The sequence below is a fragment of the Zea mays genome, chromosome 3, assembly GCF_902167145.1.
Source record: "Zea mays cultivar B73 chromosome 3, Zm-B73-REFERENCE-NAM-5.0, whole genome shotgun sequence".
Taxonomy (NCBI): Eukaryota; Viridiplantae; Streptophyta; class Magnoliopsida; order Poales; family Poaceae; genus Zea; species Zea mays.
The window spans coordinates 3477267-3546680 of record NC_050098.1 but is presented as its reverse complement, the minus strand read 5'-3'; the positions used below and the strand labels follow the sequence as shown (position 1 = coordinate 3546680).

General features: G+C 47.0%; 5 protein-coding genes, 1 long non-coding RNA gene and 1 pseudogene across 24 annotated transcripts in view; 2 read left to right on the top strand and 5 right to left on the bottom strand.

Annotated features, from left to right (window-relative positions):
* Nucleotides 1-13793: 13793 nt before the first annotated feature.
* Nucleotides 13794-16564, bottom strand: LOC100281134 (transcription factor pseudogene; annotated as a pseudogene). The gene is made up of 3 exons (NR_158754.1): nt 16396-16564; nt 14462-16273; nt 13794-14359 (listed from the first exon to the last, which is right to left on the bottom strand). The product of NR_158754.1 is annotated as a transcription factor pseudogene (transcript).
* Nucleotides 16565-30247: 13683 nt separating this feature from the next.
* Nucleotides 30248-34053, bottom strand: LOC100286087 (uncharacterized). Its single transcript, NM_001158975.2, has 5 exons — nt 33595-34053; nt 33248-33478; nt 33104-33171; nt 31531-31698; nt 30248-30669 (listed from the first exon to the last, which is right to left on the bottom strand). Exons 1-5 carry the CDS (start codon nt 33691-33693, stop codon nt 30507-30509), a joined length of 729 nt encoding a protein of 242 aa, NP_001152447.1. The 5' UTR covers nt 33694-34053; the 3' UTR covers nt 30248-30506.
* Nucleotides 32020-33081, bottom strand: LOC109945369 (uncharacterized). The gene is made up of 2 exons (XR_002268519.2): nt 32859-33081; nt 32020-32760 (listed from the first exon to the last, which is right to left on the bottom strand). It is a non-coding gene; the product is annotated as an uncharacterized lncRNA (long non-coding RNA).
* Nucleotides 34054-35820: 1767 nt separating the features above from the next.
* Nucleotides 35821-45030, top strand: LOC103649581 (uncharacterized). 14 transcript variants are annotated; one of them, XM_035966041.1, is made up of 13 exons: nt 35821-37417; nt 37507-37558; nt 37731-37853; nt 37981-38056; nt 39042-39153; nt 40520-41877; nt 41990-42231; nt 42419-42515; nt 42704-42887; nt 42968-43049; nt 43132-43177; nt 43249-43339; nt 44225-44912. In XM_035966041.1, exons 1-4 carry the CDS (start codon nt 36182-36184, stop codon nt 38040-38042), a joined length of 1473 nt encoding a protein of 490 aa, XP_035821934.1. In that variant the 5' UTR covers nt 35821-36181; the 3' UTR covers nt 38043-38056; nt 39042-39153; nt 40520-41877; nt 41990-42231; nt 42419-42515; nt 42704-42887; nt 42968-43049; nt 43132-43177; nt 43249-43339; nt 44225-44912. The 14 variants fall into 14 exon arrangements, with proteins under 14 accessions (XP_035821934.1, XP_035821933.1, XP_035821929.1 ...); XM_035966040.1 differs by lacking the exon at nt 39042-39153 and having other exon boundaries at nt 35825-37417; nt 44474-44546; nt 44646-44914; XM_035966036.1 differs by lacking the exon at nt 39042-39153 and having other exon boundaries at nt 35825-37417; nt 44225-44546; nt 44646-44912.
* Nucleotides 45031-57662: 12632 nt separating this feature from the next.
* LOC109939250 (GDSL esterase/lipase At5g45910) lies at nt 57663-62250 on the top strand. Of its 4 annotated transcripts, none has more exons than XM_020551235.2 (6): nt 57663-59190; nt 60139-60657; nt 60769-60981; nt 61111-61259; nt 61391-61670; nt 61771-62250. In XM_020551235.2, exons 2-6 carry the CDS (start codon nt 60216-60218, stop codon nt 62058-62060), a joined length of 1374 nt encoding a protein of 457 aa, XP_020406824.1. In that variant the 5' UTR covers nt 57663-59190; nt 60139-60215; the 3' UTR covers nt 62061-62250. The 4 variants fall into 4 exon arrangements, with proteins under 4 accessions (XP_020406824.1, XP_020406822.1, XP_020406825.1 ...); XM_020551233.2 differs by having other exon boundaries at nt 57663-59881; XM_020551236.2 differs by having other exon boundaries at nt 57663-60657; nt 61778-62250.
* Nucleotides 62251-63363: 1113 nt separating this feature from the next.
* On the bottom strand, nt 63364-64721 carry LOC103649579 (inactive protein FON2 SPARE1). The gene has a single exon (XM_008675311.4). It carries the CDS (start codon nt 64557-64559, stop codon nt 63930-63932), a length of 630 nt encoding a protein of 209 aa, XP_008673533.1. The 5' UTR covers nt 64560-64721; the 3' UTR covers nt 63364-63929.
* A 3384-nt stretch (nt 64722-68105) lies between these two features.
* Nucleotides 68106-69414, bottom strand: part of LOC100278562 (uncharacterized) — a 4074-nt gene continuing 2765 nt past the window's right edge. The window contains exons 4-5 of one of the 2 annotated variants that reach the window (XM_008674439.3): nt 69143-69301; nt 68106-68753 (exon numbers count right to left, since the gene is read on the bottom strand). In XM_008674439.3, coding sequence (XP_008672661.1) covers nt 68441-68753; nt 69143-69301 — 472 coding nt within the window. In that variant the 3' untranslated portion in view covers nt 68106-68440. The remainder of the gene's footprint in view (nt 68754-69142; nt 69302-69414) is intronic. The other variant, NM_001399025.1, reaches the window with a different exon arrangement.

The following is a 69414-nucleotide window of genomic DNA, read 5'->3' as shown; positions in this document are numbered from 1 at the left end:
GTGAATTATAGCGGAGCGGCTGTCGTGAAAACCCGAGGATGACGAGTTCCGGAGGCCGCGGTTCGTTGGCGCACCGGACATGTTCGGTGCACACCGGACAGTCCGGTGAATTATAGCGCGCCGGCCTCCGCGAATTCCCGAGGGCGAAGGGTGAAGTCGAAGTCCTCTGGCGAAGGGTAGAAGACGAAGTCTACGGGCGCACCGGACAGTCCGGTGCACACCGGACAGTCCGGTGCACACCGGACAGTCCGGTGCCTCCAGCCAGAGGTGCCCTCGGTTGCCTTATTGCTCCTTTGTTGAATCCAACACTTGGTCTTTTTATTGGCTAGATGTGAACCTTTTGCACCTGTATAACTTATACACTAGAGCAAACTAGTCAGTCCAATATTTGTGTTGGGCAATTCAACCACCAAAATTATTTAGGAACTAGGTGTAAGCCTAATTCCCTTTCAATCTCCCCCTTTTTGGTGATTGATGCCAACACAAACCAAAGCAAATATAGAAGTGCATAATTGAACTAGTTTACATAATGTAAGTGCAAAGGTTACTTGGAATTGAGCCAATATAACTACTTACAAGATATGCATGGAATGTTTCTTTCTTATATAACATTTTGGACCACGTTTGCACCACTTGTTTTGTTTTTGCAAAACCTTTTGTAAATCCATTTCAAAGATCTTTTGCAAATGGTCAAAGGTAAAAAAATAAGAGTTTGCAAAAGCATTTTCAAGATTTGAAATTTCCTCCCCCTGTTTCAAATGCTTTTCCTTTGACTAAACAAAACTCCCCCTAAAAGAGATCCACCTCTTAGTGTTCAAGAGGGTTTTGATATATCATTTTTGAAATACTACTTTCTCCCCCTTTTGAACACAATAGGATACCAAATGATAAAGACTTTTGGAAAGCACTAAGTTTTTGAATTTGGTGGTGGTGGTGCGGTCCTTTTGCTTTGGGCTCATTTCTCCCCCTTTTTGGCATGAATCGCCAAAAACGGAATCATTAGAGCCCTCGGAGTAAGTTCCTCCCCTTTGGTCATAAGTAAATGAGTTGAGATTATACCAAAGACGAGATCCGGTCCTTTTGCTTTTGAGCTTTTACTCTCTCCTCCAAGGATGAAGTCCTTTTCTTTGATGCTCATTTCTCCCCAAGGAATAGAGAGTTGCTCGGAGTGATGGCGAAGCGTGAGTTACGGAGTGGAAGCCTTTGTCTTCGCCGAAGACTCCAATTCCCTTTCAATATACCTATGACTTGGTTTGAAATAGACTTGAAAACACATTAGTCATAGCATATAAAGGAGATATGATCAAAGGTATTCAAATGAGCTATGTGTGCAATCTTAGCAAAAGAAATTTCTAGAATCAAGAATATTGAGCTCATGCCTAAGTCTGGTAAAAGATTGTTCATCAAGTGGCTTGGTAAAGATATCGGCTAATTGATCTTTGGTATTAATGTAAGAAATCTCGATATCCCCCTTTTGTTGGTGATCCCTAAGAAAATGATACCGAATGGCTATGTGCTTAGTGCGGCTATGCTCGACGGGATTGTCGGCCATTTTGATTGCACTCTCATTATCACATAGCAAAGGGACTTTGGTTAATTTGTAACCGTAGTCCCGCAGGGTTTGCCTCATCCAAAGCAATTGCGCGCAACAATGTCCTGCGGCAATGTACTCGGCTTCGGCGGTGGAAAGAGCGACCGAATTTTGCTTCTTTGAAGCCCAAGACACCAAGGATCTTCCCAAGAACTGGCAAGTCCCCGATGTGCTCTTCCTATTGATTTTGCACCCCGCCCAATCGGCATCCGAATAACCAAGTAAATCAAATGTGGATCCCCGAGGGTACCAAAGCCCAAACTTAGGTGTGTAAGCCAAATATCTCAAGATTCGTTTTACGGCCGTAAGGTGGGATTCCTTAGGGTCGGATTGGAATCTTGCACACATGCATACGGAAAGCATAATGTCCGGTCGAGATGCACATAAATAAAGCAATGAACCAATCATCGACCGGTATACCTTTTGATCCACGGACTTACCTCCCGTGTCGAGGTCGAGATGCCCATTAGTTCCCATGGGTGTCTTGATGGGTTTGGCATCCTTCATCCCAAACTTAGCAAGAATGTCTTGAGTATACTTCGTTTGGCTGATGAAGGTGCCCTCTTGGAGTTGCTTGACTTGAAATCCTAGGAAATATTTCAACTCCCCCATCATCGACATCTCGAATTTTTGTGTCATGATCCTACTAAATTCTTCACATGTAGATTTGTTAGTAGACCCAAATATGATATCGTCAACATAAATTTGGCATACAAACAAATCATTGTCAAGAGTCTTAGTGAATAAAGTAGGATCGGCCTTGCCGACTTTGAAGCCATTTGCAATAAGGAAATCTCTAAGGCATTCATACCATGCTCTTGGGGCTTGCTTGAGCCCATAAAGCGCCTTAGAGAGCCTATAAACATGGTTAGGATACTCACTGTCTTCAAAGCCGGGAGGTTGCTCAACATAGACCTCTTCCTTGATTGGTCCGTTGAGGAAGGCACTTTTCACGTCCATTTGATAGAGCTTAAAGCCATGGTAAGTAGCATAGGCCAATAATATGCGAATTGACTCAAGCCTAGCTACGGGTGCATAGGTTTCACCAAAATCCAAACCTTCGACTTGTGAATACCCTTTGGCCACGAGTCGAGCTTTGTTCCTTGTCACCACACCATGCTCATCTTGCTTGTTGCGGAAGACCCATTTGGTTCCTACAACATTTTGGTTAGGACGTGGAACTAAATGCCAGACCTCATTCCTCGTGAAATTGTTGAGCTCCTCTTGCATCGCCACTACCCAATCCGAATCTTGGAGAGCTTCCTCTACCCTGTGTGGCTCAATAGAGGAAACAAAAGAGTAATGTTCACAAAAATGAGCAACCCGAGATCGAGTAGTTACCCCCTTATGAATGTCGCCGAGGATGGTGTCGACGGGGTGATCTCGTTGGATTGCTTGGTGGACTCTTGGGTGTGGCGGTCTTGGTTGATCATCCTCCTTTTCTTCATCATTTGCATCTCCCCCTCGATCGTTGCCGTCATTTTGAGGTGGCTCATCTTCTTGATCTTCTTGTTCAACATCTTGAGCCTCATCCTCACCTTGAGTTGGTGGAGATGCTTGCATTGAGGAGGATGGTTGATCTTGTGTACTTGGAGGCTCTTCGGATTCCTTAGGACACACATCCCCGATAGACATGTTCCTTAGCGCGATGCATGGAGCCTGTTCTTCACCTATCTCATCAAGATCAACTTGCTCTACTTGAGAGCCGTTAGTTTCATCAAACACAACGTCACAAGAGACTTCAACTAGTCCAGTGGACTTGTTAAAGACCCTATATGCCCTTGTGTTTGAGTCATAACCAAGTAAAAAGCCTTCTACAGTTTTAGGAGCAAATTTAGATTTTCTACCTCTTTTAATAAGAATGAAGCATTTGCTACCAAAAACTCTAAAATATGAAATGTTGGGCTTTTTACCGGTTAGGAGTTCATATGATGTCTTCTTGAGGATTCGGTGAAGATATAACCGGTTGATGGCGTAGCAGGCGGTGTTGACCGCTTCGGCCCAAAACCGGTCCGGTGTCTTGTACTCATCAAGCATGGTTCTTGCCATGTCTAATAGAGTTCGATTCTTCCTCTCCACTACACCATTTTGTTGTGGAGTGTAGGGAGAAGAGAACTCATGCTTGATGCCCTCCTCCTCAAGGAAGCCCTCAATTTGAGAGTTCTTGAACTCCGTCCCGTTGTCGCTTCTAATTTTCTTGATCCTCAAGCCGAACTCATTTTGAGCCCGTCTCAAGAATCCCTTTAAGGTCTCTTGGGTTTGAGATTTTTCCTGCAAAAAGAATACCCAAGTGAAGCGAGAATAATCATCCACAATAACAAGACAATACTTACTCCCGCCGATGCTTATGTAAGCAATCGGGCCGAATAGATCCATGTGGAGTAGCTCAAGCGGCCTGTCGGTCGTCATGATGTTCTTGTGTGGGTGATGGACTCCAACTTGCTTCCCCGCCTGACATGCACTACAAATCCTGTCTTTCTCAAAATGAACATTTGTTAATCCTAAAATGTGTTCTCCCTTTAGAAGCATATGAAGATTCTTCATCCCAACATGGGCTAGTCGGCGGTGCCAGAGCCAACCCATGTTAGTCTTAGCAATTAAGCAAGTGTCGAGTTCAGCTTTATCAAAATCTACCAGGTATAGCTGACCCTCCAACACTCCCTTAAATGCTATTGAATCATCACTTCTTCTAAAGACAGTGACACCTATATCAGTAAAAAGACAGTTGTAGCCCATTTGACATAATTGGGAAACTGAGAGCAAGTTGTAGTCTAAGGAATCAACAAGAAAAACATTGGAAATAGAATGGTCAGGAGATATAGCAATTTTACCAAGTCCTTTGACCAAACCTTGATTTCCATCCCCGAATGTGATAGCTCGTTGGGGATCTTTGTTTTTCTCATATGAGGAGAACATCCTTTTCTCCCCGGTCATGTGGTTTGTGCACCCGCTGTCGAGTATCCAACTTGAGCCCCCGGATGCATAAACCTACAAAACTAATTTAGTTCTTGACTTTAGGTACCCAAACTGTTTTGGGTCCTTTGGCATTAGATACAAGAACTTTGGGTACCCAAACACAAGCCTTGGAGCCCTTGTGTTTGCCCCCAACAAACTTGGCAACGACCTTGCCGGATTTGTTAGTCAAAACATATGATGCATCAAAAGTCTTAAATGAAATGCTATGTTCATTTGATGCATTAGGAATTTTCTTCTTAGGCAACTTGGCACGGGTTGGTTGCCTAGAACTAGATGTCTCACCCTTATACATAAAAGCATGATTAGGGCCAGAGTGAGACTTCCTAGAATGAATCTTCCTAATTTTGCTCTCAGGATAGCCGGCAGGGTATAAAATGTAACCCTCGTTATCCTGAGGCATGGGAGCTTTGCCCTTAACAAAGTTAGACAAGTTCTTAGGAGGGGCATTAAGTTTGACATTGTCGCCCCTTTGGAAGCCAATGCCATCCTTGATGCCATCCTTGATGCCAGGGCGTCTCCCATTATAAAGCATGCTACGAGCAAATTTAAATTTCTCATTTTCTAAGTTGTGCTCGGCAATTTTAGCATCTAGTTTAGCTATATGATCATTTTGTTGCTTAATTAAAATCATGTGATCATGAATAGCATCAATATCAACATTTCTACATCTAGTACAAATAGATACATGCTCAACAATAGATGTAGAGGGTTTGCAAGATTCTAATTCTACAACCTTAGCATGCAGCATATCATTTTTAGTTCTAAGGTCAGAAATTGTAACATTGCAAACATCTAGTTCTTTAGCCTTAGTAATCAACTTTTCATTTTCTACTCTAAGGCTAGCAAGAGAAATGTTCAATTCTTCAATCCTAGCAAGCAAATCATCATTATTATCTCTAGGAGTGGAAATTGAAACATCACAAACATGAGAATCAACCTTAGCATTTAAAATAGCATTTTCATTTCTAAGGTTGTCAATTATCTCACGGCAAGTGCTTAGCTCACTAGATAATTTTTCACATTTTTCTACCTCTAGAGCATAAGCCTTTTTAACCTTAACATGTTTCTTGTTTTCTTTAATTAGACAATCCTCTTGGGAGTCCAAAAGGTCATCCTTTTCATGAATAGCACTAACTAATTCATTTAATTTTTCTTTTTGAGCTATGTTGAGGTTGGCAAAAAGGGAACGCAAATTATCCTCCTCATCACTAGCATTATCATCACTAGAAGATTCATATTTAGTGGAGGAGTTGGATTTAACCTTCTTCTTTTTGCCGTCCTTTGCCATGAGGCACTTGTGGCCGACGTTGGGGAAGAGGAGTCCCTTGGTGACGGCGATGTTGGCGGCGTCCTCGTCGTCGGAGGAGTCGCTTGAGCTTTCGTCGGAATCCCATTCCCGACAAATATGGGCATCGCCGCCCTTCTTCTTGTAGTACCTTTTCTTCTCCTTTCTTCTCCCCTTCTTGTCGTCGCCTCGGTCACTGTCACTAGATATAGGACATTTAGCAATAAAATGACCGGGCTTACCACACTTGTAGCAAACCTTCTTGGAGCGGGACTTGTAGTCCTTCCCCCTCCTTTGCTTGAGGATTTGGCGGAAGCTCTTGATGACGAGCGCCATTTCCTCATTGTCGAGCTTGGAGGCGTCTATTGGTTGTCTACTTGGTGTAGACTCCTCCTTCTTCTCCTCCGTTGCCTTGAATGCAACGGGTTGGGCTTCGGATGGGTCGCCAAGCTCGTTGATTTTCCTCGAGCCTTCTATCATGCACTCAAAACTTACAAAATGCCCGATGACTTCCTCGGGGGTCATTTTAGTATATCTAGGATTACCACGAATCAATTGAACTTGAGTGGGATTAAGAAAAATGAGAGATCTTAAAATAACATTTACCACTTCGTGGTCATCCCACTTCTTGCTCCCGAGGTTGCGCACTTGGTTCACCAAAGTCTTGAGCCGGTTGTACATGTGTTGTGGCTCCTCCCCTTTTTGAAGCCGGAACCGACCGAGCTCCCCCTCGATCGTTTCCCGCTTGGTGATCTTGGTGAGCTCATCTCCCTCGTGCGCAGTTTTGAGCACATCCCAAATCTCCTTTGCATTTTTCAATCCTTGCACTTTGTTGTATTCTTCCTTGCTTAGAGAGGCAAGGAGTATGGTTGTGGCTTGAGAGTTGAAGTGCTCGATTTGGGCCACCTCATCCTCATCATAGTTTTCATCCCCTACGGATGGTACCTGCGCACCAAACTCAACAACATCCCATATGCTTTTGTGGAGCGAGATTAGATGAAATCGCATTAAATCGCTCCACCTAGCGTAATCTTCACCATCAAAAGTTGGTGGTTTGCCTAGTGGGACGGAAAGTAAAGGTGTATGTTTGGAAATGCGAGGGTAGCGTAGAGGGATCTTACTATACTTCTTGCGCTCTTGGCGCTTAGAAGTGACGGAGGGCGCATCGGAGTCGGAGGTCGATGTTGATGAAGTGTCGGTCTCGTAGTAGACCACCTTCCTCATCCTTTTGTGCTTGTCGCCTTTCCGATGCGGCTTGTGGGAAGAAGATTTTTCCTTCTTCTCTTTGTGGTGAGAAGAAGATTTCTTCTCCTTCCCTTTGTTGGAGGAGCTCTTCTTCTTCTCCCTCCTTTTGGTGCGGGACTCTTCCGATGAAGTGCTCCCGTAGCTTGTAGTGGGCTTTTCGCCGGTCTCCATCTCCTTCTTGGCGTGATCTCCCGACATCACTTCGAGCGGTTAGGCTCTAATGAAGCACCGGGCTTTGATACCAATTGATAGTCGCCTAGAGGGGGGGTGAATAGGGCGAAACTGAAATTTACAAATATAAACACAACTACAAGCCGGGTTAGCGTTAGAAATATAAACGAGTCCGCGAGAGAGGGCGCAAAACAAATCCCAAGCGAATAAGCAAGTGAGACACGGAGATTTGTTTTACCGAGGTTCGGTTCTTGCAAACCTACTCCCCGTTGAGGAGGCCACAAAGGCCGGGTCTCTTTCAACCCTTCCCTCTCTCAAACGGTCCCTCGGACCGAGTGAGCTTCTCTTCTCAAATCAAAGCCGGGAACAAAACTTCCCCGCAAGGGCCACCACACAATTGGTGCCTCTTGCCTTGATTACAATGGAGTTGTGATCTCAAGAACAAGTGAGAAAGAAAAGAAGCAATCCAAGCGCAAGAGCTCAAATGAACACGGCAAATCACTCTCTCTAGTCACTAGGGTTTTGTGTGGAATTGGAGAGGATTTGATCTCTTTGAATGTGTCTAGAATTGAATGCCTAGAGCTCTTGTAGTAGTTGAGAAGTGGAAAACTTGGATGGCAATGAATGTGGGGTGGTTGGGGTATTTATAGCCCCAACCACCAAATGTGGCCGTTGCTGGGAGCTCTCTGTTCGATGGCGCACCGGACAGTCCGGTGCACACCGGACAGTCCGCTGCCCCCCTGCCACGTCATCGTTGCCGTTGGATTCTGACCGTTGGAGCTCTGACATGTGGACCCGCCTGGATGTCCGGTGTACACCGGACATGAACTGTTCATTGTCCGGTGCAACGGTATGGGCGCGCCTGCCGACTGCGCGCGCAGAGCGCGCATTAAATGCGCTTGCAGGTGACCGTTGGCGCGGAAGTAGCCGTTGCTCCGTGGTTCACCGGACAGTCCGGTGCACACCGGACAGTCCGGTGAATTATAGCGGAGCGGCTGTCGTGAAAACCCGAGGATGACGAGTTCCGGAGGCCGCGGTTCGTTGGCGCACCGGACATGTCCGGTGCACACCGGACAGTCCGGTGAATTATAGCGCGCCGGCCTCCGCGAATTCCCGAGGGCGAAGGGTGAAGTCGAAGTCCTCTGGCGAAGGGTAGAAGACGAAGTCTACGGGCGCACCGGACAGTCCGGTGCACACCGGACAGTCCGGTGCCTCCAGCCAGAGGTGCCCTCGGTTGCCTTATTGCTCCTTTGTTGAATCCAACACTTGGTCTTTTTATTGGCTAGATGTGAACCTTTTGCACCTGTATAACTTATACACTAGAGCAAACTAGTCAGTCCAATATTTGTGTTGGGCAATTCAACCACCAAAATTATTTAGGAACTAGGTGTAAGCCTAATTCCCTTTCAAGATCTACATGGAGAAGGTTTTGTTTTTGAGTTTATTGATTGATTTCAATAGTTTATGCATATATATGATCTCCATTTGTTTTTTTCTCATTTTGATGCGATTTTTTGCCTCAATTTTGTAATATAGACCGGATTTGAAGAAAAGCTTAGGAATTCCAAGATTTGGTCTTATAATAGTTGAGCTAGTTTAAAGATTCTTTAGAAACACAGTTGTCTTACCTCAAGGTACCTATTGCTGCAATGTTTGTTTCATTTTCATGCACATCAATTTGTTTCATGTTTTATGGATGAATTCAATTAATTAATGATTTTATTGATGTTAATCAATATAGGGATAGGTAATGGACCGAGGTTGGATGTACAATGTGCCAAGACCAAATCCGTCGTATATTCGAAATTTGAGAAGCTTTATTGAAGCGGCCAACAAGCACGCGAATTTGCGAAAGAGAAAGGAGATATTATGTCCGTGCATCGATTGTGATAATAAGATAGCTTGGAGAGATACAAGAGTAATCCAATCACATCTGCTAAAAAGAGGGTTTAAAAACAATTACATGATATGGTCAGAACATGGTGAGTTGGATCCGTGTGAAGTGCCTGGTAATGACGAGAGAGATGTCGGAATTTTAGATCTTAAAGTTGATGGTAAAGTGGATAATGTGGATGCTAATCGAGATTTTGAAGAATTTGATTGCGAAGAGATGTTGCGCCATATAGAACCAGAAATGTTGAGTTCTGTGGGATCGCAGAAAGGGCTATCTAAAATGGAGGGACTGGAAAGTGCCTCAAAAGAACCTTTATGTGACAAAGAGTTTACTACACTGCGTACAATTCTAGAACTTCTGAAGTTGAAGGCTAGCGCCGGATGGTCTGATACTAGCTTCACAGATCTTTTGAATTTTCTGTTCCAATTACTACCAAAACCCAACAAACTAGCAACAAGCACTTATAAAGCGAAGAAGCTTATATCTCCCATAGCTCTGGGTGTGCAAAAAATTCATGCATGTCCGAACCATTGTATTCTGTATCGTGGCGATTTTGAGAACGCATCAAGATGCCCAGTTTGCAATGTCAGTCGATACAAGAAGAGCTACAATCAAGACTGTGTAAAAAAATTCCCGAAGAAAAATAAAAACAAGAAATCCACTATTGGACCTGAAAGTGACGATGACACTTTTGATGACATGGATGAGAAAAAGAAGTCAAAGATCCCAGCTTTGGTGATGTGGTATCTTCCAGTAATTGATCGCTTAAAAGGTTTGTTCTCAAATCCTAGGGAGGCTGAGCTTATGCGTTGGCATGCTGAAAATTGCAAGCAGAATAACAAACAGATTCGACACCCTATTGATGCATCACAATGGAAAATTTCGATCTTATGTATCCTGAGTTTGCCAAAGAAACTAGAAATGTAAGATTTGCTTTGGGTACAGACGGAATGAATCCATTTGGTGAAAAAATAAGTGTACATAGCACCTGGCCCGTGACTTTAACGATGTACAACCTTCCAGCATGGCTGTGTCACAAAAGAAAGTACATTATGTTGACTATTCTTATTCAAGGTCCGAAATCAGCTGGTATTGATATTGATGTGTTCCTAGAACCTCTTATGGAAGATATGACAAATCTCTGGAATGAAGGAGTTAGAATATAGGATGAGTATTGCCATGAGTATTTCAACTTAAGAGCAATTATATTTGTTACCATCCATGATTCTCCCGGTGGCGCCACACTATCAGGGCAAAAGACTAAAGGAAAGAATGGTTGTGTAGTGTGCGTCGATGGAACTGCTTCCATGTACCTTACATCATCCAAGAAGTTGGTGTTCATGGGACACAGACGGTTCTTGATGAAGCAGCATAAGTACCGAAAGATGAAAGAGGAATTTAACAATGAACTGGAAAGTGAAGGTGCACCAAAGCCTTATAGTTGGAAACTTGTTTTTGAAATTGTAAAGAACATTAATGTTGTATTCAGAAAGGGAAAAAACAAAGGAGAAAAGAGAAAGAGAACTGACCCTTCAACTTACACAACTTTCAAGAAGCAATCATCTTTTTCAAGTACCTCCCATACTGGAAGGATATGGAAATTTGTCATAGCATTGATTTGATGCATGTAACAAAAAATGTTTTTGACAACATCATTGGAACCTTGTTGGGCATGCCGAGTAAGACAAAGGACGGACTTAAATCACGCAATGATCTAGTAGATCTTCAAATCAGACCGGAACTTCATCTAGTCGATAGTGGCAAAGGGAAGCCTTACCTCCCCCCAGCTAGCTACAACTTGTCAGTTGAGGAGAGAACAAAGATTTGCAAATATTTGCGTGGGGTCAAAGTGCCCACTTGTTTCTCATCCAATATCAGCAAACTAGTCAGGATGAAGGACTTGTCTCTATTTGGCTACAACTCTCATGACTGCCATGTGATGATGACGGTGTTCCTCCTAATTGCGGTAAGAGCCCTCGAAACAGAGCATGTCAAAGTTGTCATCACACGCTTGTGTTACTTTTTCAATGCGGTTTCACAAAAAGTAATAGCTTTAGAAGACTTGGACTATCTAAAGGCATACATCATCGAGACTATGTGCAAGCTTGAAATGTGTTTTCCTAATCATTTTTGATATGCAAGTACACCTAATCATACATCTCGTGGATCAGATAAAAATATTAGGGCCACTATATTTACATCATATGTTTCAGTTGGAGCGATACCTGGGAGTATTAAAAGGTTATGTGCGAAATCGCGCTCACCCAGAGGGTTCAATCATGGAGGGATACACTACAGAAGAAGTGATTGAGAGCTGTATAAATTACATCAGTGACGGAACAATGATAGGTGTGCCTGTACCTAAACATGAGGGTAAACTATGTGAGAGAGGGAGAATGGGCAAGAAAACTTTTCGTGTTGAGGATTACAAGCTAGTACATTGTGCTCATGGTAGTGTACTACAACATCTCACGATAGCCGAGCCTTACATAGAGGAACACCTGGATGAGCTTCGTAAAGAAAATCAGAACCGCACAGAGGACTGGATCATGAGGGAGCAAAAACATCGTTTCAGAGAATGGTTAATGGACAAAAACATCCCATTCGGAGACTCTTTGGAAGAGAAAACAATGAAGAATTTGGCTTCTGGGCCATCGTATTTTGTGACATCATGGCAAGCATATGACATCAATGGGTACACATTCTATACTAAATTAAAAGACATGAAAAGTGTTGCACAAAATAGCGGTGTTCGTATCGATGCTTTTGACCTACATGGACAGAAGACCACATATTTTGGATTCATAGAGGAAATATGGGAACTTGATTATGGCCCAAGCATGAAAATACCCTTATTTAAGTGCCAATGGGTACAACATCTCGTGGGGGTGATAGTGGATAACTACAGACTCACACTAGTAGACTTAAAGAAAGTATGATATAAAGATGACCCGTGGGTTCTCGCCGAATGTGTTGCACAAGTGTTCTATGTACTCGATCCAGCAGATGAGAAGATGCATGTAGTTATTTCTGAAAAGCAAAAAAATGTTGGAGTTGAGAATGTGGGAGACCAAGAAGAGGAATACAATAAGTATGAAGAGATGTTCGTCTTTAACGGTCCAGAGAGAATCAAGCGTGTGGAAAAGAAAATTGATAAGAACTTAAAGCCATACATGCGGAAAAATGGTAGTTCATGAAAAATGGTAGTTAATGAAAAAATGCTTTCTAACCGAACCGCCTGTGATGTAAAAAGTCTACCGCTTGTATGGAGCCAAATTGTACTAGTGACAGGCGACAAACTAGTATAACCTTAATAGCCTGCATGGCGTGGCCCCTATTTATATAAGTAAGATAAAAGCGAGTGTGCTACATTCATATTCTCTCTAGCTAGTGGAACATAATATCTTCACAAACTTGGCAATGTAGCTGCCCGGCCGGGCCCTGCTAAAGCCTGTAAAGGACTACAGTGTACTTTGTGACAACCACTTGCGCACTCATCAGTGAATGAGATTTTGCGAGTAGCATGGGGTGTAGAGCGGGCGTCGGTTGCTCATTCATTCCATATGCCGCCAGCATGCAAAGCTCCTCATCTATGCATGGCGGCCGACTCGCACTCGCACCCCAGAGGAGATGGATGAAGAGGGATCCAAGATGACGTGCCTCTCATCAATCTACCAGCTACTAGCTAGCGCCATGGTAAAAGTTAAAACAGCGACAGGGCAGGGCAGACAAATTAAGGGAGTGCGAGTCGATGACTCCATGTGGATGACTCCAATCAGAGAGAGGCCGGGCCCGGGCATGCATGGCCATGGCGCATGCCGGGATGGCATCTCGACTCCCTCCTCCTCCTCCTCCTCCTGGCATCTGTCACAAAGAGTTGGGCTGCGTGACTGCGTCGGACAGAAGACAGGCAGGCAGTGTCCGTTGCAGTCAGTCAGTCAGTGAGTCTACCTACGGTCCTGAGGTAAAATGGTTAAAAAGCCGGGGGGGGGGGGGGGGGGGGGGACAATGTACTGTGCCGCCGGTGTCCGCATGTAGCTAGCGCTGCGTTAATGACACGCACCAGAGGCGCCAGATCCTGTACCAATGACACGCGAAGCGACACAAAACCTTTTCCTCGTGTCATTCTTGCCGTGCCCAGTCCCAGTGATAGATGGATGGATGGCACAGGAAAGCTGCTGCTGTCGCTGTAGCAGGACGTCCTGCTACAGCAGCGGCAGGCAGGGCAAGAGAACAAGCCAATCACATGCTGCATTAGTATGAGGCCATGCAATGAACCTGTACGCAAAGCTTTGCGGTTCTTTTTTTTCCTTTTCTTTTTCTTCCATCCCCGTACTACTGTACTGTAACACAAAAGAGCGCGCGCTAAATCCCCTACTCCTGTGCTCTGCGCTGCCATTAAGTGGGGAAGGTCTTTAAATTTCTCACTTCCAATTCCAAACAATGGTTCAACATGCAACAAGAACAAAGACAAGATAAAGTATTACTACTGTGCGTGTTATAGCTAGGCAGCAGCTAGCAGCTTGGAGATTGGCAATGGCACCATCCTAGCTAGGTGCACATGCACATGACAGTTTTAAAATGCTGAACAAGATCTTAGCAGGGCAGGCAGGCACGCACAATCCGTCTCAAACGCCAATCACATCAGAGAGATTATTTTAAAAAGAACCAAAGACTCCTGTCCCCATCCGCTTAATTATCAGGCTAACAACAACAACAACATCATCCGCTGGCTGGCGCTGCGCTGCCGCTTATAGCTGCTCCCTGAACCCCAGGAGGAAGCACACTAGCTTAACCCCCATCGATCCGTGCAGAGCGCCAGCGAGAACAACAGCAAAATTAAGATGCAAAAGCTTGAGAACTACTACAGCAACTAGAACATCAACTAAACCTACTGTAACAACGCAGCAAACGGACAAGCAGCAAGAGATCTAGTGAAGAAAGAACCTGCTGGCTAGCCAATGTGCTGCGTTCTCACAGGCCTAATTTCTAACAAGAGAAGCTCCGAGTGAGTGAGTGAGTTCTTGGAGCAAAAACCAGTGACGTACACAAAGCAGCGAGAGATGGTAGAGAAACCGACCGACCGACCGACCGGCCAACCAACCAGCCAGTCAAAAAGAGTGCTTCGCTCCCAACCTTGCTCCTCCATTTTGCTGCAGCCATCCGTTGTCGTAGGAAGCAGCAGCAAAGTAACTACCTGCTGAAATGGGGGACAGAAAGTTGCGTCAGAAATTCGGCACGGGAAACGCCGGCCCAGTGCCAGTGGTGGGATGACGAAGGATTACGAGAGAATTCTCACGGCGGTGCATGTTGAGGAGCTAGCTGACGGTGATATGTGTTTGCTGAATTCATGCATGGTATGCTGCTGAAATGCTCGTGATGGTGGTTGGTGGCATGGTGGGCGCGCGGAGTAATCTGCGCTCCACTGCTCTGCCGTCGTCAGTGGTGAGAAGCCGAGGACACGGACGGCGGCGGCGGCTTGTCGCCATTGCCGCCGCCGTTGTGCTCCTCGTCGCCCTGCATCCTGGTGGGGATGCGGATCCCGGAGAAGCCGACGCCGGGCGAGAACCCGATGGCCGACACAGCGGGGCTGAGCCCGCCGTGCTGCATCGGGTTGTCGGCTTCGACGCTCTCCGGCCATCCTCGCTCGGAGGGCTGGTTACTGGACTGAAGGGGTCCCCTCTGGAAGAAGAACTGGCTCTGGCCGCCAAACGCCGCCTGCATGTGCGCCGCCTGCTGCGACACGTTGAACAGGTAGCCGCCAGCGCTCCCGCCGCCTGGGTCGGGCACGGTCCACGGCACCATGCGCTGGCTCTGCGCCTGCTCGCCCCACATGGCGCCGCCGCCAAACGAGTAGCTGGCGGCGCCGGAGAAGAGCGCCTGCTGCGCCGAGCCATTGCCGCCGTGGGCTTCCGACCGGTCCTGCTGCTGGTGGAACATGGGGTCTGGGAGAGACTGCAGCGACAGCCGGAGCTCCTGGCTGTGGCTGCCGGTGCGCGACAGGAGGTCGGGCGTGTAGCTTTGGAAGCCCATGGCCGACGACTGCGCCGCCGCCGTGGACGACGACGCCTCGCCGCCGCCACCCGTGCCAGCCATGGGAAAGAACGACTTGATCGTGTCCGCGATGGAGTCCGAGTCGAGCGACGCCGGGAGGAAGCCCGCGGCGCCGCCGCTTGCTCCACCGGCGCCGGAGAAGTCGAACGGAGCGTGCGCGGCGACGGTGATGGCCTGCGCCTGGTCGTCGGAGTTCTCGGCGGAGTCGGGGTGCGTCGAGGAGGACGGCGGCGCGGCGGCATTGGCCGTGGGCTGCCACGCGGGCAGCGTCTCGAGCTTGTCGATGGCGTCCTTGGCGTTCTTGATGAGCCAGTCGACGGCCTTGCTGGGGCGGTCGTAGCCCAGCCGGTCCTGCACGTCGTAGAACTGGATGGCGGTGTGCGCAGAGAGGCGCACGCGCCGGTCCCGCGGCCCGCGCGCCGTGCACACCTTGCTGTGGCGGTCCTTGCGCCCCGTGGAGCGCACAATGTGCCCTCCCTGCACGGCCACGATCTCCCCGGCGCCGCCCCTCGCGCGCGAGTGCGACGCGGACGTGGCGGCCGCGGCCTCGCCGCCCGCGCCCACCCCTCCTATCCGCGGCCGCGAGGAGTGAGACGCCGCGGGCGCCTGCGCCGTGAACTGGTGCATGTGGTGCTGGCCGACTCCTCCGAAGGACAGGAGCTGCGGCTGGAAGCCGTGGTGGTGGCGGTGGGAGTGGGACTGGCCGGCGTCGCCCATGGGGTCGAGAAGGGCATACTCGGCCGACAAGCCGCCCCGCTGCCTCACGGCCGCCGCGGCCTGCAGGTGCTGGAGCTGAAAGAGGGGGACCGGCGGCGGGTCTTGGTTCTGCTGCACTTGCTGGTGGAACTGCAGCAGCCGGTTGTTGTGGTGCCGCTGCTGCTCATCTGCTTCTTGCTGCGCTCCTCCGCCTCCTCCTCCTTCTCCGCCGCCGCCTGCGTCGCCGCCGTGAGGAGCCCGGTGGTGGTGCCTCGGATCCAGATCCCCCGCCTGGTTGCCCGCCGCTACTGCTGCTCCGCGTCCGACAAGGCGCGTCCATCCAACTCGCCGGCGCCCATAACTAGGACGACAAGAAACACAGAAAAGAAAACAGTCAAAAGAGTGGAGAAGAAGGCGGCGGTGGCGGCATGGAGATGGACATCAGGCGAAGTGGTGGCCAGGGATGGATGGACGGACACTGACCCAGGAGGAGAGGCGAGGCGAGGAGTTGGGGAGACAAACTAGAAGCAATCGGATTCTCGGATTCGGATGGATGGCAACATCACATTTTACCCTTGGGGGTGGGGGTGGGGGGACGGGGGAGGCAAAGCTCGAAGCTTTCTCGCTTTCTTTTTCCCCTCGGGAGTGTGGGAGCTCCGAGCGCAGGAGGCACAAGGGAGGCAGCAAGACAGGATGATAAGACTGGGATTTGGGATTTTGTGAGGAGAGAGAAGGGGAGAGTGCGTGTGCGTGTGTGTCACTCTTCTCTTCTCTTCACTCTCGTGACTTGTGAGTGCCGCTGCCACTCGCTGTCCCTATCGCTAGCTCCCTTGCTGGCGCTAGCTGATGAGCGTGCAGGTTGCTGGACAGGGTGGACAGCGAGGTGCAAGAAGGGTGTTTGGGAAGCCAAATTTGGAGGAGCTGGCATGCGTCGATTTGGGCGCCTCATTTTCGTCACTTGGATCTGATGCATGATTGTGGAGATGGAGATGTGGCATGAGATGTGTATTTATCTCTTCTTTGTATGCTTGCTTTGCCTTTGTTATGCATGCATGGGTCCGATTCTTCCCGTGACAAACAACGGGGCAGATGCCGCGTGAAAAATATACGATAATAAACCGCCCCTGTGGCATGGATTTCATGTTTCATGTGTAGGAGTTCAAGAACGAGCGCAAGAGGCAATTATTTGAACAGGAAAGCTTTTATAATCGTAGAGTTCCAGTTGTAAACATGTAAAAGACATGTAAACAAAATATTTCATTTATTATTTAGGTTAAGTTTTTTACTATCTAAATTTATATTGTCAATTATGGCTCAAGACTTACCAAACCAGCCCTACACATTGGTACATGTATCTATTCCTTTTTTTATCTCAAGTTCCACCCTGTTGAGATGAGTGAAGCCTTATTAATAACTAGCATATAACCTATGCTAACGCTATGATCCCGGCAAGTGGAAAAGAGGGGATAGGTTGAATGTGGCAGCGACGCAAGTGGGGGACAGCACGGTGGGGTCACGGAAGAAAGCACATAGATCATCGAACGATGGAGTCGAGCCACATATGGATCGCGATCTATCGGCTTATCTTGTTGCCTCGGAGGGCGAGTCGATCTTCGATCCTCACGTTGCCTCTACGGAGAGAAACGGAGGCCGCCGAGAGCCTCGACGACGGCGTCGAGATTGCTAGGCGGAAGGGTCGAGCTTCCAAGTCCCTAACCATCTGCTCTTCACCGTTGATGATGAAGTCGAGGCTCTCAGTATGGACAGTCGTTCCGGGGGCCTTGACGACGTCGTGGTCGGCCATCCGGAGCTTAGAGAAGTTGTCGAGAACACACGAAGCCCCCTACTTGGCACGTTAACTGTCAGTTAATTCGAACCAGCTCCGACAAGTAAATTTGTGGGTATGCGTTCTGTGGTCCGGATTGTGTGCTCGGTGGGCACAAGATTTATATTGTTTCGGACAGAGTCCCTAAATCCAGTCATCGGTAGCTCATGCTACCGACATCTTGTTGCTCAATGTTCGTAGTAGGGGTTACAAGCGGACGAGAGAAGGATGAGCTCCTAAGTCTCTTATGAGTGGCTAGATCTAAAGCTATTGGGACTGGAGTTCTATGCTAAGCCTTCGACGTCGCGGTGGTTCGCGCCATGGCTTCGGCACTCGGTATTCTAGTCTCGTCGTCCGTGTCCTTTATGTATGTTCATATGTCCTTCTCGTCCATGTTTTGGCTGACCTTCTCCCTTTTATAGGCCAAGGGGTAGCTTCCCCAGGAAGGAGCTACCGTGCTGTGTTAAAATGGGGTGTCCTACCTTAGTGAAGTTGTATTTGTCCGTATGTGCATATGTCGTATGGGCTTCCGTGGTCGTGCTCTTTATGGCGTGCGATGTGGGCGATGAAGAGCCCTAGCATCATAATTGTTGTATCTGTGTCACGCCGGCCCCTTGCCGTCGTAGCCTGTGTCTCGACACAGCCCGTCGTGTTGTGAGTCCTATAGGCGGCCAGTGCACTCAGGCCTAGGTTCGATAGGTAACGAGTGGATCACAGACCTAGGGGCCCATATGCATGAGTGGAAGGTGGACCGACTACCCCTCTGTGGCTCGGTGCCAGCGCAATTAATGTGGCACAACGGGTCAAGCATGGGTCAGGCGTGGAATCCACTCGAGTGGCTTTCTCTCGATCCGTTCGACCCCTTTTGGCTCCACCTCGTCCAACCCTTGGCTCGATGCATCGAGACTAACCGGGGGCGGGTCTTTCCGAGGCAATTTTTTTCCAGACCTTTTACCGACTAGTGGACCCTAGGTGCTAGGGATCTTTTTTCCCGACAATTATGTAGTCTCTTAACTGTATCTTCTATGTAGAAAATCGACCCAATGACTTTAGGTTGTACATGCCCTTAAGATGAGAGATACAGACAGTTTAATGAAAGATGATAAAATTTTATGGACGATTACCTAGCTTAAATCTAATGTGACGGTATTGAAAACAGTGTATTAAGTGCCTGTTTGGGAGAGCTCCTCGACAGCTCTGGCTCCGGCACCTTGCCGGAGCCCTCCCAAACGGCCGTTGAAAAATGGCTCCGCCGGGAGAGCAGGAGCTGGTTTATATGGCCGGAGCCGGAGCCTAGAAAAGCAGCTCCACACAGCTCCACTGGCGCACGTTCTCTCTCCTACTCTGTTCGCCACTGTTTTTTAGGATACATCAAATAAAAAAATACAATAGAAGCCGTTTTACCAAACGATTTATAAAAATACACTGACTTCTTAGGAAGAGCTGCCCTTATCGAGAAGCTAGAGTCGGAGTCGTTTTTAGAGAAGCCAGAGCCCTACCAAACAAGGCCTAAAATTACAATTGAGAATGGCCTTACCTTTCACGAAATCATATAGTGCCTGCATGCGTTCTGTTCGCAGTAGCTCCACCTGGCTAAAAAGTGGTTGCGGTAAGTTTTGGCCAATGGAAGGGTGAAAATTCGATATGAATGCTTGCACCACGGCTTTCGAAACAACCGCAGTTCGCTGTAGCAAAATGACTAGTACAGACAAGGAGCACAGGCCAGTGGAAAATAGACGACGACGGGCAGGGTACGCTCCCCGAGTGACTGGAAGATAAATCTGCCACAGCCCCGGCGGTGGCGCAACAACGCGGATGAGCCAAAGAGCACGCCGTGCCGCCGGCGGGACGGCCGGGCGGTGTGCGTGACTGTACTGCGAGTTCGGCTGATTCCCAGCGGTGCCTGCTGGCTCCCGCGCAGCAGCAGCCGCCGCACAAGGGGGGCCCTGATCGAGCGCATACATTGCATTGCAGCCGGGAGAAGAAGGCTGAAGCCGCTGCTCCGATCCGCGTTCCGTACGCTTTGCTGGGCGTACTAGCTTGCGTTGCGGTGGCGGCGGGAGAGGACTGGACTGGGGAAGGAGGAGCCGAGGAGGCTCTGCAGTGTGCGTGATCCAATCCCAAGTCCAGTCCCCCGCCCGCCGCCGGCCGGCCTACTTGGATTGCCTTTTGCGCGTCTGCGCGACGCCCGCCACGCCACGCTTTGAACTGCTTTGCCGAAAGAGACGCGGTCCGGTTCCTGGTCCGTCGTGGTGACGCACGGCCCGCACCCAGACACGTCCGCGCGCGAGCGGCCCGTGTGGTGGGAAAGGGAATGAAAAAGCGAGGCGCGCGCGTCCCTTCCTGGAATCTCGGCTGGGAGCGAGAGATGGGCGGGCGAAACCAGCATGATCGGCATCCTGCTCCGCTGCTAGCTAGAGCTCACAGTCCCTGCTTGCTTCCGGCCTTCCGCCGTCGGATTTTGAGCTGGGCTAGCTCCTCGTCTCCTCCTCAGTCCTACTCTAGGCAAGAGGATCCATGATTGACTCATGACGAGCCAACACTCCTAGCCTAGCTAGGCAGGCGATGGGGGCATCGATCGGCATGCATGGCATTGGCAGGCCGCTGCATGCACGCAGGCATGCTGCGCGCTCCTGCGAAAGCCGAGCCAAATGATGTCGCATGGCATGGCGCTCGTCAGGAGCTAGGTATAGGGCTACTATAGGTGGCCATAGTAGGCACAAGGTAGGCACGGACAGCGCCAGTTGTGTCAGCGTGCCACCGTCCGTCGGATGCATGCGCAGGGGCAGCGCGGCGGCGGCGGCGGCGGCTGGCCTACGACGCATGTGTAGTGTAGTGTTGCGGCGTGTGCCCCTGCAATGCACTCACTTCGCTGCGGCTGCGCGCGCGCTCCCCACTTTTCTTCGACGCGCATGCATATGCATATGCATTGCATTGCATTCCATACGCACGCACACCAACCACACACGCATCTCCAGATCTGCATGCGCGCCAACCATAGCTAGCTAGCTGCCACTAATGATCAGCTAGCGTTCAGCCACAGCCCAGTAGCCCACGGCCGGCCGGGCCCCGGGCGGGCATGCGGCCAGGGCCATACGGGTGACTGACGGATGGCATGCATGCGCGCTACAGCCAGGTCGGCGTTGCATGCACTACTGCTACTAGGACTAGCTAGCTCATCACTGACGCCTGCATGCTGGCCTGGCCCTGGCGGCAGCGGCACAGCTAGGCTACACGCGCCACGGTCCGCAGGCGCCATCGACGCGACAACCCCGACACACTCCACTCCACTCCACTCCACTCCAACCGCAAAACGCCAAGGAAATGTAGTAGTAGTAAGACCATGCTGCTGTACCGCATCAAATTAACTCTACAGTATTAGTATTTGTTTTTTTAAGGATCGTAATCAGTTAGTAATAATTAGACCTTCTGTTTGGCGTCGTCCTAAACATGCACTAGAGTTTACTAGTTTATTAGTCCATCAAACAGGCCTTTAGGGCATGTTTGCTTACATACTTACATGAGACTAAACTTTAGTTCCTCTTGTTTAGTCTCAAAATTATCAAAGATAGGACTAAAAAGAGGAGTAGAAATCAGATTGATTTCCTTTTAGTCCCCATATTTAGGGACTAAAATAGACTATAAGGGAGAGACTAAAGTTTAGTCCTATGGAACCAAACAGGCCTTTAGACTATTATTATTTACTGCTCTTTGGTTTGGTTGCTAATTCAGGGTACAGGGGTGCTTATCTGGAGTAGCTAGCATTATTTCTTCGTACTGCATGCTGCTATCTATCTTTGGCAATCCGGCCTGCTGCTTGTGTTAACCTGTCTGTCTCCACTAGCCTACCAGCCTCTCGTTAGCGTCAGTATATAATGGACGCACGTGCTCTACCAACGAACTACTAGGTGCATGCATGCGGTGGATCCAGGCGGCAGGTCGGCCGATCGTGCGTGCTAGCGCGCTGCCTGCATCGGTGGTATGCATCGATCGTCGAACCCGTCGACGGTGAGTTTTTTTGTGTGTGCAACTGGCACTAGCTAGCTAGCCTGCTAGTGCTAGGGCCTCCGCCTTTCTAGCTAGCTAGTATACTAGTAGTACTATAAAAGCATCAACTTGTTGTTGTTCTTTCCGTGTCGTCGTCGTCGACTCGTCGTCTCATCTAGCTACTCCCCGACGGCGATGGCGGTCGGCCGTTAGACGGCCCACGTAAGCCACCGCTCGCCATATATACCCATGCGTGTACGTTGCATAGGAAACTCCGCGCGGCCGGCCGATCGAGCAACAACCGACCGACCGGCCGGTGTGTGCATGCTGCATAAGTACGCGCAGACTCGATCGATCGAACAGAGGCCACACGGCCATCGACGACCTGTCGATATCCGGTAGCCAACACCATGCACGAGGCGCGGCGATATGCATACGGCATACCTGCGGCGTGCGTACGTGCTCCCGGTGAGTGTGACATGCATGTGAAGTGCCGCAGATAGCAGCGATGCGGAGAACACGGCAGATGGATGGATGGATGGATCAATCATGCATGGGTGCGCTAGCTGGACGTGCAGGAGCCGCCAGGACTGCTGCTGCTGCTGGTGGCGGAGGGACAGACATGTGCCGGCTGCCGGCTGCCGGGTGCCGTGCAGTGCATGCAGGTGGCGGAAGCCTCGAAGAATTAAAGCTAGGCCGTCTTGTGCGTGTACTCCCCTTACATGTGCGTGAATGATTGGGCATGCGCGTCGATTCTCATGGCGACGGGTGTGCACGACGACGACGGGAGAAAAAAGGGGTACCTTTTTGCCTAAAATAAATAATTACCCTTGTAGAGCTTATCTGGCTGTAGAGTGATTGAGAGACATGTAATCTCTCTTGTTAGTCATGACTCATGACTCTTGATCTCCTTCTAGCTTGGTGCAAGTGCAACCAAACAATCCGAAGTGTACGATGGGGGGCCAAACAAATTAAGCCAATGGAACACATGGACGCGCGCGGAGGCCGGCCGGGCCGGGAGAGATCTGGGGATGGATGGAGTGGAGGATGGCTACACAAGTACAGCTGCGCTAGCTCCCATTCCCCCTGGCCCCTGGGCGTTTGTTAGCACGTTCACAGGGAGGAGCTCGCGATCTGGGATTGGCGATGTGGACAGGTGTTATTCCTTGCGGTTCAAGTCTGTTCGAGTTTATTCAACAACCAAAAGCCAAAAGCCAAATTACAGAAATGGCAGCAGTTCGCCTTTTATATTTGCTACTGAAACCCCAACTAGAGATACGCCCATCCCCTGTGTTACAGCCAGTTGGCACCAATATATTTGGAGTTCGGCTTCTTAACTCTGCTGCTCCTTCTCAGCTTCACAGCTCCATCAGCTTCCGCTTCCAACATCGGCTTTCCTCCCATCAGGTTTTCTGCAGTCGGCCTGGCGCCGTCCTCGCGTGGTGTAGAGTTGTTGACATATTCCCCTCCTCGAGATCCAGCTTGCCCCCAAGCTGGTGCAAAAGGAAAGTGTTGTTTCACCATTACTTCATCTTCCCATGTTGCTAGAGAAGTATCCCATCCCGACCATTTGACCAAAACCTGTGACACTGTCTTCCCTCCACGCCAGATCAGTCGCGTTTCTAGAACAGTTTCAGGAATTTGCAACCCAGTGGAAATGTCTGGTATAACTGGACTAACTGATGTTCTTGAACCCACTTTTGGCTTCAATTGTGAGACATGAAACACTGGGTGAATACCACAACCCACTGGGAGAGCCAATTCATAAGCAACTGAGTTAATCTTGCGTACCACTTCAAATGGACCAAAGAACTTAAATGCCAATTTTGGATGGGGTCGAGAAGCAACAGAAGATTGACAATATGGCTGAAGCTTAAGGAAAACCTGTTGGCCAACAGTGAGAACCCGATGAGTCCGACCTTTGTCAGCTTGCTTCTTCATTCTCTGTTGGGCTCGTTGAAGATGCAATTGAATCTGCTGGAGCATCAATTGTCTTTCCTCGAGCATAATCTGCAGATCCGGGACTGCACACTGTCCACTTGCATCCAGACCAAAATGCACTGGTTTGTGGCCATACAACACTTCGAATGGTGAAGTACCCAAAGCTGAATGAGAGTTAGTATTATACCAAAACTCGGCTAATGGCAACCATGACAGCCACTTGCTTGGACAGGAATGGACAAAGCAACGTAAATAAGTCTCCAAGCATTGATTTACCCAAGTCTCCAAGCATTGATTTACCCGCTCAGTTTGCCCGTCCGATTGTGGGTGATATGCACTGCTCAAACACAGCTTGGTACCAGCCAGTCTGAAAAGTTCTTGCCACAATTTACTAGTAAACACTGGATCCCTGTCTGACACCATAGCAACAGGCAACCCATGTAAACGATAGACTTCCGACAGATATAATTTGGCCACCGATAAAGCAGTAAAAGGATGGCCCAATGGAAGGAAGTGAGCATACTTTGAAAATTTATCGACCACCACCATAATACAGTTGTAGTGTTTGGATCTCGGTAAACCAGTAATGAAGTCTAGAGTGACAGTATGCCATGCATGCGCTGGGACCGAAAGGGGAAGAAGAAGCCCCGGGTATTTTCCCCGATCAGGTTTTGCCTGTTGACAGGTGGTGCAGGATTGTACAAATTCCTTAGTGTGTTTCTTCATACCAGGCCAAGCAAAGGTTGCCTTAAGCCTACGGTATGTCACTGGAAAACCAGAATGGCCCCCTTCAGCACTGTCGTGTAATGCTGATAAAACAGTCTGTTGTAACTCCGTGTTAGCTCCTAACCAAACTCGACCTTTGTATCGAATTACCCCATTAATAAGACTATAGGCACCATGATCACTTCCAGTAGTTAAGATTTGCAACAATTCTTTAGTCTTCGGATCCTTCTCGTATCCTTGCACCACTTGCACTAGCCAACTAGGAACCACCGTGGAAACAGCTATCTGATTCAGTTGTACCTGAGGTGCATCTCGTTCCAATCCCGGGCGCCTTGACAACGCATCAGCCACCTTGTTGTCAATCCCTTTTTTGTATATGATTTTGTATTGCAAGTCCAATAGCTTTGTAAGAGCCTTCTGCTGTCAGGCAGTAGACACTCTTTGATCATCAAGATGAATTAAGCTCTGTTGGTCTGTTTTTATCAAAAATTCCCCATGCTGAAGATATGGACGCCAGTGATCCACCGCAAAAAGAATTGCCAAACATTCCTTTTCGTATATGGACAGCCCCAAATTCTTTGGTCCTAGTGCTTTGCTAATGTACGCAAGTGGATGCCCTTGCTGTTGTAGCACTGCCCCAATGCCAATGCTGCTAGCATCAGTTTCGATAGTAAAAACTTTGTTAAAATCTGGAATACCCAACACAGGAGCTTGCGCCAGTGTGGATTTCAGAGTGTCAAATGACTGTTGTGTAACCGAAGTCCACGCAAACACGGTATCTTTTCGTAACAAGTCAGTCAAGGGCTTGCTTATAATACCAAAGTGTCACACAAACTTCCTATAATACCCTGCCATGCCTAAGAAACTGCGAAGTTCCTTGACACAAGTAGGCACTGGCCAGTTTTGGACCACCTGCACTTTATGTGGGTCGGTAGAAATGCCTTGAGCACTGACCACATGACCCAAGAACTCCAATTTGTCCTGGGCAAAAGAGCACTTAGATCTTTTCAAATGTAATTTGTGGTCATTGAGTAACTCAAACACTGCCTGCAAATGTTGCACATGTGTCTCCAAATTGGGGTTGTAAACTAGTACATCATCTAAGAACACAACCACACACTTTCGTAAAAGAGGTGCCAGAATATGGTTCATGAATTCTTGGAAGGTTGCTGGGGCTCCCGTTAAACCAAAAGGCATAACACGATACTCAAAATGGCCATAGTGGGTCTGGAACGCTGTCTTGTGCTCATCTCCTTCCTTGAGCCGAATTTGATGATACCCGGAACGGTGATCCAATTTAGAGAACACTGCAGCTCCACTCAATTCATCGGTGATCTCATCAAAAATAGGCATGGGATATCTGTTCTTTACAGTATAAGCATTTAACCTTCGATAGTCCACACACAACCGCCACTCTCCATCTTTTTTCTTTACCAACAGAATTGGAGACGCAAATGGACTGGAGCTGTGTTGAATAATACCACTGTTCAACATCTCTGTTACTTGTTTTTCTATTTCGTCCTTTTGCTGGGGTGTATACCTATAGGGACGTAGCCTGAATGGTTGGACCCCAGGAAGCAGTGGTATGGCATGGTCAATCCATCTTTTTGGAGGTAGACCCTTGGGCTCTTCAAATAGATGACTGAACTTGTTAACCAACTCAGTAATCACTGCAGGTGTTTCAACTCGACCACGTTGAAATTCAGTATGTAACTCCAACAGCTGCTCAATGGCCTCTTGTCGAACCAAGGATTCGAATTGGGTGCCACTGATGAGGGGGCATGATTGGGTCTTTGGTTTTACTCCTTGTAATTTGATCTGTTTCCCCTTGTACACAAAGGATAACCATTTGTGTCCCCAGTGAATGGCCATGGGACTATGTTGCTCTAACCAGTCCATGCCCACTATTAAGTCATATCCACTTAACGGTAATATCTTGAAATCAGTGACAAAGGTGGTTCCCTCACATAGCCACTGGCACCCAGGTACCATATGAGTGCTCCACAATTTCCTTCCATCTGCCACTTTCACCTGCAAGGGCTGTTGTAGTGGTCTAACCTCAGTCATCACTCCTGACAGGTTGCTATCCATAAAACTAGCAGTACTACCAGAGTCAACTAATACAAGTACTTGCTGGCAATGTATAGAAGCCCAGAGTCGAATGGTTTTATTTCCTTCACTTCCTGTGGCAGCTGCGACAGAGATAGCCTCAACGCTTTCCTGGTTGGCTTCTAGAGCAGACTCCTCCATTTCCACCATGTGCTCCTCAACAGAACCAGCTAATGCCCACATTTCTTCCACTACCTGTAACGGAACCGTGTTTGAACAACGATGGAGTTGACCCAACGTTCGCCACACTTAAAGCATAGTCCCTTGGCTTTTCTGTAAGCTTTCAGCGCAGCCATCTTGCTGTCCTCCCCTTTGACAGGAAAGCCTGCTGAACGATTGCCTAGACCAGGAGGCAAAGGCAGTGGTAATGGTCCCGATTTGGAGGAAGCACGATTGAACAATCCGGCATCAAACTTCCTTTGATCTTTGCGTACTGTACTGGTCATCACCTCCTCCTGCAACAGTGCTAGTGAACAAGCTGTATCCAAGTCCACATGACGTTGTATGATCACCACCATTTTAATCTCATCTCTCAACCCATCCACAAATCGTGCTGTTACCATGGTCGATGTCAGTTGGTTCTCATGTGCCAATAGCTGATGCAGTAATATATCAAACTGCTCTATATAATCAGAAACAGATCCAGTTTGATGTATATGATAGAACTGTCGAATCAACAGATTATGCTGATCACGACCAAACCGAGTGATTAGTGCCAAACACAATTCTCCCCAGTTCATTTCTCTAGTTCTAGCTTCCATGGACTGCAACCAATAGAGTGCCGAGCCCTCAAAATGCATCACCGCCATTCGTATCCACATCTCAACCGGAATAGCATAATACTCAAAATAAGTTTCACAACGGCTCTTCCACAGCTTGGGGTTGGATCCATAGAACACCGGAAAATTCATTGGAGGCAAATTCACACCCGATCCTTGAGACCAGTTTACGGACGCAAATTGGCTCATAGGACTTGGTACGAACGACCCAGGTGCAAACTACTGAGGCGTATACATACCTCCCATCGGTAAGGAATTCCGATGGATCTCTGGTTCAGGAATCGGCCTCCGGAATGGATCGGCGGTGCGATGCAGAGTTGGTCCCGTCGCCGTCTCCATAGACGCCATGATCGTGGAAGAAGTTGTCGATGCGACCGTACCCCCTGGTACCGCGCCCAGCGTTGTAGATGGTGGAATCGTGGTACCCTTTGATGTCGTCTTGTTCATCTGGTGCTGCATCTGACTCAGCACGTCCGCCATCTCGCCCACCTTCTTCTCGATTCCTGGCCGCCATTTCTGGAACTCGCTTCGATCGACCACCAGTCCCTGAACCGTGGACTCCATCTTCTCCATCGTTGCTTGTATTGCCTCCATGCGTCGACTCATATCCTTGTTACCGTCGTCGATTTTGGCCACCAACTGCGCCAAGGAATCCTCAACCCGCGGCGGCGCCATCCCTCCAGCCTTCGCCTGAAATCTGGTGTGATACTCGTGAGGAGGATCCAGATTGGCTCCGAATACCAACTGTTAGCACGTTCACAGGGAGGAGCTCGCGATCTGGGATTGGCGATGTGGACAGGTGTTATTCCTTGCGGTTCAAGTCTGTTCGGGTTTGTTCAACAACCAAAAGCCAAAAGCCAAATTACAGAAATGGCAGCAGTTCGCCTTTTATATTTGCTACTGAAACCCCAACCAGAGATACACCCATCCCCTGTGTTACAGCCAGTTGGCACCAATATATTTGGAGTTCGGCTTCTTAACTCTGCTGCTCCTTCTCAGCTTCACAGCTCCATCAGCTTCCGCTTCCAAGCTTTCCTCCCATCAGGTTTTCTGCAGTCGGGCTGGCGCCATCCTCGCGTGGTGTAGAGTTGTTGACAGCGTTCGATGCTGTGGCTCGTGACTCGCTGCATGCATGGTCCGATCCATTCGTTCGTGTTTTTTGGACAGCGGGACGACGCAAGCAGCATCCGGCCGGTACGTACGCGAGTGAGAACAGCAGTTACAGCTGTTGCTGTGGAGCAGTACTGCGCAACCGCCATCGTCAGTGGGTAACTGTAGCGCACGTCGTCGCATGCATGGGCAGAGGGCGTGCCCCGCTGTACGTAGCTGCGCCTGCTTGCATCAACACCACTCGCTGCTGCTCGTCACCTCGTGGGTGGGGTGGGGTGGGGTTGCACCGTTGCCACACATGCGTCTTTTCCCCCCCTCTGTGTGCCCGGCAGAACCAAGGATGAATGGTTTCAATAGAACGAGTGTGTAGGCCAGCGATACGTTTAACTTGGGCATGACTGGAACTGGAAACGAGCATGCTGGAAGTTTAGAGAGATTCTGACCGCAGTACGTGTGCGTAATACCCTATGTCGACCTCTTTTGTGAGTGATGGATTGGTGAACAGAAAGTCGAACAAGATTACAAAGCTCGAGAATTAATTGAGAACCATGACATTATAACTATTTATTCCCACTTGGTTCCGATGGGACGGAGATGTAGCCTATCGTCGCGTCGGCACCCCTCGGTGTTGTGCGTTAAAATCAATGTCTCATGGGTCTAGGTGTGCTCTTCACCATACTCTACAGCGGGACTGCTGAGGACAGCCAGGAGTCCAGGACAGGGTTGCATAGTCTCTTCTCTAGTAGACTTAGAAACAAAGGCAGGAGAGGGACCGGATCAGGCGAGGAGTAAGGAAGCATGCCATGCCATGCCATGCCAGGCCGCGCGCGCAACGAGAAGGAAAAGGATCACGCGCCCGGTTGGGTTTGGCTACTTGAGATCTTTGCCGTACGCACAGCGCAGGCCCGCTTAGTTTATGTAATCCGATTCGGTTTCTAGTACTACTACGCCCTCGATTAACCAACCTACGTACACCGCTCCTACTAGGCCGTAGCTAGCCAGGCTAGGGATCAGTAACCCACGCGGGCTGGGCCGGGGCTACGCTGTGGGGCCCGCAACCGCAACTGGTACTGTCTCGGGAAGCGTGACCCGGTTTTTGTACAGTAGTACTCCTGTAGCAGCAGTCACGCACGCGCAGACGTAGCGTGGTTTCTCTTTCTGCATTATACTGCGTGAGAGAGAGTGTTGTGTGTGTGTCTTGGACTCTTGGTGTGCTAAATTCTGCATCTTGAGGCAAGGCAGAGGCGAGACGTGGAGGATGTCGTCGTAGCGGACTCCCCATCCCCAGATGATCATGCGCTGGCTGCTCACCGTCACCGGGTTGTTTATTACTTCCCAGGCTTCTCACTCTCGGGCTCTCAGCTCTGCAGGAGTACCGCACGCACGGAGCATTTGCAAAAAAAATATATGTTTTTTCTTTAGAAAAACTCGTAGCCTCTCATCTTCTTCTTTCTTTCTTTCTTTTTTTTTTTTGATTTTGAGAAGGCATCCGGCATCCCCAACGTGAAAACGAAGCCAGGCCTAGGCCTAGCACAATGTGTAATCGGCCTATGTCCTTTTATAGGAGGAGCCAAAAGGCAGAGCCGGGCGCGCCTGGGCCTGCCTCCTCTGCTCACTGGCCCCAGAGCTTTATGCTCACATGGGCCTCCGCTCGGTGGCCCAAAAGCTTTCAACCCTTCTTTTCCGCACGACAGGTCAGACCTGGCTCCACGACGAACAAAAAAGAAGGGGAAAAAACCTTCGCTGTTTCGTTCCAGTTATGTCATTTACTCCGTCTGTACTAAAATACTAGTTCTTTATGTTTATGTTTATATTCAAATAAATAATAATGAATCTATATATATATATAACACATGTATTAATTAATTATTGTACGAATTATAAAAAAGGTAAAATGAATTTTAATTTCGGACGGAGAGGGTATGATTTTTTTATCCAACCACAGTGTTCCAACAACACGTGATGCGCTGACAACCAAACGGTACTGAAAACACCGCTTATTAAAGCTCACTGTTCCTGTAATGGCCTCAGCAGGCCTCGGGCATACTGACGACGAACTCAAATGCAGCAGACGTGGCTGATCCAACGACCGTGCGTCTCCTCCGATAAGGCCCAAGCTAAGCTCCGAAGGCTTTCATGGGGTCCTTGGGGTCGATCTCGTGGAACAGCGGGAGGTCCGACGGGAGCCGCTCCTGGCTGAAACCGATGCTCGTCTCCAGCGTCTTCACCACCTCCTCGAACAGGATCTTGTTTCCTACTGGGGTGAAGTGGAGCCCGTCGCTGCATAGCATCGTCGCATCCACATGGTTATCACAGGCAGCTAGGGCTTCCGAAACAAAATACATACGTACACATTAATGATATGATATAATACAATCAGGACTGTTGATCACGTCGCAATGCATTCACTGCCGGTTTAGAGCTAGCCACGATTATTTTCCAGGTAGAGAAAAGATTAGAAACGACCCAGCATTAGCAAGTATTCGTTACAAATACAAAAACACCAGTGCCTGAAGCCTTAATTAAGCCTACAATTGCACAAGAAAGCTAGGGACGGTCCACGTGCTACCGGCCGGTACATAACATCACTCTGAAGGAAAATAAACTGTGACCAGTTTTAAAACTAGACACACAAAAATGAGTAACTATGCGTCTTCTTTCCGACTGAAGATGCAAAAATTTATTCGACACAGCAGAAGCTTTAGAGAAAAAAAAAACAAGGCTATGCAATGTATCGCAAAAAAAAACATGGAATGCCTTTATCTCATACTAATATTCAGGTACGTAATGTTAATTGGCCCTACTACCAGATTGAGGTTGTGTTCCTTGAACTCTAGCACTGGGACAAATAATCTGCACAACAGTGGATCACGTCCAACAAATAATCTGCACAACATCTTCACTCCACTTCAGATTTCATATTTCAGAGACGGGAGTCGCATAGTTTCTAGGTAACAACCTACCCATAGGTAACAAGCTTTTATGCGCAACTAAGCGTTATCTGATTGACTATTCCAGAACCAGCAAGGTAAGGAAGGAAGCTGATAACACAATGCAAGGGTAGAGAAATAACCACTGCCCATTTAGCGCATCCGGATCTTGCATTGGTCACAGACGTAATCGGAATATATGCTTGCTTACCTCAATGCAGATGTTTGCCAGTCTGGAAATTCCTGCATCTTGGTCCAGATGTCTATAACTGGATGGTTCAATTCTGTGGCAACATCTATGCATGCCTGTGCGTAAGCGCCGGCAGCCTCATTGCTCCTTTCTGGTTGGCGTGAAGGCTCGTCGTCTCCATACATGTCTCTGCAAAAGGGTCCAAGGACAATAATAAGTGTGGCTGGCTTGAAAGCTACTTAACTTTAGCGAAAAGTGCAATCTGCACTGAATGCTTGAGTCAGGCAAGGCAATCGGATCGCTGAACATGTGCAGAAAACACAGAGATAAGTGGTTTAGTGAAAAGTGCAATCTATACTCGATGATTGAAGAAGTCATTACATCAAGCCAGGTAGTTGGATTACTGGACATCATGTCTAGAAATACAGATATAAACAATCCAGAATTCTAGAACCCATCTCATGTGGACTCTAGGGAAAAGTACATGTAGGTCCAAAATAAGCATGCTGATTCCTCCAGTATGTACAATGATCTCGGCCACTTTAGTTAAACTGCTACTATGGGCTTGCCCCTTGTGTTAATTCAGTATTCCCTGTTTTTTTTCCTCCCCTCGAGGTACGTGCATAAATGTTACTACTCACTATATTTTCAAATCAAAAGATGATTTGAGTTTTTTTTGGATATATAACTTTTACTATACATTACATATACGCTATGTTTAGATACTCCTTCCACTTCAAATTACAAGTCATTCCAACTTTATTAGAGAGTTCAAAACTGTCTCAAGTTTGATGGAAACTACAGAGAGAATTGCAAAGATTTATAACATTAAATAGGTATACTATAAAAGAATATAATTAATAAAGAATCTAATAATACTTATTTGGTATCATAACTGCTATTGTTTTGTTATATAAATCTGATCAAACTTGAGACGATTTGACTCTCTAAAAAAAAGTTGAAATGACATGATAAAAGCAATTTTCTAGAAAATTCAAAATGTGAAATAGAGCGAGTATATACAGACGGAAAGCTACAGCATATTGACACCTAGTGTTATGAGAAGAACCAACATGAATGTCATATGTGCATAGCAGCTAAAATAGTAAAATGGCAAAATCAGTGTAAAGGCACCATAGGACTCATAAACTTATCCTCAGTTGCTGATAGATTCTCTTCATAAAGCTATGCACAGTAGATAGACAAAGTGGTGTTTTCTCTTTACCGACTACAGACTACTGCAGGAGGTTCCTGGCAGAGTGATGAGCAGCAGTATCAGTATGGATCTAAATGCTGACAACCTTTTCTGACTTACTGAAAGCAGCAGTGTGCATGGATGCAATTCTCACTTTCTAACTGGCAAACTGCAGATAGTGGAATTTAGTATCATATATGCGTCACAGCAAGAGGAAAACAAAATGGGGACCAGCACGTGAAAGGCACCCAATGACTTGATTTTTGCCATGATCGTCGATCGACCACGACATTCCCCGCAGAAAGCTAGCATCATCAGTAGAGCGAACAAGCGTGATATCGGTGGGTTTATTTGATTTGTAGTAGGAGTATCTTCCAAATGGATCTAGTATTTGTTTACCGGATTCTCGCTGGCTCGTAAATCGGTGGGGGAGTGATGAGTATGACAGCAGTGGAGGGCCATCGCTCCTGCGATCGAAGAACCCAAGCGACGGATAGGTGAGCGACCAATCCAAGACATCCGAATCCAAGATAAGTCCATAACCTTGAAATAGGCGCAGATGGCGCGGAGGTTGCTCTGGTACTCCTTGAGCGGCACGTGCTGGTGCGCCTGCACCTGGTCGGGCAGAGAGGCGTCGTTGGCGCCGAAGAAGACTGTCACGGCCGCCGGGTCCGCGCCCGCGCCCGCGCCCGCCGCGCCCTCCATGGCCCGCGGCAGCACCTTGAGCGCCCACCGCGTGTTGTAGCCGCTGAGCCCGCGCAGCACCACGTCAGCCTGAACAATAGGGGCGCGCAGTCACAGCCAGATCGGGGTTCGCTAAATCAAGGCCAGCCGGCCAGCCGACGGCGCCGCCAGGACCCAGGGAGGAGCGCGCAAGGCAGTGCACGTACCTGGCGGGCGAAGCGGTCGGTGAGCGCGGCCCCCCATCCGCCGGACGCGAAGGACAGCTCGGTTATGGAGTCGCCGAAGAGCACCAGCCGCGGCCGCATGTCCGGTTCCTTTGCTCGGGTCGGGGAATCCGCCGCGCGGCACCGACTCGCTCGCTGATCGAGTGGACCGGCGACTTCCACCGCGAGATCCGAGAGGAGGACTGCGAGGCGCTTCACTTCCGATATGCAGCTTGGAGGCTCTGGGGGCAGTGCAGTGGGCAGGTGGCGCCGTGGCGACTACCTCTGCTGCATCTGGGGCAGGTGCAGATTTGGTGGCCGTCTGTGTCGTCCGTGATCTGATCTGGTCTGGATGAGACGGGACTCTTTGATTGAGCTTACAAATTGACTGGCGATCCAATTATTTGCCTTTCATTTTCACAAACGAAGAAAAGAAAAACTTTTCCAAAAAAAACACGTGAGGATGAAATGTAGTGTGTGTATTTTTTTGAAAGAGAGAAGACGAGCTGGTAACAGAACGTATAAATGGAGGGCATATAATTGAATTTGGATTAATATCAAATCAGTCATAGCGCTGAAGTAAGATATAGTTTCAATTCTATTGTTTTGGATGTCACTCAATTAGGATTTAGAATTGTATGGTCTAATTTCACGCAATTCAAAGGGATGAACGGAGATAGTTTCTAATTATAGTCAAATTCATATGGGTCTAATTTCAAATTCCAATTCCATATGCAACCAAACAACATAATTTAGAAAAAGCGGATTCCAAATTTTAATTCCATGCCGTAGTGCCTACACCGAACAAGGTAGAATATAAATTCTAAGCGTTACATCTAGATCTAGACACCCTCAATCCAACTAGGCACATGTACCATTGTATCCTTTTTCTTATATAGTGTTAATTTGGATACAATATTTAAGAAACCAACAGAGGTATTTGGGATAAAAATGGATAGTAAAAATCCCATTTCGTCCGGTACCATATTCCGTTTTTTTTACCTAGATCATTTTTGTATTGCAGGGGAGAAAAGAATGAGACGGAAACATGATGGTATATCACGGGAACAGGAATGAAAACAATTCAATGTTTTGTCCCGTATTTCTGGGATCTTGTTTTTTTACCACAAAACACTCCTGTTTCTAGAATTCCATGTTAGGTAGCCCACAAAATAATAAAAAAGTAACCGCATTAGCTCTACCCGGCTCTATGGATGCTTGCATAAACCGTGATTCTCTGTTTTTATTTATTGAAGACTATAATGATATAAATAAATTTGGTGGATAATTTTTATGGTCTGAACTTTATTAGACTTTCTTGTACCATTTGCGATCGATAATTCTAGTATTTTTTGCATGTGAACTGTGATGTCTTTGAAACTGAAGCCTAGGATTTGTAATGCTCGTGATGGTGAGGAAAACAATTTAAGTATGTCAGTCTAAGGAAAATGACGTTCTTAAGTATGCCGACATCAACGTTCTTAGTTTAGCCGATGTTTTCAACGTTTTTTTGTGTAGTGCTAGTGGATCAGGACTGTTTGCATAATATTTGATGTTGTTGTTACGTACAACTGTACATGGTACTCCCTCTTATACTTTGATGTCGTTGTCATGTTACGTACAAACTAGATTTGATATTTCGTCGTGAAACTCTTTCGTGTCTATATTCTCACGATGATTGTTTGATCACGCGCACACTGCTGTTCTTGCACTTCATTTGGCCTAAATATATATCATTTTAGGATTCACCATGCTTGAATACACTAGAGCAATAGTAGCAGCTAGAATTAGTCGAAGACAACTAAACAATCTAGCTAATAGTTCAACTATTAACTACTTTTAGCGAATTAACTAGTAGTTAGCTATATATTTATTGCATGGCTAATTTTACTATAGTTTTTTAGCTAGCTAACTATTAGCTCTAATGCACTCAAACATCTCGTATCTGTAAAGCTATCACATAAAAGTATATGGACAATGGGTACAACAAATATGGCTAGATTCACTTAAAAATAATAGAAAAAGATCATTATCTCCTAAAATGCCATAGTCAATGTACGTATGAGCCATATTGATGTCCTTAAACTGTCTTCAATGGATAAGGTAAAATAGAGTATACATAACTGGTAGATAACATTGTTTATCATTGTTTAAAGAGTAAAGTTTGAAATAAAAATAAGGTAAATAATAAGATATGAGATTTGCAAGATGGCCGTACCTCCACATCAACTTGTTGGCTCGTTGTATTGTTAATTTGTGAGGGCAGAATGTTGAATAAAAGGAACCAAGATCATAATATTTTTTTACTAGCAATGGAAAGGAGAGGAGCAAAAGAGGGAGCCAAAACATAGCAAGGAAAAGGAAAAAGAAAATGATCCTCTCTCCCCAGCACTTGCGACAGGTACTAGCAGGCTAGCGGCTGCCTCCCTTGTCCCCACCGGCCGCCACCACCACCACCACGGCACCACCACACCGACCCCCTTCCCCTCCCCTCTCCCTGTCGTGCGGTGCCTCCTCCGCCCAAATCCCCAAATCCGCGCCTCCGATCCGCCGCCGTCCACGATCTGCCGCAGCCGTTGACCCGCTAAAAATGGCCTCCGGGCCGCCCTCGCCATCCGGCAAACCCTACTCGCGCAAATCTCACGCCAGCTCCAAGGCTCCCAGCGTCCCTTCCTTCGACGCCCACAACGGCCAGCTCCTACCCACCGTCACCTTTTCGCTGCCCTCCACGACCACCGCCCGCCGGGAGCTGCGCCGCCGCCTCTCTTCCGAGCTCTCCCAGGTGCGCGCCGCCGTCAAGCGCCTGAACTCCCTCCCGGCTCCCGCCCCCTCCTCGGCGCTCTCTGCCACCGACCCCTCCACGCCGCATCCGCCGTACCCGCCGGCGTCCAAGCACAAGTCTAAGAAGGGCGGCGGAGTCCCGCAGCCGCACCTCTCGGCGGAGGCGCGGCGCAAGCTCTACGCGCCCGTGTTCAAGACCTGCGCCGCTCTGCTCTCCAGGCTGATGAAGCACAAGCACAGCTGGGTGTTCAACAAGCCCGTAGATGCGAGCGCGCTTGGCCTGCACGACTACCATACAATCATCACCAAACCCATGGACCTCGGCACAGTCAAGTCAAAGCTAGGTGCCGGGCAGTACAAGTCACCACGGGAATTTGCAGGTGATGTGCGTCTGACGTTCCAGAACGCCATGACGTACAACCCCAAGGGCCAGGACGTGCACTTCATGGCCGAGCAGCTGCTTAACATGTTCGAGGAGAAGTGGCCGGAGATTGAGGCTGAGATAGCTCAGCTATCACCACAGCCTCCTACACCATCCTCAGCAGCACCCAAAAAGCCAAAGCCAAAGGAGATAGATAATTCTAGGCCGTTAGAGAGGTCTGATTCGACAGTTCATGCTGCCGGGATAGAAGCTACCCCGAAGACACACACTGGCAGACCCCAAGTTTTAAAGAAGCCCAAGGCAAGGGAGCCCAATAAGAGGGATATGACATTCTGGGAGAAGCAGCGGCTTAGCAATAACCTCCAGGATTTGCCACCAGAGAAGCTAGACAATGTTGTTCAGATCATAAAGAAGAGGAACTTGTCACTCAGCCAGCACGACGATGAGATTGAGGTTGATATCGATAGCTTTGATGTTGAAACATTATGGGAGCTCGATAGATTCGTGACAAACTATAGGAAGAGTATAACTAAGAATAAGCGGAAGGCTGAGCTTTCTGCGGTAAGGCCGGATGAAGCTGATCCTGATCAGGAGCCGGAGAAGGTAGAACATGTGAGGCAGGGCAAGGCGGATCAGGATCAAATTCCTGCAGTACAAGAACCGGTATGATTATGGTTGATAGTATTCAGTGCCATCACTAAATTTTATGGAATATTGCACGTGCGGTTCTCACTGTTGTCTTTCCGTTACAGATTCCAGAACCAGAAACAGTTGATGTTGATCCACCTAAGGAAAGTGCAGCAGGTGGGCCAGTCGTGTGTCTTTGGACCATTGTTTTTATCACTATAAACGTCTTTTGTTTGTTTGAGAAAAGAACAAATGCACCATTAGAATCATTCTTGTAATGCAACAGTGCTTTTGGTTATAATCCACTTCTATTGTGACTGAAAAAACAACTAAGCTTACGTAACTACAGATGATAATGAGAGATGTGTGGGTGAATCATCACCTGGTCATTTGGAAGATCAGAAGGGAGAGAATGCTGGTAGATCAAGTAGTTCTGGAAGCTCTAGCAGTGACTCGGGTTCATCCTCTAGTGGTAAAGTTTTCTTATTTGAAGATATTGTAACAAGAAAACTTTTGGATTCTGTATTTTTCTTTCATATTATCGTTTGGTTTGGAAGTATTTGGAGAACAAATGAATTTATCATAGGAAACATGTGCAGATACGGACACAGATAGTTCATCAGCAGATGGTTCTGATGCTGGGCAATCACCCAGAACGTAGCATCTATAAGCCAGGTATATTCTGCATTAATGCAGCAATCATTTGCATTTAATGTCCAATAACTTTGGTAAATTCTTCAAGACCAGTTAACTTTTTTTGGAGCTGCAAACCACTATAACTACCAAGTGCGCGGAGAAAAAAATTATGTCTTTTATGGAACTAGCTTAATTAGTTTCATGCTTTTTCTAGAAGGCTTTTGGGTAAAACTTTCTCGTCTGATTTACAAAGGATGCTAATGTTTCTTATTGTTAAGTTCACATGAGCAAGCCGAATTCATCTTCTGGGCTTCTGGCTCATGTATTGTGTCTTGCTCACCGATGAATCTTAATATTTTATCCCTTCTCAACAAAACATTGGAATTCGGAAGACCAATATGATACATTATGCCTTCGTATAAGTTTAAATATACACTAGTGAAAATGTGAGTCATTGGCTTTGTCCTCTAGTTATTTGCACAGAACATGTGTAGGAAATAAATGTTTTGGCTTGGTGGTGACTTTCTTGGTTGTTCTGACTAGAGAAATGAAAGAATAGCCTCCGTAGTTGGCTTGTAAGTAATAATCAAGAAGTGCTTATAGTTGCTATAATCTGTGACATTGTTCTACTGAATAAAAGTAACTATGGTTCAACTAGAGTCACCGATCACATGATTTAATGGGATAATGCTTTTACTACTGTGATCTTAAAATGACACACATTAGTTTTCTTAACCTATTAGAAAGTATATCTGTTGGTTGCAGAAACATTTTTAGGATAAGGATTCGAGATATTCAACAACAACAAAACCTTTTTGTCCCAACAAGTTGGGCTAGTCTAGAGTTGAAACCCAACAGAAACCATAAGTCAAGGTTCAACCACATGGATAGTTATTTTTCATGTACTCCTATTCAAGGCTAAATCTTTGGTTATATTTCATTTCTTCAAGTCTTTTTTTACTGCCTCTTTCCATGTCAACTTCGGCCTACCCCTGCCTTTATTCCCATTGCTATTGTGCCTTAGAATTTCACTATGCACAAGTGACTCTGGAAGTCTCTGTTGGACATGTCCAAACCATCTCAACTGCTTTGGACAAGCTTTTCTTCAATTGGTGCTACTACCCCTAGCCTATCACGTATGTCATCATTTCAGACTCGATTCCTTCTTGTATGACCATAAATCCAACACAACTTGCGTATTTCCGCAATACTTGTCTCCTGAACATGTCGTCTTTTAATAGGCCAACATTCCGCACCATATAAAATAGTAGGTTTAATCGCCGTCCTATAAGGATTCTACATAAATTGTAAATGGTTGTCCAAGTGTTCACATGAATCACATAGCACAGTTATTTATGTTTTTTTCCTGCATGCATAGTCCAATACAGTGGATATTGGGTGTCAACTGCTCATTTTCTTGCATAGTTAGTGTCACATGCTCATATTTGAAGTGACACATTGTATTGTACATATATGCTGGTTTAATGTTGTTCTGTTAATTTGTAATATGTTTGATTAGTGTACTGTTATGAACCTAACTGTTCTTAATTGAAAATGTTCAAAATGATGAACTTCTGTACATGTTCTGACACTTTCATACTTCTCATCTTTTATAGTTCATACTGCTTTCAATTTCGAACCAGGCATATAAACTTGACCAGATGTCAAGTGATACAGTTGACCTTGGAAACTATATTAGCACCTTGTGTATAGATTGTTTTTTCTTGGCACATCTTTGTATTTGTTTTGTAGTGAGTACTCTAGCTCTAGCTGTCCACTTTGTGTTGAGCTGAAAGTTACTAGACTTATGATCCAAACCGATTTGCTCTTTGCCTTTTGTTCTTGCTAGCCAGGTTTTTGGTATTGATATTTCTGCATCTTTATCAATTGTATAGCTGCTGCTTTTTGGCATATGCAGAATTGGTTGTTTGTTATTCAAATTCTAACTATATTTGGAAAATTGAGAGGGGAGGTATTCTTATCGTAGTTGATTGAAGTTTACCTGCTCTTCCTTTTGAGGATTTCAAGTAGGTTTGCTTGGTATAATTTACCATTTTCATCATTTAGGAAGTACCAGGTGTGCAATAGTGTAACGGCACACATGTGCGCAAACTTAATGTCACCCTCTTATCCAGCCTGAATGGCCTAGGTGAGAGGTGGAAATCCCCACATGTGCACAAATGTAGCATAAATTGCTTGATTTGATACATTACCACAAGGTGCACTAAGTTTAAACTGTGTAATTGACTGGATTTTGTTATATTTACTGTTGTTGTTGCGAGGTGCTTATGCCTTGCTCTCTCTCTGTGTCATTTATAGCTATTATTTTAGCTAGTATTTTTATTGTTTCACTACTCATTTTGCATAGAACTTTGTTGCCCTTAAAACAAGTTTTAGCAAATCATGGTATGGAATAAATAAACTGATTCAATTGTTAACTAGTTTCATGATCACATTAATCATGAATGATGAATCTGACATGTAAAACTTGCTTCTACGCAGATGTTGATGGGGGCACTGGAAACCATAACACCTTAGTTCAAGAAAGGATTCTAGCATGAATTTATGGGGTGAGATTGCTGTAAATTTTGGCCATGTAGGAACTCTAACCAGTGCCATGCTGTTTGTCGTTTTGTTGACGAAGTGGATCCCCAGGATAGCACATGCACGGATTCACCTGTACAACTGTCAGCAGTTGTGTACTTACTGTAGAGTGTGCCGTATTTACCTAGTCGCCGAGCTGGAAGTTACCTCAACATATTGGAATTGGATAGGAGGAAACCTGAAAACTGGGGCAGGTAGTGGAACATGCGGTGAGGTGAAGACCAGGAACCTGGAGGCCTCGCCCTGTTGTAAGATTGTACAATTGTTATAGCCGTGTAATTCCTGTCGGTGTTTGCATCAGCATTAGTTTTTCTTTATAAAAGGTTTGCAGCATTGCCATTGATTTCTCTCTCTTATTGCCCCGGGACAGCTGGGGACAGATAGGACATGGATGTTTCCTTGTGTCCTCTCTCGTCTCTATAATCTTGAGTCTTTAATCTTAAGAGATAATTTGGGATAACACTAGGTAGTCCCTTTTCAACCTCTGACTTTGAACCAAACAAACTTATTTAAGTATCGTCCTATCCCGTCCTGTTCTGTCGTTACAATCAAACGCACTTTAATTGAGCTGCTTGTGTGCTCCAGTCCATGGGATCGGTGAAGGAGAAGCATCTAGTAATTTGAATGGTGATCTAATGCCTTGCTATAAGAAAACACCCCAAGTAGGAGCTCCATGGGTTTTCTTTTTCATGATGAAACTCTCACGTCCACCGTCGGAGTATCATACATCCCTGAAAAAATTAGCAGCAATTGTACAAGGGATCGCGAAAAAGCAGGCTAGAGTGTTTCCTGTTTCGTTTGTTCGGCGGCCTCTTCGGCTCTTCCCGGTGGGGACGCGAGCGCGAACACATCGCGTTATCCCCGGCTCCGGCCAAATGCTCCCGCTTCGCCGCCTACCGCCGCTCCCACTGCCACGCGGTCCCGCACCCCGCCGCCTGCTATCGGCCGCGGCATCCGCGGCCGCCGTCTCGCCGCTTCCATGGCCAGGCCTCAGCGCCTGGCGCCGGGCGCCGCCCAGCGACCTCCGCACGTGGGGCCCGAACGGTCCCTGCGCCTCCGGCGACGTCGATGAGCCGGCTGCTGACGCCGGTGCGGCCTCGTCGCTGGCGGAGATGGGGGCGCTCGTGCTGTCCACCGCCGACCCCCTCGCCAAGGCACGGCGCACCCACGCCGCCTTCTCCCGGTGGGCCGCCGGGCTCCCCATCGGCCAGGCGACGGCCCCCGACCACCCCGCCAGGCCCGATAAGCCCCTCGTGGTACACCCTCTCGGCTACTCGTGCACCTCCTCCCTCCGATCCTCGTCTTAGGTTGAGGCGTTTCGTCGAGCAGGTGGCGATGGGTGACCGGGCGTTGCCGCTCTCTGTGCAGGTGACGCAGAAGGAGATTACCACGCACAAGGAGATGGGGGTGCCGCTCAACGCGTACATGCTGCACAACCTGGCGCACGTCGAGCTCAACGCCATCGACCTCGCATGGGACACCGTCGTGCGGTTCGCGCCGCTCAGGGATACGCTGGGGGACGGCTTCTTCGCGGATTTCGCGCGTGTGGCCGATGACGAGAGCCGACATTTTCGCTGGTACTCGCAGCGGCTAGGGGAGCTTGGGTTCAGGTTAGTGGCGCAAAAGATGCAGCACCAGCTACCTACCTTTTTCATGTGTCGAGTGGCGCAAAAGATGCAACATCAGCTACATCACAAGTCTAATACTGTACACGTGTGTCTGATAAATACAACGAACCGTTACATTTTTTAGTGAACAATGAGCTATCTAACAGTGATCACCGTATCTTGTGGACAGTTATGGTGATATGCCTGTTCACAATCTTCTGTGGAGGGAGTGTGCAAAGTCCTCAAGTGACGTTTCTGCACGATTGGCAGTGATTCCTTTGGTCCAGGTGCCACATCATTGTCGCTTCCTTCTGTGTGATGCTTGTCCTGTGTATATGCTTTATTTTTGTAGCTGAACTTAATAGTCTTCAGTCTTTACTTAGTAGTTGTAGTTTATGTTTTAGGTGAGAATGCTTGTTGAAGAACTTTACATTGTTAAAATTGACCAATATGTTGATTATTAGAACCTTGATAGGAAGCCAGAGGTCTCGATGCTGGACCAAGGTTAGTCCAAAGGTTATCTGGTTTTGGGGACCATCGATCTGCAGACATTGTGGCAAGAGTAGCAGAGGAAGAGCTTGCACATGTTTCTGTAGGTTTGTATTGGTTTCTCAAAGTATGCCAAATGATGGGTCGTGAACCAGGCGATACTTTCAAAGGTTTGCCTTCCTAATTTTATAGTGTGATATATGCTTATACAAGATCATGCTAACTAATGGAATGTTCACTTAAACATTAGACTTGATAAAGGAATACAGTGTTGTACTGAAGGGTCCATTTAACTATCCGGCTCGTGATGAAGCTGGTATACCCCGAGAATGGTAATTTCTGTCTAGCATGGCGTAAGTCTGTAATCATTCACATCTATAGGAGATTAGGAGGTTAATGTTTATATTATTTCAGGTATGACGAGAAGTTCAAACAAGAAGCAGCACAAAAACTTTCAGAGGTTAGAGACTGTCATAGTTTTTTCTGATGATGTTTTGCTATGGAGCTAAACTGGCTATATGTTCTTGGCAGGTCCATGATAGATTAGCTTGTATTGTTGAGATGGAGAAAGAGAGTGCAAGTTTGAATGACTAAGTGCCACTTGATGTACATGGGAGATTGGGTAGGCGCTCTACTAATTATTTACCATATTTAAAGCAGTCTTCTTAACCCTGAAAACTACAAAATATCTCATTAGCCATATTCTGTTGCCTCAATCAAATAGATAAGAAGCTTGCATATGGCAGACCAATAGCGCCCACTACTTGATTCAAGCCATTTGTTTCCTTCTTAGATAATTCTTATGAATATTGTATTATCTCTAGAAATAAATCTAGAGAGGGAGAATCCTGAAAGAAAAGCCCATTTGTACCTTCACTACGGGCACATGATCCATACTAATCTCCTATCAATGTCATTCAGTTCCCCTAAGTCAACGATTCCAATCTCTAACCTTGCTAACGGTCTCGTTGAAATTATCTCGTCCCGTTTGGATGTTGATATTGGAGCGCATGGAATTGAATTGGGTTCAGTACCAAATCAATCATGGTATTGAAATGAGATATAATTCTAATTGTTTGGATGTCACTGAATTGGAGTTCGTACTTGTGCGGTCGAATTCCACGCAATATAGAGGGATGACGCTACGTACTGGGAGAGGGAGTTTCTAGTTATAGTCCAATTCCAGGAAATTGGATTCTAATTCCAAATCTCAATTCCATGTGCAACCAAACAACATAATTTAGGAAAGTTGATTCTAATTTTCAATTCTGTGCTCCAATATCTACATCCAAACAGGGTGTAAATGCTCCCTGCACATAGCTCCACATTTAATGACAAACGATAGGATGTCACCGTAAGCTAACTCAACAACAACAAGAAAAGTCATAGTCCCAATCAAGTTGGGGTAGACACATGGATAACTGTTATGCACTCCTGTTCACTTAGTATGGTATCATATTTCTTGTTGGGTAGCATTGAATAAAGTCTTTCAACTTAACGATTCTAGGTTTTGTCTGGCTGGAGTGGAAAGATTAACGAATCATCAAAGTGTGTACCTACCAGTGGATGCTTGGAAAGTTTTCTGCCGTCGGATGGGAAACCAGATATTGTAGGCCTGGAGCCGTGAACTAATACCATTAGGATGCTGGGTTACTTTTTTTTTGGAAACTAGACGCTGTATTACTTGGATGTATTATTTGGAACAACACTGACGGTGGATTGGTATGATACATGTCCATTCTTCATTCTACTGCAGGCTTAGCGAGTGCCAAATGTTGTGTTCAGCCCTCTGATCTATGATCTGAACAAGCAGTTATATTGACTGTACAGTGAGTACCAAATGCTCGTGGGCGCCCATGATGCCTATCACCCTATAGCACCTTTTTTTGTCTTTACTTGACCCACTTTGTTTTTAAACTAACTCTCAGCTTCCAAAGTTATTGATGCTCCATAAATCATGAGTGATCCCATGATTTTTGTTTCTTCTCCAAGATAAGATGTATCCTGCTCAGATTAGAATTAAAGATATGTCTCTCCCTTCTTTTAGCATTGCTCTTATTGTTAAAAGAGCTTTCAGTTGTTTTTTGCAGTCATGGCTGTTTCAATTTTTGTGAGCTAGGGCCCTTGCCCATGTATACCAGTGCTAAACTGCTGACATAATTCCTCAGTAATCCCTCATAAGATGTTTCAGCTTTTATAGGTATGATGTTTTTACTATGGATCTAAATACAGTGCATATCTTAAGTATACAGTAAAAGCTACGTATCTCGTCTTGTACTTTGGAATGGAGGGAGTACCAGATAAATTTCGTGACTTTGCGAGTCCAGTGGTAATAATCATATGATTATATTGCCCTTTTCGTATGCATATGTTCTGTGACCCAATTCCCATTCTTATGTTTCTGTGCTACATGATTCTGCTTGAAAGCATCTGTAATCTGTACGACCACTAAACAGTGGAAATTTATATTTGTCCACATTCATCCTGAGGGTTTTCGAGTGTGGACGTCGCCCTTGCACACTTTGTAGGAGTACATATAAATACTGCCTCCATCCTAAAATACAGTTCTTTTTAGTCCACTTTTTTTCTATCTATATTCGTTCAAATGGTAATGAATATAGACATACATGCAAATTACATTCATATGTTACCAAATGAATATATAATTAGTGTAAAATGAATATCAAATCAACATGTGCCCAATAGGCAAGAATTCCCTCTTGCTCTTGAATGTACTTTTAGCTGAAGAAAAAAGCAGGAGAGATACTAAGGAGGGAGATATATAGCTCCAAGGCAAAGAGCTAGTAGTTGCCCCTTCACTCAGCATTCACGAGGGTACCGTATGTGTGTAGTGTAGCCCTATTGTCCACATCTGACAAATCTGGTGATACTATAATGGCTAGTTTTAAAACTAGCCGTTAACAGTAAGAAACCTTTGATGGTTGAGTATACATGTCCAAACGTGCCGCCCGGCCCGGGCACGCACTCGGCCCGGCCCGATTGAGGCGTGCCTGGCCCGGCACAGGCAGACTTCGGGTCGTGCCGGGCTAACCCGGCGTGCCGGACTCTCGGCCCAGGCACGGCCCGATAGGTATTCGGGCGGGCCGGGCCGTACCATTGTACTGGTCAGCCCAGTGGTACAGGGCCGAGCCTGGCACGAAAATCACAAAAATCACATATATAATTATATAACAGAATTTACAATAAACACAAAAAACGACACAAGAAATATATTAATGAGCTGTTCGTGCAATGCTGCCTCATTAAAAACCTTCCTAGGTAAAAACTCACACCTCGTGAGAAAACCCTAGGAAGGAAAAAAGAGTGCAGCCAGCTCAAATTTATAATGTTCATAGTCCAATGTTCAATACAACAAGTCACAAGTCACAACTCACAAGAAATAGAGACAAAGGATAAGATTACAAGTTACAATAATTCACTCTTGAACCCTTGACTGACTTCCTTGTTGTCCTCCATCATCGTTTAAGCTTTCAAGGACAGATTCTATTTCTAGTGTGTCCTTCTCAAGATTGTGTTGCATGTGTAAATCTGCTAACTCCCAGTCTTTGATGCATGATAGAACCTCCACCATGTCCGGTGTGAGCCGTCGACGACGTTCCTCAATCACCCTGCCAACCTAAAAGTAGATTCTGAAGATATAGTAGAAGCAGGAACTGTCATGACATCCTTAGCTAGTATAGATAGAACAAGATAAGTAAGTTTATGCCCATGCCACCAACCCAGAATGCTGAAACTGTCATCAAATTGATTGACAGTATCACTATCAAGGTATGCAGACAACTCAGACTGAGCAGTAGTAGGACAGGAAGAATTAGATGCAACATTACTACCAGAACCAGATCTCCTACCACTACCAATATCATCATCACCATATATGTCATCCCAGGCAGATTTGTTCTTACCCTCAGTTGTGGATGATGGTTCATGTACACGTAAGCGCACATCACCAAACTTTGTGTCATAAATCTGATAAAGTTTAGTTAACCCTTTCCTCACATCCTGAGGAAGTCTAGAATAATCTGTACCAGTAAAAGCTGATAGGCGCTGTAGTGGTTTATGAAAACCTCTCATCTTAGCTCTAGGATCTAGTATGAAAGCAAAAGCATATAGAATGGGTATATCTCTCCAATATTTGAAATATTTATCTTTCATTTGAACAACAGCTTGCCTCAGTAGTGTATCATTTTCAAAAGCATTCAAGTGTCTAGCAATTTTAAGTATTTGATGCAACATTAATGGAGCAGTTGGGTAGTAAACACCAGACAAAATAACAGTAGAATCATAGAACAGTTGAAGACATGATAACAGTTTCTCAGCAACATACCAGTGGTTGTTAGTTAATAAAGGGGTACCATCAGATGCCAAAGTATAATTAGTTTGGATGAAGACAGAAAATGTGCTTTTGTGTGGCATAAGGTGTTTCAGCATTAAAAAAGTTGAGTTCCACCTAACATCCATATCCACACCAAACTTTCTAGGACAAATACCCATACTTAAACAGTAACTCTTGTATGCAGCAATTCTTTGGTTTGATGAATTCAAAAAGTTTATGGCAGTTCTAAAGTCCTCAAGATAATGTTTTACTCTTTTCAAACCTGACTTTACTATTAGATTAATAATGTGACATGCACAACGTTGATGCAAAAGAATGGAAGACAATTCATCATCATCAACATCAGTTAGAGCTCCAAGATAACCAGAAAACAATGGTTTAAGATAATACATAGCAGTTTGATTAGAGGAAGCATTGTCAAGAGTAATAGCAAATATTTTATCACATAAACCATACTCATCAGCAACCATGTTAACACGTTCTGCTATATTATTTCCAGAATGTTTCACATCTATGAGCCTAAGACCAATCAACCTTTTTTCTAGCTCCCAATTCGAATTCACAAAGTGAGCAACAACAGAAATGTAGTCCTCTTTAGCTTTACCATTCCAAATATCAGAAGTTAGAGCAACTGATGAAACAGATTTAAATGACTCAATAAGCTTAAGCACACGTTCATTGTAAAGCTTAATTAGATCCCTAGCTGTTGTTTGCCTAAGTGACTTCACAAATTTAGGATTATGTGCTTTAGTAATGTACTCTTGAAAAGCATCAGATTCACCAAACCATAAAGGCAAATCCTCTCTAGCTATCAAACGACATAATTCAGTTCTAGCAACAGCATTAGAGTATTCCCATCGAACTAGAGAACCATCAGGATTATACTTAAGAAGAGACTGAACAATGCCACTACGTTGTTGTTCCTTTTTAGCATTGCAATTATGCCGAAGCAAATGGCCAGTCCCACAACTAGATTTAGCACTGAAGGTCTGCTTACAGTATTTGCAAAGGGCACCATACCTTACCTTCTTACCATTGATGAGATTAGTCAGCTCCTCAAAGTCATTCCAGACTTTGGATCTCTTCCTAGAGGCATTGACACTAGTACCAGTACCAGTACTGCTACCATCAGCAGCAGTGGGGGTGGGGCTAGTTGAGCCCATACCAGTTGAAAGGGAATTAGGCTTACACCTAGTCCCTAATTAATTTTGGTGGTTGAATTGTCCAACACAAACAATTGGACTAACTAGTTTGCCCAAGTGTATAGATTATACAGGTGTAAAAGGTTCACACTCAGCCAATAAAAAAGACCAAGTTTTGGATTCAACTAAGGAGCTATGTGGTAACCGAAGGCCCTCTGGTCTGGGAGCACCGGACTGTCCGGTGTACACCGAACAGTGTTCGGTGCACCACCGGACAGTGTCCGGTGCACCAGAGGACTCCAACTCGAACTCGCCACCTTCGGGAATTTCCGGAGGCGACTCGGCTATAATTCACCGGACTGTCCGGTGCGCCAAAGGGGGTCGGCCTCAGGAACTCGCCAGCTTCGGGAAAAGCCAACGGCTCGTCCGCTATAATTCACCGGACTGTCCGGTGTGCACCGGACTGTCCGGTGCGACTCCGGAGCAACGGTCATCTCCGCGCCAACGGCTCTCTGCCGTGCATTTAATGCGCGCTCTGCGCGCGCAGATGGCAGGCGCGCCCACTCCGGCACACCGGACAAGGAACAGTGCATGTCCGGTGTGCACCGGACACCCAGGCGGGCCCACAAGTCAGAAGCTTCAACGGCTAGAATCCAACGGCAGTGATGACGTGGCAGGGGCACCGGACTGTCCGGTGTGCACCGGACTGTCCGGTGCGCCATCGAACAGAGGACCCAGCCAACGGTCAAGTTTGGTGGTTGGAGCTATAAATACCCCAACCACCCCACCATTCATTGCATCCAAGTTTTCCACTTCCCAACTACTACAAGAGCTCTAGCATTCAATTCTAGACACACCAAAGAGATCAAATCCTCTCCAAACTCCACACAACGCTATAGTGATTAGAGAGAGTGATTTGCTTGTGTTCTTTCGAGCTCTTGCGCTTGGATTGCTTTCTTCTTTCTTGATCCATTCTTTGCAATCAAACTCACTTGTAAATTGAGGCAAGAGACACCAATCTTGTGGTGGTCCTTGTGGGAACTTTGTGTTCCAAGTGATTGAGAAGAGAAAGCTCACTCGATCCGTGGATCGTTTGAGAGAGGGAAGGGTTGAAAGAGACCCGGCCTTTGTGGCCTCCTCAACGGGGAGTAGGTTTGCAAGAACCGAACCTCGGTAAAACAAATCTCCGTGTCTCACTTGCTTATTCGCTTGGGATTTGTTTTGCGCCCTCTCTCGCGGACTCATTTCTTTATTACTAACGCTAACCCGGCTTGTAGTTGTGTTTATATTTGTAAATTTCAGTTTCGCCCTATTCACCCCCCCCCCTCTAGGCGACTTTCAATTGGTATCAGAGCCCGGTGCTTCATTAGAGCCTAACCGCTCGAAGTGATGTCGGGAGATCACGCCAAGAAGGAGATGGAGACCGGCGAAAAGCCCACTACAAGCCAAGGGAGCACTTCATCGGAAGAGTCCCGTACCAAGAGGAAGGAGAAGAAGAAGATCTCCTCCAACAAAGGGAAGGAGAAGAAATCTTCTTCTCACCACAAAGAGAAGAAGGAAAAATCTTCTTCCCACAAGCCGCACCGGAGTAAGAACAAGGAAAAGAGGATGAGGAAAGTGGTCTACTACGAGACCTACACTTCATCAACATCGACCTCCGACTCCGATGCGCCCTCCGTAACTTCTAAACGCCAAGAGCGTAAGAAGTTTAGTAAGATCCCCTTGCACTACTCTCGTACATCTAAACATTTACTTTCCGTCCCATTAGGCAAGCCACCAACTTTTGATGGTGAAGATTATGCTAGGTGGAGTGATTTAATGCGATTTCATCTAACCTCACTCCACAAAAGTATATGGGATGTTGTTGAGTTTGGTGCACAGGTACCATCTATAGGGGACAAAGATTATGATGAGGATGAGGTGGCCCAAATCGAGCACTTCAACTCTCAAGCAACAACGATACTCCTCGCCTCTCTAAGTAGAGAGGAGTATAACAAGGTACAAGGGTTGAAGAGCGCCAAAGAGGTTTGGGATGTACTCAAGACCGCCCACGAGGGAGATGAGCTCACCAAGATCACCAAGCGGGAAACGATCGAGGGGGAGCTCGGTCGGTTCCGGCTTCTCAAAGGGGAAGAGCCACAACACATGTACAACCGGCTCAAGACCTTGGTGAACCAAGTGCGCAACCTCGGGAGCATAAAATGGGACGACCACGAAATGGTTAAGGTTATTCTAAGATCTCTCATTTTTCTTAACCCAACTCAAGTTCAATTAATTCGTGGTAATCGTCGATATACAAAAATGACCCCCGAGGAAGTTATCGGGCATTTTGTTAGTTTTGAGTGCATGATTGAAGGCTCAAGGAAGATCAACGAGCTTGATGAACCCACCACATCCGGAGCTCAACCCGTCGCATTCAAGGCGACGGAAGACAAGAAGGAGGAGGCTACACCAACTCGACAACCAATAGACGCCTCCAAGCTCGACAATGAGGAAATGGCACTCGTCATCAAGAGCTTCCGCCAAATCCTCAAGCAAAGGAGAGGGAAAGATTACAAGTCCCACTCCAAGAAGGTTTGCTACAAGTGTGGTAAGCCCGGTCACTTTATTGCTAAATGTCCATTATCAAGTGATAGTGACAGGGGCGACGACAAGAAGGGGAGAAGAAAGGAGAAGAAGAGATACTACAAGAAGAAGGGTGGCGATGCCCATGTTTGTCGGGAATGGGATTCCGACGAGAGCTCAAGCAACTCCTCCGACGACGAGGACGCCGCCAACATCGCCGTCACCAAGGGACTCCTCTTCCCCAACGTCGGCCACAAGTGCCTCATGGCAAAGGACGACAAAAGGAAGAAGGTTAAATCTAACTCCTCCACTAAATATGAATCTTCTAGTGATGATAATGCTAGTGATGAGGAGGATAATTTGCGTTCCCTTTTTGCCAACCTTAACATAGCTCAAAAGGAAAAATTAAATGAATTAGTTAGTGCTATTCATGAAAAGGATGACCTTTTGGATTCCCAAGAGGATTGTCTAATTAAAGAAAACAAGAAACATGTTAAGGTTAAAAAGGCTTATGCTCTTGAAATTGAAAAATGTGAAAAGCTATCTAGTGAGCTAAGCACTTGTCGTGAGATGATTGACAACCTTAGGAATGAAAATGCTAGTTTAAATGCTAAGGTTGATTCACATGTTTGCAATATTTCAACTTCAAATCCTAGAGATGATAATGTTGATTTACTTGCTAGGATTGATGAGTTGAATACTTCCATTGCTAGCCTTAGAATTGAAAATGAAAAATTGCTTGCTAAGGCTAAAGATTTTGATGTTTGCAATGCTACTATCTCTGACCTTAGAACTAAGAATGACATGTTACATGCTAAGGTTGTAGAATTAAAATCTTGCAAACCCTCTACATCTATTGTTGAGCATGTATCTATTTGTACTAGATGTAAAGATGTTGATGTTAATGCTATTCATGATCATATGGCTTTAATTAAACAACAAAATGATCATATAGCAAAACTAGATGCAAAAATTGCCGAGCACAACTTAGAAAATGAGAAATTTAAATTTGCTCGTAGCATGCTTTATAATGGGAGACGCCCGGGCATTAAGGATGGCATTGGCTTCCAAAGGGGAGACAATGTCAAAATTAGTGCCCCTCCTAAGAGATTGTCCAACTTTGTTAAGGGCAAGGCTCCCATGCCTCAGGATAACGAGGGTTACATTTTATACCCTGCCGGTTATCCCGAGAGCAAAATTAGGAGAATTCATTCTAGGAAGTCTCACTCTGGCCCAAATCATGCTTTTATGTATAAGGGTGAGACATCTAGTTCTAGGCAACCAACCCATGCTAAGTTGCCTAAGAAAACTTCTAGTGCATCAAATGAACATAGTCTTTCATTTAAAACTTTTGATGCATCTTATGTTTTAACTAACAAATCCGGCAAGGTAGTTGCCAAATATGTCGGGGGCAAGCACAAGGGCTCCAAGACTTGTGTTTGGGTACCCAAAGTTCTTGTGTCTAATGCCAAAGGACCCAAAACCATTTGGGTACCTAAAGTCAAGAACTAAACTTGTTTTGTAGGTTTATGCATCCGGGGGCTCAAGTTGGATACTCGACAGCGGGTGCACAAACCACATGACAGGAGAGAAAAAGATGTTCTCCTCATATGAGAAAAACCAAGATCCCCAAAGAGCGATCACATTCGGGGATGGAAATCAAGGTTTGGTCAAAGGATTGGGTAAAATTGCTATATCTCCTGACCATTTTATTTCCAATGTTTTTCTTGTAGATTCTTTAGATTACAATTTGCTTTCTGTATCTCAATTATGTCAAATGGGCTACAACTGTCTTTTTACTGATGTTGGTGTTACTGTCTTTAGAAGAAGTGATGATTCAATAGCATTTAAGGGAGTGTTAGAGGGTCAGCTATACTTGGTAGATTTTGATAGAGCTGAACTCGACACTTGCTTAATTGCTAAGACTAACATGGGTTGGCTCTGGCACCGCCGACTAGCCCATGTTGGGATGAAGAATCTTCACAAACTTCTAAAGGGAGAACACATTTTAGGATTAACAAATGTTCATTTTGAGAAAGACAGGATTTGTAGCGCATGCCAAGCAGGAAAGCAAGTTGGCACTCATCATCCACATAAGAACATAATGACGACCGACAGGCCACTGGAGCTCCTACACATGGATCTATTCGGCCCGATCGCTTACATAAGCATCGGCGGGAGTAAGTACTGTCTAGTTATTGTGGATGATTATTCTCGCTTCACTTGGGTATTCTTTTTACAGGAAAAATCTCAAACCCAAGAAACCTTAAAGGGATTCTTGAGACGGGCTCAAAATGAGTTCGGCTTAAGGATCAAGAAAATTAGAAGCGACAACGGAACGGAGTTCAAGAACTCTCAAATCGAAGGCTTCCTTGAGGAGGAAGGCATCAAGCATGAGTTCTCTTCTCCCTACACTCCACAACAAAATGGTGTAGTGGAGAGGAAGAATAGAACTCTATTGGATATGGCAAGGACCATGCTTGATGAGTACAAAACTTCGGATCGGTTTTGGGCCGAGGCGGTTAACACCGCTTGCTACGCCATCAACCGGTTATATCTACACCGAATCCTCAAGAAGACATCATATGAACTCCTAACCGGTAAAAAGCCCAACATTTCATATTTTAGAGTCTTTGGTAGCAAATGCTTTATTCTTGTTAAGAGAGGTAGAAAATCTAAATTTGCTCCTAAGACTGTAGAAGGCTTTTTACTTGGTTATGACTCAAACACAAGGGCATATAGGGTCTTTAACAAGTCCACTGGACTAGTTGAAGTCTCATGTGACGTTGTGTTTGATGAGACTAACGGCTCTCAAGTAGAGCAAGTTGATCTTGGTGAGATAGGTGATGAAGAGGCTCCGTGCATAGCGCTAAGGAACATGTCCATTGGGGATGTGTGTCCTAAGGAATCCGAAGAGCCTCCAAGTACACAAGATCAACCATCCTCCTCCATGCAAGCATCTCCACCAACCCAAATTGAGGAAGAGGCTCAAGTTGATGAAAAAGAAGATCAAGCAAATGAGCCACCTCAAAATGATGGCATTGATCAAGGGGGAGATGCAAATGATAAAGACAAGGAGGATGAGGAACAACGACCGCCACACCCAAGAGTCCACCAAGCAATCCAACGAGATCACCCCGTCGACACCATCCTCGGCGACATTCATAAGGGGGTAACTACTCGATCTCGTGTTGCCCATTTTTGTGAACATTACTCGTTTGTTTCCTCTATTGAGCCACACAGGGTAGAGGAAGCACTCCTAGATTCGGATTGGGTGGTGGCGATGCAAGAGGAGCTCAACAACTTCACGAGGAATGAGGTATGGCATTTAGTTCCACGTCCTAATCAAAATGTTGTAGGAACCAAATGGGTCTTCCGCAACAAGCAAGATGAGCATGGTATGGTGACAAGGAACAAAGCTCGACTTGTGGCCAAGGGATACTCCCAAGTCGAAGGTTTGGATTTCGGTGAAACCTATGCACCCGTAGCTAGGCTTGAGTCAATTCGCATATTATTAGCCTATGCTACTTACCATGGCTTTAAGCTTTATCAAATGGACGTGAAAAGTGCCTTCCTCAATGGACCAATCAAGGAAGAGGTCTATGTTGAGCAACCTCTCGGCTTTGAAGACAGTGAGTATCCTAACCATGTCTATAAGCTCTCTAAGGCGCTTTATGGGCTCAAGCAAGCCCCAAGAGCATGGTATGAATGCCTTAGAGATTTCCTTATTGCTAATGGCTTCAAAGTCGGAAAGGCCGATCCTACACTCTTTACTAAAACACTTGGGAATGACTTGTTTGTATGCCAAATTTATGTTGATGATATTATATTTGGGTCTACTAACGAGTCTACATGTGAAGAGTTTAGTAGGATCATGACACAGAAATTCGAGATGTCGATGATGGGGGAGTTGAAGTATTTTCTAGGATTCCAAGTCAAACAACTTCAAGAGGGCACCTTCATCAGCCAAACGAAGTACACCCAAGACATCCTAACAAAGTTTGGGATGAAGGATGCCAAGCCCATCAAGACACCCATGGGAACCAATGGGCATCTCGACCTCGACACGGGAGGTAAGTCCGTGGATCAAAAGGTATACCGGTCGATGATAGGTTCTTTACTCTATTTATGTGCATCTCGACCGGATATTATGCTTTCCGTATGCATGTGTGCAAGATTCCAAGCCGACCCTAAGGAAGCTCACCTTACGGCCGTAAAACGAATCTTGAGATATTTGGCTTATACTCCTAAGTTTGGGCTTTGGTATCCTAGGGGATCCACATTTGATTTGATTGGATATTCGGATGCCGATTGGGCGGGGTGTAAAATCAATAGAAAGAGCACATCAGGGACTTGCCAGTTCTTGGGAAGATCCTTGGTGTCTTGGGCTTCAAAGAAGCAAAATTCGGTCGCTCTTTCCACCGCCGAAGCCGAGTATATTGCCGCAGGCCATTGTTGCGCGCAATTGCTTTGGATGAGGCAAACCCTGCGGGACTACGGTTACAAATTAACCAAAGTCCCTTTGCTATGTGATAATGAGAGTGCAATCAAAATGGCCGACAATCCCGTCGAGCATAGCCGCACTAAACACATAGCCATTCGGTATCATTTTCTTAGGGATCACCAACAAAAGGGAGATATCGAGATTTCTTACATTAACACTAAAGATCAATTAGCCGATATCTTTACCAAGCCTCTTGATGAACAATCTTTTAACAAACTTAGGCATGAGCTCAATATTCTTGATTCTAGGAACTTCTTTTGTTAAAATTGCACACATTGCTCATTTGTATACCTTTGATCATGTCTCTTTTATATGCTATGACTAATGTGTTTTCAAGTCTATTTCAAACCAAGTCATAGGTATATTGAAAGGGAATTGGAGTCTTCGGCGAAGACAAAGGCTTCCACTCCGTAAATCATCCTTCGCCGTTACTCCACGCTTCTCTCCATCATTTGGGGGAGAATTCAAAGCAAAAGGACCTTGTCTTTGGGAGAAATGAGCTCAAAGCAACAAGACCGGACTTCGTCTTTGGTATAATCTTAACTCATTTATTTATGACCAAAGGGGAAGATAGCACAAAGGCTCTAATGATTCCGTTTTTGGCGATTCATGCCAAAAAGGGGGAGAAGTGAGCCCAAAGCAAAAGGACCGCACCACCACCAATTTCAAAAACTTAAGTGTTGAATATTTTCAATTGGTGTCCTATTGTGTTCAAAAGGGGGAGGAAAGTAGTTTTTCAAAATAATATATCAAAACCCTCTTGAACACTAAGAGGAGAATCTCTTCTAGGGGGAGTTTTGTCAAAGGAAAAGCATGTGAAATAGGGGGAGAAAATTTCAAATCTTGAAGATGCTTTACAAAATCTTATTTATTTACCTTTGACTATTTGCAAAAGAACTTTGAAAAAGATTTACAAAAGATTTTGTAAAAACAAAACATGTGGTGCAAACGTGGTCCAAAATGTTATATAAGAAAGAAACAATCCATGCATATCTCATAAGTATTTATATTGGCTCAAATTCTAAGCAACCTTTGCACTTACATTATGCAAACTAGTTCAATTATGGACCTCTATATTTGCTTTGGTTTGTGTTGGCATCAATCACCAAAAAGGGGGAGATTGAAAGGGAATTAGGCTTACACCTAGTCCCTAATTAATTTTGGTGGTTGAATTGTCCAACACAAACAATTGGACTAACTAGTTTGCCCAAGTGTATAGATTATACAGGTGTAAAAGGTTCACACTCAGCCAATAAAAAGACCAAGTTTTGGATTCAACTAAGGAGCTATGTGGTAACCGAAGGCCCTCTGGTCTGGGAGCACCGGACTGTCCGGTGTACACCGAACAGTGTCCGGTGCACCACCGGACAGTGTCCGGTGCACCAGAGGACTCCAACTCGAACTCGCCACTTTCGGGAATTTCCGGAGGCGACTCGGCTATAATTCACCGGACTGTCCGGTGTACACCGGACAGTGTCCGGTGCGCCAAAGGGGGTCGGCCTCAGGAACTCGCCAGCTTCGGGAAAAGCCAACGGCTCGTCCGCTATAATTCACCGGACTGTCCGGTGTGCACCGGACTGTCCGGTGCGACTCCGGAGCAACGGTCATCTCCGCGCCAACGGCTCTCTGCCGCGCATTTAATGCGCGCTCTGCGCGCGCAGATGGCAGGCGCGCCCACTCCGGCACACCGGACAAGGAACAGTGCATGTCCGGTGTGCACCGGACACCCAGGCGGGCCCACAAGTCAGAAGCTTCAACGGCTAGAATCCAACGGCAGTGATGACGTGGCAGGGGCACCGGACTGTCCGGTGTGCACCGGACTGTCCGGTGCGCCATCGAACAGAGGACCCAGCCAACGGTCAAGTTTGGTGGTTGGAGCTATAAATACCCCAACCACCCCACCATTCATTGCATCCAAGTTTTCCACTTCCCAACTACTACAAGAGCTCTAGCATTCAATTCTAGACACACCAAAGAGATCAAATCCTCTCCAAACTCCACACAACGCTATAGTGATTAGAGAGAGTGATTTGCTTGTGTTCTTTCGAGCTCTTGCGCTTGGATTGCTTTCTTCTTTCTTGATCCATTCTTTGCAATCAAACTCACTTGTAAATTGAGGCAAGAGACACCAATCTTGTGGTGGTCCTTGTGGGAACTTTGTGTTCCAAGTGATTGAGAAGAGAAAGCTCACTCGATCCGTGGATCGTTTGAAAGAGGGAAGGGTTGAAAGAGACCCGGCCTTTGTGGCCTCCTCAACGGGGAGTAGGTTTGCAAGAACCGAACCTCGGTAAAACAAATCTCCGTGTCTCACTTTCTTATTCGCTTGGGATTTGTTTTGCGCCCTCTCTCGCGGACTCATTTCTTTATTACTAACGCTAACCCGGCTTGTAGTTGTGTTTATATTTGTAAATTTCAGTTTCGCCCTATTCACCCCCCTCTAGGCGACTTTCACCAGTACCAGCAACAGGAGCATCATCGTTGCCGATGCCGAGAAAGGCCCTTGCATCCTGCTCCTCGTTATGTGCCTCAAGTCGGTATTCCTCCGCATCATCCTCAGCGGCCGGATCCAGTTCCATGGCGACCACGGCTCCTCAACAACTGCGCGGCACCGGAACAAGACCGATACCTCCATTCAAAGTTCATACACAATGAGAATGACCTCAACATACTAACATCAATCAACAGATTTATTAAGGAGCAATCAACAGCATACCTAACGCAATCGGAGCACCGAGTCACCTTCTGGCTACTGGTCGCCAGCCGAGGATGAGGATGAGGAACACCAGAGGATGAGGATTGAGGAGCAGTGGAGCACCAGAGCAGGGAGTATTAAGGATTTAGGGTTAGGTAGGAATGTAGGATTAGGAAAACCAGAGCAGGGAGCACCGTAGTCGCGCAACCGAGGAGTGGATCGAGCACGGGAAGCCAAGGATCCAACACAGAGCGGATCTGGGGAGTGGGGACTTACCGGCGCCTTACCGAAGAACAGTTCTGGGGAGCGGATCTGGGGAGCGGATCTGGGGAGTGGATCGAGCACGAGAAGCCAAGGATCCAACACAGAGCAGTTCTGGGAAGCACCGTAGAAGGCCAGAAGGGGAAGAAGACGGGTGAGCCGGTGACTTACCGGTGAGGCGGTGACTCGGTGAGGTGGTGGCCCACGTCGACGACTTACCACCGGTGAGCAGGGCGGTGGCCGAGTGGGGACTGGGGAGGAGTGGAGCACCGCCACCGCTGAGGTCCACCGCCGTCGTGCGAAGCGAAAGCGAAGGGGATTAGGGTTAGGGGAACGGCGCCGCGTGGGGAGGAAGGAGTGACTGCGGTGGGTGCCTGGGGACTGGGGAGTGGGGAGCGAACGAGCGATCGAGCGGATAGGTATGGCCGTATGGGATTGGGGCCGCGGCATTTTTTTTAACGGGCCAGTGTCGTGCCGCCTGTTTCAACGGGCCGGGCCGTGCCAAGTACATCGTGCCGAGGGAGCGGCCCATACACGGCCCGGCCGTCGGGCCGGCCCGGCCCGGGCACGGTGGAGATCGGGTCGGGTCGGGTTGGTACCGGGTCAAAATCGTGTCGGGTTTTGGGCCAAACGGGCGGTCCGTACCGTTTGGACATCTATATGGTTGAGGTCCGATGCTCATAGGGCACGTCACGTCAGCTGAGTTGAGAGCCAACCACATACCGGACTCTCTCTGTGAATAGCTCCTATACAGTTTGGCTTTCGGATGAAAGCTCTATGTATAGTTTTGGTATTTGAGACAACTAGTAGACTAATCTTTACTATATAAGTATTCTGAATGAGATATGTTACGGTTCACATCCAAGGTTGATCAAGATTGACAACAAATGACGATTAAGTGTTCAACATGAAAAAGAGGTAGAAGGAAAGCAAAATGCAAAGACTCAAGAAAAAGGTATTGCTAGGACATTTTGTTTTTAACAAAAACAAGATGCGATAGTGTGTGATTGTATTAGGAAAAGTAGTCATACTATGCTATAAAAAAAGATCAAGAACTCAATGTCTTGTTTTTACTCAAAGTCTTTACCAAACAAGATGCTGTGTTTCCATTATCAAATTCAGAAGTGCCACCATTCCTACTAACATTCCCTCCATCCATCAAAGCATGCGCTAGTCTTATGCTGCGTGTCATTCCGATTGCTATGTGCTCTTCACCTCTGGCCACTAATGCTTTTTATAATGTGTTGATGGACCCTTAATGCTTAAAACACTAACTTGCTTGCTCTCCTATCCATATAATGTGCATGGTTTACTCTGTTTCAGACCACAATATCCTATCTGGTGCACTTGTGGATATATATGCTAAATAATTCACTGTGCGAGTAATCAGGACTGCACATTGTAGGTTCACTGAACTGCAGCTGAGACCTTTTTCTAGAAGCACTATGCCTTTACCATGCTTTGGGTGTCCAGGGACCAATGCAAAGAAAACATGATCGACCAGGGAGATAGTCTTTCTGTGCTAATTATGTGTTTATTATCTCCCATCTTTCAGCGGTAATGGCCGTCCTTGTCATTCTAGGAACTATGCTGTTATCTGCTCATCTCTAAGAGCAGGCCGTATGATCAAACACATTTTAGTAACTGTATGTATTTCTGCTCAATATCCAACGTACATGCATTCTTCTCTGCCATCTGGTTTTCCAATCAGCTTCTTCAAATTTTCAGTTTGTGTCGTGTATGATCTATGCATCTAATTATCATAGGAAAGAAACCGACTGATACATGCACAAAGAGAGGACAAATTTCCAGCGCGCACACAGAAAAGTTTAAATCCTCTGTTTTGAAAAGTGAAACTGGAGTGGTATTAGTTTTGAGTACACCATTTCTGTTCTTTTTTCAGGTCCTCACACTGTATTGCCACTGTACACAGAATTCCAATCACTAGATTAAAGATCTGCTCTGCTCATCAGCTCATACATGAGAGTTGACTCCTCCAGTGCTGATTCTGAAGGCCAGAGCAGCCATCCAAAAACGACACCTCAGGCGATGTCCACAGTGACGACGGCTTCTAGTCCACCCACGTACGCTTATAAATGGCAGCGTCTCTTCGCTGAACGCTGCAACCAAGCACGGATAGGAGTTTCAGGCATTCCGGGCGTCACGCATCTGATCAGAAATGCTAAGGGCGGTGGCGTTCGCCGTCTTCCTCCTCTCTCCGCCACTCGGCACCACGGCTGTTCGCAGAGCTACAACGCGATCTACAGCTTCGGCGACTCCATCGCCGACACCGGCAACCTCTGCACGGGCTCCGGCGGCTGCCCGTCGTGGCTCACCACCGGGCAGCCACCCTACGGCAACACCCACTTCGGCCACCCCACCGGCCGGTGCACCGACGGCCGGGTCATCCTCGACTTTCTAGGTATATATATATGCAGCACTGTGCAGTGTGCTTTATCCACAGCTATACATGCATGCATGTCATGCACCGATATGCATGGTTGGTAGTTACTGACATGCCGTGCGCGCGCAGCTGATCACTTTGGCCTGCCGCTTCTCCCGCCGTCTAAGGCGATCGGCGCCGGGGACGTCAGGAAGGGCGCGAACATGGCCATCATTGGCGCCACCACCATGGACCTGGAGTTCTTCAATAAGCACGGCCTCGGCAGCAGCATCTGGAACAATGGGCCCCTGGGCACCCAGATCCAGTGGTTCCAGCAGCTCATGCCCTCCATCTGCGGCGCCGGTGACGACCGTTTCACTCTCGTCGTGTGCCATCGCTAACCAAGATCATCAGGCGCGCGATTATCAGTGGATACGATGAATTAATCGTAGTGAATTAATAATGTGCCGTGCCGTATGTACTTGCGTGCAGATTGCCAGAGCTACTTCAACAGCTCCCTGTTCGTCGTGGGCGAGTTCGGGGGCAACGACTACAACGCGCCGCTCTTCGGCGGCAAGGCCATGGCCGAGGTCAGGAGCTACGTGCCCGAGATCGTGGACCGGATCGCAAGCGGCGTGGAGGTAGGTACTTAACGTTATCGCCTGCAAACGTAACACACAAGTACACAACATGTCGTCGTGACTCGTCATCGTTGCCGCCGCCGCCGGCCGGCCGCAACCTGAACGCGCACGCACGCACGCACGCTTTGCAGACGCTGATCGGGCTGGGCGCGGTGGACGTGGTGGTGCCCGGGGTGCTGCCGATCGGGTGCTTCCCGCTGTACCTGACGCTGTACCCGGGCTCGAGCAAGGACGGCGACTACGACGAGGCCGGCTGCCTCAGGAGCTACAACAACCTCTCCAGCTACCACAACGAGCTGCTGAGGCAGGCGGTGTCCGGGCTGCAGAGCAAGCACGGCGGCGGCGTCCGGCTCATGTACGCCGACTTCTACGCGCAGGTCGCGGACATGGTCCGGTCGCCGGAGAGCTACGGTACGTACGCACGCACGCACGGACACGGGTGGAGGTCGGTGACAGCAAGCTGATCGATGATGGATCCATTGATTGGGCTTGTGTGTCGTCTGTGATGGAGCATGCAGGGCTGCAATACGGGCTGAGAGTGTGCTGCGGCGCCGGCGGGCAGGGCTCCTACAACTACTACAACAAGGCGCGGTGCGGGATGGCCGGGTCGAGCGCGTGCGGCGACCCGGAGAAGTACCTGGTGTGGGACGGCATCCATCTCACGGAAGCCGCCTACCGTTCCATCGCGGATGGGTGGCTCAAGGGGACCTACTGCAGCCCCGGCATCCTGCGTCGTTGAGGACCTCGCCATGCATATCAATCACTCTATCTATCTATACGACTATAGTAATAATCAAATAATGTTAGGGCCGGATGAGACTGTGGTGGCAAAGAAAATTGACAGTTTCTCTATACTTTGTGCGCGCTACGGAAGGGTCGTCATTTCCGCTCTCCAATACCTTTGGCTAGGGAGAAATATCTTAAATATAATATAGGATTTAAATGTTTAATTTGAAGATCTAACTGAAAAAATAATAGATGGTGCATATGACATTTCGATATACATGGTACACGTATTAAACCATATGTATCCATTCTAGATCTAACGCTCTTCTTGCTACCAAGTATCACTTATAGGAAATAGCTCTCTATACATGCGGTAAAGTCTAATTTTTACAAGCGGTTATCAAGCGCCAGTGATATTAAAGTGACGGTCTCAAGAACCGCCTAGTAGAAACAACTTTTCGCTGGCGGTTTTTTAAAAAAAAAAACAGTCAGTGCAAATCGTGCATTTCTACAGGAAATTATATTCTACTGGCGATTCCTTATGAAAAAAATACATGTATAAATCCATGATTTCTACCGGTGATTTTATTAAGAAGTCGTTACTATAAACCTTTTTTATCCTAATATTTTGAGTTTTTTTTCAGATGGCTTCAGATGAAAAACATACCAAAATAGAAGTTGTATATCTTTAAAAGTTATAAAACTCAGCTCTCAAAATCACACCTAGATTTGTCAAATTTAAAATGCAAAATTCGCAAACGTCCTCGGGTGGAAAAATGATATAAAAATAAAAGCAGTAGAACTTCAAAAGTTATTCGACTTTGTACGTTTTCGTTCAAATTTGTTTGCATCATCAAACAACCAATTTATACTCGGGTTGTTCTAATACGTGAGCAACAAAACGTGCCACTAGCTTTGTAGTGCGCGAAAAAAAATGCCTTGGACCTAGCTAGCTAGAGTCAGGCTCTAATTAAAAAGAGAACTAGAGTTTGGATCTACATACTCGTACAAATTAACTCAAGAGGGCGTATGTTCAGCTTTGACCGCAGCATGTTCCCTGCTGCTGCACGCATCCAAGACCTAAAAAAAATGTTGGGCGGGGGAATACGAGAAGCATTGCACATGCATGCATGCGGCATATATAGCGGAGATTTCCAAACTAATCCGCATGTATGGAAACACGCGCGCGCGTTTGCAGATCCTGAATTCGTATTTATTTATTTATTTATTTATTTATTTATTTATTTATAGCGGACCCGAAATTTTCTTTGCATTGGAGTTGGAGATATGCTGCGGATGATCATCAGAATTACAGCAGCACCAGTATCGATTCGTTGTTTGAAGATCATGATCAAGAAACAGAAAAAAAAAATGAACGAATTGGAAACGGAATGGAAACTAATTAATTAAAGAGGAAGCCAAGCATAGGCATATATGCTCTCTCCTCGATCGTTGTATGTGTGTGTGTATATGTAGCTAGCTAGTGATCAATTACCCTCTCTCTCTCTCTCTCCAATTGTTTCACTTGCTTTTGCAGCTGGAGATGACCAAGATTACATTTACATACGCATGAACACACGAATGGAAACGAATAATACTATAGCTAGCTACTAGTTAATAAGGCTGTGCGATGCCTGCTGACACCGGAGCGAAATACGCAGCATGCTTCGTCAGCAGTTCAGCTAGTAGCTCCAACTCCACAACAAACGATGGCTCGAACCCGATCGATCGGATCCACACAGCAAGATGCATGATGTGCGCCACGTAGACAGAAGTATATATACTCACCGTGGAAGGCCGAACCAGCCTGTGCATGCTAGCTGTGCGGCCGCCATGAAAATTATAAAGCTGCGCATGGCCGGCCGGCGTTGCTGCTAATCGTGTTGCGTTGCGGGTGCCACCGGCGCCGAGACGACTTGTTGCTTGCTAGCTCCTCACACCTCCTCAGTGATGCAAGGGGTTGGGGCCCGAAGGAACCAGCCGCTTCTGCACGCCGTAGCGCGGGTCGACCGCCTGGGCCTCGCCAGCATCGTCTGACGGTGGTGGAATGGTCCCCTGCCGCCGGTTCCATCGCCGCCTGCCCGCGTGGTGGTGGTGGTGGTGTTGGTGTTGGTGATGGTGGTGAGGATGGCGGTGGTGACCGGATGGCGAGGGCGAGGCGGCAGCGTCGTCGTCGTCGAAGCTTATTGTCATGGCCAGCAGCATCTTCCTCGTCGGCGTCCTCCCCGCCTGCTGGCAGATTCCGCTGCCGTGGCGGGTCAACGCGGCGGCGAGGCACAGGACGAGGAGGAGGAGGGCAGCGAGAGCGGTAGCGGCGGCGGCGGCGTGAGGTCGTCTCATGGCCGGCCTGCAGCCACCGTGCGTACGTGCAGAAGGTCGTTTCTGGTGGCAGGCGAGCGAGGATTTATGGAGAATCGGAGATGGACAAGGACAATATTGTGGGCCGGCCGACCGCCCGGAGGCCGAGCTAGTAGTGCCTAGCTGGCATGCATCTGCCTGGGGCAGGCCCGTTGTAGCTAGTAGGTACACGTAGCTGGGAACCGGACGGATCGGAGTAGCTAGCAAGGGAAGCATGCAAGAAGGCTGCTAGATGTAGGAGAATGTACTTGCTAGCTAGCTGTCCGCGTATAGCATAGGCAAGGCGAGAGGCGAGAGGCGAGAGGGAAGACGAGACGAGACGAGACGAGGGACGGAGGGAGGCGAGCGAGAGGCGGTAGTGGAGTCAGAATGGAGGGCGTTGGGACCGACGACCGAGGCGGCGGGCGGAGTTGCTTGCGTTAGCGTGCGTGGGACTCCTACAGTTTCGTCGCTATCCATGGACGACGCATCCATCCATCCTGGGTTTCAGTTGACAATTCTTCACACGGTTGCGGGCGCGTCAAATAATCCGCGCCCGCCTTTCCCGGGCGGGTTTCCTGCCCCGGAACGTGCTGCCTGCGCGTGCGCGGCGCCAGCGCCAAGTCGCTTGGCGTTCAAGGGAACTAGCTACTTCCGCTCTCGGGACTCGGGATCCAGACGAGAACTTCTTATCTCTCTCTTTTAATTTTTTGCTCCAAATTATAATAAACGACGTTCATTGGATCGTACTGTATCTGTACGTGAGGTCAGGAGAACGTATAGTAGCAGCGTCAACGCTCATGGATGGATGGTGGATAGGGGAATATTCAAGCATGCATGGGGATGGGATAGATGTCGACGCACGGACGACGGTGAATTAAGCCCGGGTCGGTGTTGCCAGTTGCATGACACATTGCCACCGCCGCACACGTTCTCCGCCGCCGTTGGCGCCCGCACCTCGGCAGCCAGCGGCGCGCGGGGTCGGCGCTGGGCAAGCCAGAGCAGCCGCTGGGGAGATGGCGCGCGGCCGCGCGCCCGGTCGAGGCAGCGCGCCGAGGCGCGCTCGCGGGCTGCCATGCACCACTGCCCCGAGTCCTGACTCCTGACGACGACCGGCCGGCGACGCGCGTGCTCCCGTCCACCGCGACGTCGTCAAGCCCGACGACGTCCTCCTCGACTCAACCTCGTCGTCGGCGAGGCGCCGCGGCCGGCCACATCAGGAGCGGCTCGCGGGCTCTTGGTGTCCGCCGCGCGCGCCCATCAGTCATCAGGAGCGCGCGGCTCACGGGCTCACCCATCAGTCACCGGAGTTCCACTTCTAGGACGTATGTACGTAAGGTCCTCGTACGGTTTGTAAAGTATTTTTTTTGGGGGGGGGGGGGGGGGGGGGGGGGGGTCCATTCAACTGCTTATGGGTTGACTAAATAAAGGTTTATCGTTGTCATTTTTTTGAAATTGAAAAGGCAACTAGCACAAAAGATAGGATGCTTACGTATCTTGCTATATTCACACCTTGACCTCACAGTCACACGCGCGTGTGCCAACTTAACTGATCTAATCATGTGCCTGTTATATGCGAAATCATACTGTTCATTAATGTGTTTTTAGATACTGTTAGCAGAATCCACGGGCAGAAACGAACTAGATCAATCAATAAACCACAAAACACGACACCCAAAATTACTTGAACCCCCCCCCCCCCCCCCCCCCCCCCCCCCCCCCCCCCCCCCCCCAATTCAATACGAAGAAAACCTTCACTATAATGTGGAGTGTTTATAGAACGTTGTCCTTAGACGACGGTTTACAAGAAAAGTAATTACGATGACACGTTGAAACAACCTCTGTCGATAGGCCTCCGCTTGGCTTGCCAACATGGCCTCTTACCCATAATTTAGATCACCAATTCAACAATCTCCACCTTAAGATAAATTCTATCTTATAGCCATAATGTCCAAGCAACTTTTTTTTTATAATACAAGGAACAAATTGTTGGTGCCAACATATCCACCAGGGCTAAGCAACTATACCAACTAAGTTCGAGCAAAGCTCAAACTTAGCTCCAAAAATATGTTTAGTCATCGTATCAGATGCATTGAAACATGTTTAGTCATCGTATCAAATGCATTGAAATGTGTACTAATCTTGCATACTCTCAGTTTGCCTTATGCAATTATTTCTCGGGTATTATGATTATTCATATCAACGTGCTTTGTCCTTTCATGAAACATATGACCCTTTATAAGGCAATTAACACTCTTTCTATCATAGAATAATGTAATGCAAGATGTATCACCACAAAACTCACCATATAGACCTTTCAACCAAACAACCTCTTTGCTAGCATCACAAGCTGCAACATACTCTGCCTCTGTAGTAGACAAATCAAACGTGGGTTGTAGATAAGCCTTCCAACTGACTGCACATCCACCAACTTGCTTCGTTTAAAAATGTATAAGCTCTAGAAGTCTTATATTGATCTAAATCATACTCATCATACAAAATTTTGTGAAGAACATTCAGGTGAACTGTTTTGAGCCAGAAGGGACACTGGAGGGAAAGAATCAGTTCAACTTAAGTCAGTTTAAGGCTGATTGCATTGGTTTATGTACTAGGCGTGTTTAGAATACTAGAGCTAATAATTAACCAATTAGTAAACTGATAATTGGAATAGACCAACTAATTGTTAGCTAGCTAACTATTAGTTGTGATTATTTGGAACCTCAAACTAATAGGTTGCTTCAATATACTAGTTTTCCGTGGTGCCCTGAGTCCAAGGACTATGTTGAAAGGATAAGGGGTAATATTATCTTCTGTCAAGTTCTAGCTTATTTTAGCTGTCCAATCTAGATAATGAACTAGTTTGTAGGTGGGATCTAGCTAACAATGAGCTGAAACTTTACCTAGACTGTTTAGAATCCATACAACTAATTTTTAGTAGCTAACAACTATATTTAGAGGTTCTAAATACGTCCTTAGCTGTCTAAAGGTCGGTAGTTTGTTCAGTGGCATTTGAATGTTTTTGTTAAGGTGTCGTTTGTTTCATATATTTGTAATGTAATGAGTAACTGATAACGTTAAACCATGCTTGTTTAAGTTGAACTGTAATCAGGTATTACACTAGAATTGATACCACTCTATTCAAACTTATTACCGCTATTACTCGAATGTAAATCATTACTGTTGTTATTTACGTTACGTTTCGTGAATCAAACAACATCTAAATGATTTTGTTCGCTGGATGTTGCAAACTGTTTTGGTCTTGGCTAATACTAAGGTTAGGGACCCGCCCTCAAACTCTAAAAAAATAATAATTTCTAGTGTTTGTCACTTTTTCAAATGCGTTTCGTTTAGTCAGGTGAAAGCTGGATTGGAAAATATTTCCCCTCTGGTCTCCTAGAAACTGTAAGCGTACCATGCCTAGTACCCAGCATGCGGCCCAGTTTGCATGTCAGTTAGCTTTTGGCCCATTTCGTGGAACGCTACGAACGCAGAGCCTTATTATTGTTTGATGGCCAAAATTTGGTTGTCAAATCTTAGGCAAGCTAAAATTTTGGGAGTCATAGTTTGGTATCAGAGTTTACCAATATCTTGCAGATGGTACACCAAATTTATGGAAAAATATTTTTATCCCAGTTTTGAAAAGTTTTTTTTTGACAAATCTTGAACATGGATTTTTGATAGCCAGTCAATGAAACCCGCAATTAAAAAAACGCCGTTTCCCACGAGAGGGCACGCGGCCCAGCTTCACTTGAAATGGCGACCTAGTGAACATACATAGCTGGATAAAAAGAACTTTATTTTTTCATACAAAATATAAATCCTTCGTTTGAACGAAAATGAGCCATCCAAGAAAACTGGATAAATTTGCAATTGAATTCAGGAAATTAAATGCCAGCACCCCCAGGAAAAATGCCAACTGAATTCGGGAATGAATTACAATATTCTCTTTTGATATTCTTCTATCAACTCATTTAGGTTGAAAAATCTTTTGAAGGCCCCCTCGTAACTATACGAAATCAATCTGCTATCTTTTTCTTTTCCTTTACTTATTGAGCTACGTAACACTGCGTGTCGGTAAAAAGAAAAAGGAAAGAAAGAAAAAACGTAGTACTCATCCATCAGTTGTGCCCCTGCCCGGCGGTGAGCGCGGCGTAGAAGAGGACGTTCCAGGTGTCGGGGAGGCCGGCGACGCACCAGTGCGTGCAGTCGCCGCCGAAGATGCCGCCGTCGTACTTGGTGGGGTGCGCGTCCTTGCGCAGCTGCGAGAGGTAGGTGAAGTCGAGCAGGTAGACGGGCTTGGCCATGGCCGCCAGCACGCCGCGCAGGATCGCCTGCTGCGGGATCGGGCCGCCCGGGTAGGGCCCCGTGGCGTTGAGCGGCCGCGTCTCCCCCATGCACGTCTTCTTCGGCGACGCGCCCCAGTCCTGGCCCCTGCACCGACACGGACGGGCTGAGGTGAGCAGTGAGCTGATGCTGCTGATCGATGATGGCGATGGCCATGCATGGCACCGCACCGACAGCAGCAGGGGGGACGCAACGCAACCGCCGTGTGTCAGTCGGTCAGTGCGTGCGTGCTGTTGCCATCGGTGCAAATGCAATTATGCACGCGCGCGGTTCATAAATCCGGCTGGACGGACGTGGTTGCGACGCGAGCATGTGAAGTGTCTCAGGCGGTCAGGACGATCGACGAGCTGGGCTGGTGGGTGGCTGAGGTTGTGCTCGTTGCAGCGGAGAGGAGGAGCGAGGACGGACATGGGGCCGCTTGTTGTGAGCAGGGTGAATGAATGGGACAGAGACTGTGGGTGGCGTAGTGTGTTTACCTGTAGTGGGAAGGCGAGATCCCCTGGAAGAAGACCTTGGTGTCGGTCTGGACAAGGTTGGCGTCGACCCACCTGGCCCAGGTGTGCAGCGCCTTGGCGAAGGCCTGCGTGCGGTCCATGTCCTTCACCACCGTGTCGCCCACCTGGATGTAGTCCCAGCTGCAAGCACAGGCCATGAACAAACCCAGTTTCAGCCTCGGACCCAGTTTCAGACTGACGCCAGCAGCCTACCATAGACAGAGAAGGAAGGAAGGAAATAACAGTGATGTCAC

What these genes read in the sequence shown, in the direction of transcription:
- LOC103649579 (XM_008675311.4), bottom strand. Translation starts at nt 64,559, where the DNA reads ATGCTTCCCTTGCTAGCTACTCCGATCCGTCCGGTTCCCAGCTACGTG.
- LOC109939250 (XM_020551235.2), top strand. Translation starts at nt 60,216, where the DNA reads ATGAGAGTTGACTCCTCCAGTGCTGATTCTGAAGGCCAGAGCAGCCAT. An exon ending in GGTCATCCTCGACTTTCTAG is followed by an intron (nt 60,658 to 60,768) that starts GTATATATATAT and finishes GTGCGCGCGCAG; the next exon opens with CTGATCACTTTGGCCTGCCG. An exon ending in CCGGTCGCCGGAGAGCTACG is followed by an intron (nt 61,671 to 61,770) that starts GTACGTACGCAC and finishes TCTGTGATGGAG; the next exon opens with CATGCAGGGCTGCAATACGG.
- LOC100286087 (NM_001158975.2), bottom strand. Translation starts at nt 33,693, where the DNA reads ATGCGGCCGCGGCTGGTGCTCTTCGGCGACTCCATAACCGAGCTGTCC. An exon ending in CCGACCGCTTCGCCCGCCAG is followed by an intron (nt 33,479 to 33,594) that starts GTACGTGCACTG and finishes CCTATTGTTCAG; the next exon opens with GCTGACGTGGTGCTGCGCGG. An exon ending in TACGAGCCAGCGAGAATCCG is followed by an intron (nt 31,699 to 33,103) that starts GTAAACAAATAC and finishes ACCCTTTTGCAG; the next exon opens with AGACATGTATGGAGACGACG.
- LOC103649581 (XM_035966040.1), top strand. Translation starts at nt 36,182, where the DNA reads ATGGCCTCCGGGCCGCCCTCGCCATCCGGCAAACCCTACTCGCGCAAA. An exon ending in ACCTAAGGAAAGTGCAGCAG is followed by an intron (nt 37,559 to 37,730) that starts GTGGGCCAGTCG and finishes ACGTAACTACAG; the next exon opens with ATGATAATGAGAGATGTGTG. An exon ending in CTCGGGTTCATCCTCTAGTG is followed by an intron (nt 37,854 to 37,980) that starts GTAAAGTTTTCT and finishes AAACATGTGCAG; the next exon opens with ATACGGACACAGATAGTTCA.